The 72,089-nt window shown below is 34.7% G+C and overlaps 5 protein-coding genes and 1 pseudogene across 16 annotated transcripts; 2 read left to right on the top strand and 4 right to left on the bottom strand.

Moving 5' to 3' along the window:
* Window positions 1-1,116: 1,116 nt before the first annotated feature.
* On the top strand, window positions 1,117-12,755 carry LOC113099764 (GTPase IMAP family member 4-like). Its single transcript, XM_026264709.1, has 3 exons — window positions 1,117-1,171; window positions 4,687-5,366; window positions 12,729-12,755. The coding sequence occupies exons 1-3, from the start codon at window positions 1,117-1,119 to the stop codon at window positions 12,753-12,755; spliced, it is 762 nt and encodes a 253-aa protein (XP_026120494.1).
* A 5,926-nt stretch (window positions 12,756-18,681) lies between these two features.
* LOC113099763 (GTPase IMAP family member 7-like) lies at window positions 18,682-19,305 on the top strand (the record flags this gene model as incomplete). Its single annotated transcript, XM_026264708.1, has 1 exon — window positions 18,682-19,305. A coding segment is annotated over one exon (624 nt), but the record flags the coding sequence as incomplete, so codon positions are not given.
* Window positions 19,306-22,228: 2,923 nt separating this feature from the next.
* On the bottom strand, window positions 22,229-24,758 carry LOC113099751 (GTPase IMAP family member 2-like; annotated as a pseudogene).
* Window positions 24,759-29,183: 4,425 nt separating this feature from the next.
* On the bottom strand, window positions 29,184-40,548 carry LOC113099747 (NLR family CARD domain-containing protein 3-like). Of its 10 annotated transcripts, none has more exons than XM_026264681.1 (11): window positions 40,402-40,548; window positions 39,552-39,872; window positions 37,383-37,497; window positions 36,832-36,944; window positions 36,279-36,401; window positions 35,694-35,816; window positions 33,246-35,198; window positions 32,906-33,079; window positions 32,647-32,820; window positions 30,056-30,102; window positions 29,184-29,978 (listed from the first exon to the last, which is right to left on the bottom strand). In XM_026264681.1, the coding sequence occupies exons 4-11, from the start codon at window positions 36,921-36,923 to the stop codon at window positions 29,449-29,451; spliced, it is 3,216 nt and encodes a 1,071-aa protein (XP_026120466.1). In that variant the 5' UTR covers window positions 36,924-36,944; window positions 37,383-37,497; window positions 39,552-39,872; window positions 40,402-40,548; the 3' UTR covers window positions 29,184-29,448. The 10 variants fall into 10 exon arrangements, with proteins under 10 accessions (XP_026120466.1, XP_026120470.1, XP_026120471.1 ...); XM_026264685.1 differs by having other exon boundaries at window positions 37,388-37,497; XM_026264686.1 differs by lacking the exon at window positions 37,383-37,497.
* Window positions 40,549-44,955: 4,407 nt separating this feature from the next.
* Window positions 44,956-61,049, bottom strand: LOC113099748 (NACHT, LRR and PYD domains-containing protein 3-like). 2 transcript variants are annotated; one of them, XM_026264691.1, is made up of 7 exons: window positions 60,579-61,049; window positions 56,921-57,073; window positions 52,524-54,380; window positions 50,576-50,749; window positions 50,296-50,469; window positions 46,809-46,855; window positions 44,956-46,726 (listed from the first exon to the last, which is right to left on the bottom strand). In XM_026264691.1, the coding sequence occupies exons 2-7, from the start codon at window positions 57,010-57,012 to the stop codon at window positions 46,200-46,202; spliced, it is 2,871 nt and encodes a 956-aa protein (XP_026120476.1). In that variant the 5' UTR covers window positions 57,013-57,073; window positions 60,579-61,049; the 3' UTR covers window positions 44,956-46,199. The 2 variants fall into 2 exon arrangements, with proteins under 2 accessions (XP_026120476.1, XP_026120477.1); XM_026264692.1 differs by lacking the exon at window positions 56,921-57,073 and having other exon boundaries at window positions 60,579-61,048.
* A 654-nt stretch (window positions 61,050-61,703) lies between these two features.
* On the bottom strand, window positions 61,704-71,539 carry LOC113099750 (polymeric immunoglobulin receptor-like). Of its 2 annotated transcripts, none has more exons than XM_026264695.1 (11): window positions 71,386-71,539; window positions 67,061-67,178; window positions 66,656-66,970; window positions 65,166-65,516; window positions 64,742-65,059; window positions 64,345-64,656; window positions 63,912-64,253; window positions 62,537-62,590; window positions 62,306-62,398; window positions 62,133-62,179; window positions 61,704-62,041 (listed from the first exon to the last, which is right to left on the bottom strand). In XM_026264695.1, exons 2-11 carry the CDS (start codon window positions 67,104-67,106, stop codon window positions 61,829-61,831), a joined length of 2,091 nt encoding a protein of 696 aa, XP_026120480.1. In that variant the 5' UTR covers window positions 67,107-67,178; window positions 71,386-71,539; the 3' UTR covers window positions 61,704-61,828. The 2 variants fall into 2 exon arrangements, with proteins under 2 accessions (XP_026120480.1, XP_026120483.1); XM_026264698.1 differs by having other exon boundaries at window positions 64,757-65,059.
* Between the last annotated feature and the right edge of the window lie 550 nt (window positions 71,540-72,089).

Below are 72,089 nucleotides of genomic sequence, written 5' to 3'. Positions count from 1 at the left end.
TTTTAATTTACTTGGCACCATCTGACTTACCTGTTTCCTGGGATGTTTCCCTTTTGGTGTGAGAAGAGGTCATTTAAAAACAAAAAACAAACAGTTGTAAACAACCCAGGAAACCTGGTGAGATCCAATAACTCAATTTCTCAATATGAGTTAAAAGTGATATTATGACACGAGCATGAATGTTTGTCAGTGAATGTCAAGGACTTGCCTTATTTCTCAGTGACAATCCCTTTTGTGTGATTTTAGGTTTCTTCTGTCTGCCTCCAGGAGCATGAAGAGTCTCTCAGTGATGCTACGGTCTCCTCTTTGACTTTCTCACCATTGCCAACTCATAAATATCTGGTGTCAGAAATCAGAATTAGATTTTTGCTTTTATATCTAAAGATTTTGTTATAAAACTTGTCATGTCATAGAAAAACTGCAAAACAACAACAACAACAAAACAAAAAAAATTAAGTACTGAGCAGCTGTTAACACCAACAGATCACTGAAGTCTTGATTGTTCATTGTTCAAGTGTTTTAGTTTGTTTGTACCCTGAATTTGTTTCTTTGATTTGTAAAATGTGTGCAAGAATATATTTCGAATGGTGGACATTTTCTTTTAATAAATGAATTTGATGTCATACATGTCCGTTTACTTTATTCATTTTATCAGGAAGTCCCACAGACAAAATAAATAAATAGATAATTCTACGAGACAGAGAGAGAGAGAGAGAGAGAGAGAGAGAGTGGGGTCATGCAAACTAACAACAGAGGAATAGATGTCCCAGGTAGACATTTTTCATGTTCTGGGAATGTTTTCAGTGGCAAGTTTTATTTTAGTTCCCAGAATGTTCTTTTAAAAGGTAGGATAACATTCCTCAAAAACATTCTAAAAATGTCAATTGATAACATTGTTAGAACATTATTTAAAAGTTTTACATCATTTTTGTGTGCTTTATCCCAAATTAACAAATTATGTTGAAAGTATAACAATCCCTCATGTTTTGTCATCATATTAATGGCCATTCAAAGGCTGTTAAATTTCACACAGAACGACAGAAAAGAAGCAGAAATCTAGCACAAAGGGGTTCAGTGAATGTGGTGTTGAATGTGTGTGTGTGTGTGTCCGAGACGATGAAGGACAGAATGCCACCTGTCCAGTCCAGATACACTCCTACTCTATTAGATGGTCAAGGGCAGGCATATAAGTCCTATGATTATTGTGCCGGATAAGACACTTCAGCAGACACAAGCATGAATTAGGGCCGAATGCATATTCATTATCAGCTCCTTTATACCTTGTTCCTTATATAATATAATAATAACTGTACACTATAAAAAAAGTCAGTAAAATATACAGCAAAACACCGTCAAATTCCAACGGTAATGGAGCGTAAAACCAAAAACTACCTTTTACTATATAACCGTTAATTGAATAACCGTTAATTGTGAGACTGGATAAATTTTTTTTTTTTTACTGTAATAAAATGTTGAAATTCTAAATATTTTCTGTGAAAACAAATAAATATGCATACATTTTACAATTAAATATTGTTATGTGGAAAATGTCTGAAAACCTTAGATTTTACGGTATTATTTGAGTAAAACTACATCTTTTGGGGTTGTGCACATTGGAATTCACAGTATAAATCTGTAGATTTTTAAGCAAACAAAAACATCCATTTTTACAGAAGCAAGATGTTAAAAAATAGGGTCCACCGTAATAATACAACCAGTAAATACCATTTAAAAAAAACAAATATCAGCACACTGTAAAAAATTTCTTGTTGTTTTTACAAAAACTTTTTGGCAGCTGTGGTTGCCAGAATAATTTTGTAAAAATACAGAAAACTGTAAACACATTTACGTCAAAAACTGTTAATTTTACAATATAAAGCTGTAATTTACAAACAAGAAAATGTGAATATAAACCAGTAAATTCAACAACACACAAAATTAAATCTGTTTTGTACCTTGAAAATACTGACAACCACCATAATAATAAAGATGGTACTGTATAAGAGAAAGCCACATGAAGTATCAAAGCTCATCACAAGTAGCTTCACCACAAGCAGAAGTATATATTAACATATAGAAGGTGCACATTTATGGAAACACAAAACACCATCATGGTAACACACGTGATACTTAAATAATGCAAAAAACTTTCATTAAGCAACAGAAGATGTAACATAAAGCTCAAATGTACATAACTGATAACAAGAACTATTTAAAAACATGATTATTTAAACAAAATACTTTCAAACGTGGAGTGTCACGCAGGGAATTCTGGGAATATCAGTTTACAGTTTTAGACTGTAAATTATACATTGATTTGTTCTTTTTTTACTTCTAAAAGCTGTATAATTAACATAATTTTACTGTAAATTTACATTAAATGCTTTGTTAGATATTTTACAGTTTTTCCCTGTATATAGTACGGGAACTTACTGTTAACCTATTATCAGTTTTTTTCCGTAGCGTTTTTACAAAATTTTACAGTTAAAATTACACTTATTTTTTACAGTGCAGTAAAAGACAATAAAATTGATAGTATTTTTTCTTTTTAAATTCAGATACTGATATACAGATTAAAAGTTAGGCCTGCAGTAGTTTCTCCATTTAACCTCCCAGTAACAACATCTGGTCAGACTGTCTTTACTATGAACCTCCAGATGATCTGGATACGGCTGCTTCTCTTACACATGCATCCTCTTGCAGTTACTCTCAAAGAGAAAAGGGTTTGTTTGAGATAACAGGCATCTGAACACAAATGTAGAGAGCAGTTACACAAAAGTGTTGTTGTTAAACTCTGAAAAAGTGTATAAGTGTGTGTATTTAAACATACCCCGAGTAATCTCCAAATCTTGGCCATTTTTTTACATCCAGTCTTCTGCCAGAGTTTCTCCCGCCAAATAGTGTTTTGCGCACAAATCAAATGCTCCGCCTCCACTCAGACGATTTTGCGGCTCGATTGGACATCACTGTCACTATGGTTACAGATGATTTTCAATTGGCATCAATTCTCTGTAGAAAGATAGAAAGATATTATAGTTAAAGTGTAGTAAGCAAAGTTTTTTTTTTTTTTTTTTGGCATATTGATTATTTGTATAACCACAGTTAGTGTAATAAATGATTAGTGTAGTAAAACCATGAATAGTTTTCGTAAGGGTTTTAAATATAATTAAGCTTATAATTGTGCATTTGATTTGATCAATCAACAAGGAAGTTAGGAGTATTTTCTGAATATTTATTATGTGGGTTTTGTTTATTTTTAATAGAGTTTAAAAACAGTTATGTCAAATTAGTTCAGACTTAGCTCAAAAAAGTCAGAGAGGTTTCATTTTTTGTTTCTTCGCAGTTCACCTTGATACTTTATCTTTATAGCCATATACCTGTTTTCCCATGTTGATACTACTTGTTCAGGTAACTGAAACCTTCAAGATCTGCTCAAGTGTATTTTTATAGCGCCCTCATGTGGCATTTTGCTAAGCTCCTTTATCAATTTCAAAGTATATAAAAATAATGATTTATCAAGGTAACTATACTGCTATAACATGTTATGGTTTATTCATGTTTTAGTAGTCATACAGTGTATATACAGCAGCAATATTATCTGTACAATGTTCTGTGTAAACAGTTTCAGAAAGCTGTATTCAAAAGGAAATTACAATCCTGTTAAATGTTACCATCAAAGAATCAAGTAAACAGTATCCATACGTTATTGTCTATTATCTGTGTTTGAGAAGTTTGAGAAAGAAAATAATTGTAGGCGTATCATTAGTAAAAATCACTAGTGAAACTGAAATCTCTCAGGAAGACTTTAGTCACCTGATCATGGTTTGAATGAAAGTATTTGACTGGTGTCAGGAGGAGCTGCACTTTGACTGTGTGCATCTCAGAGAGAAGACGCAGGAGAAACACAAGAGACGACAGTAACAATGACTTCAACACATACAGGTCTGTGGAGAAAATCTGATTCAAATATCACAAAATGTTATTTTCATTTTTACATTTAAAATACATTTTAATTTAGTAAATTGTATTAACTCATGTAAATATAATAATACAACTGATATTTAAGTAATAGTGTGCAAGTTTGAGTCTTTGACTTTAAAACAATAATATGACAATATTTTTTTTTGTGAATATCAACTAATATTTGTTTCATAATCGTCTCACTTCAACAATAATCTTTGAATATTAAAATGTTTAGTTGTTTTTGCACTCAAGTATCATCAACAGTAATTAGTATATATAAAATGCTTTTTATATTTTAAGTGTGTTTATGTCAGTTATAATGCTTTATACATGGAAACAGTACATACTGTATATGCAAACTGATAGAGAGTCATGCAAAATAAAGAAAATGAGTGAGAGTCATGTAACAGAAGAAATGGCTCAAAGAGCTATTCATGTGACCATTATATTGAGTTTAAAAAGAAGACCCCCCCCCCCCAAAAAAGGTAAATGAATGAATGAATGAATCTGTCAAACAATCTAGAGATTTGCACCAAACATGTCCAACAACTTTTCATGCCAATAATTTTGTTAACAGTAGTATTTCTGCTTTAAATAAAGATGAAAGGTTAAAAGATGATCACTGGAATGTTTTTAATCTAAATGTAACTTTTCATTTAATTCACAGAACTGTATGAATGCATAATTGTGTTACATATTAATACTTTTTTACAATTTTTGTAGTGTCTGATCTGAGGATCGTTCTTCTGGGTAAAACAGGATCAGGAAAAAGTGCAACAGGAAACACTATACTAGGAAGAAAAGCCTTTGAAGTTGATGATTTTATCAAATCTACCAATACATTGTGTGAGAAACAGGTAGGAGTGGTTGGTGGAAAGACCATCTCTATAATAGACACTCCAGGACTGTTTAACACAGCTATGGATAAACAACAAGTGAAAGCTGAAATAGAAAAGTCTATAGAGATGTCCTCTCCTGGTCCTCATGTGTTTCTGCTGGTGCTAAAGCTGGGAGTGAGATTCACAAAAGAGGAGAGAGACACGGTGCAATGGATTCAGGAGAACTTTGGAGAAGAAGCTTTGCACCGTACCATCGTTCTGTTCACTCACGCTGATCTGCTGAAGGGAAAACCTCTGGACGAGTACATTGAGAAAAGCAAATATTTACTGAAAATTGTTGAGAGCTGTGGAGGCAGATATCACTCATTCAACAATGAGGACAGAAACAATCAAGATCAGGTCACAGAACTTCTGAAGAAGATCAACTCAGTGATGAAGAAAAATGAAATGATGCATTACAGTTTTGAGATGTTTAAAACCACTCAGATGAAGAAGGAAGGAAATTGGGCAAAGACATGTGCAGTTGCAGTTGCAGGGCTTGGATTTCTAGGAGCAGTTACAATAGTAGGCATGATATCTGCTAACAGAGCAGCTGCAGGAAGTGCAAAAGAAACTTCAGAAAAAGCAGCATTAAAAGCTATAGATAAAGTTTTAGCTGCTATAGAAAAAGCAGTGAAAACTACAGGAGAAACGGTTACAAAAAAAGCAGTAGCAGCTGTAGAAAAAGCAGCAGAAGAAGCTGCAGAAAATGCAATAATGACTTCAAAAGAAGTAGGATTAGAATCTGTAGAAAGGGCTTTATCTGCTATAGAAAAAACAGTAGAAGCAACAGGAGAAGCAGTTACAAAAAAAGCAGTAGCAGCTGTAGAACAAGCAGTAAAAACTGCAGGAGAAACAGTTTCCAAAAAAGCAGTAGCAGCCGTAGAAAAAGCAGTAGAAACTGCAGGAGAAGCAGTTATGAAAAAAGCAGCAGCAACTGTAGAATATGCAGTAGAAACTGCAGCAGAAGCAGGTACAAAAGAAGTTGCAGCAACTGTGGAAAAAACTGTTAAAACTGCAGGAGAAACAGTTACAAAAAAAGCAATAGCAATGGTAGAAAAAACTGTACAAGTTGCCGGAGAAGAAGTTACAAAGAAAGCAAAAGAAACAGTAGAAAAAGCAGTAGAAACAGCAGGAGAAGCAGTTACAAACACAGCAGTAGCAGCTGTAGAAAGTGCAGCAGGGACAGCAAAAGGAGTAGTTACAGGTCTGTCAGCAGTAGCAGCAGCAGCAGCGGCCCGGTCTGCAGCAGCCGCAGGGAAAGTGGCCTCATCAGGAAGAGTAGCGATAGTAGCTGCTGTAGCTGCAGCATTTGGAGGAGCAGCTGTTACACTAATATCAGCCCTGAAACGGTAAAACTATACAACGCTTCAGTTTTAGATTAAGAACCTTCAGGGCTGTACTGTAAATGGACTGTAATTGGACTGTACTGTAATTTTTTCCCTACATTTTGGAGCTTTAACTGCACCTTTACTAAATGAAAATAATAGTTTTGTTTGAAGTCACTATTTTGATGACTAGTGTTTGCTTTTAGTTTGGCTCTTGATGCTTGACTTTTTCTCTGGCTGCTAATAGTGCACTTAGAAAACACATATGTTGTGGAAAAGAAATCCAAAGTCAGATGAGCAAACGTGTGGCTGGTGATGCTGTTTGTGGATTAGTTTAATCATTCTCTGCTATGATCTTCAGATATTTAATGTCTTTTATTTGCAGTTGATATGTTTCAATGGCTGACATCAGATCACTTATTTTTGCAGTAAGTTGTTAACTGGAACATGACTGAAACATTTGAAATAAAACAATTATTTACAATTGTAATATATGAACTATGAAAATAAAATAATTATTTATTTGGTTGAACTAAGAAATGGTAAATGGACTGCATTTATATAGTGCTTTCAACAGACCACATGGCCATCCAAAGCACTTTACAAGTTGCCTCACATTCACCCATTCATACACTGACTGCGGTGTCAGCCATTCAAGGCGCCATCCAGCTTGTCGGGAGCAGCTGGGTTTAGGTGTCTTGCTCAAGGACACCTCGACACTTGGTCAGGTGGAGCAGGGGATTGAACCACCAACCTTCTGGTTTGTAGACAACCTACATGTCACTGAATACTTACAGTAAAGATGGTTTCATTGTTAATTTCTGTTTGTGTAAACAAAATAAAAACAGTTTTTTTTCAGCTGCCTTATTCCTTATTCCAACAATCAGGTGAGGGGTGTTGTAGTGTATTTACACACTGACAAAAATCACACTAAGTTCAAACAAATTAGAGGGAACATGTCTGCAATTATCAGAAATATATTTAAAAAACAATGAGTGTTAGAGAAGATTAGGATGTCAGTACATAAGTTAAGCAATAGCTTGGCACAACTTCTAGCTCTGTAAGCATCTTAACTTCATTGAAGTATTTTTTATGTAAAAGTTTGTGAATTTATTATCTGCAGGATCAACAAGCACTGAGTATTCAATTTCAATGTTACTAGCTAATAAATTCCATGAGATTTGAGTTAAAGTGACGATTTAGTTTTTAGTTATTTATTACACAGTAAGTGTTGAACCGTGTTTGCAGTGTACTCTACTACTCAACATTTTATTATTATTATAATTATAATTATTATTTTCTTTTAAAATGATAATTAAAAAATGTAATTTATTCATATTATAGGAAGATGAAAGTCTATTTAGAAAAATAATGGAAAAACTATGCTGGTTATACCTTGCAGATTTCTAACAACAAATTCAACTAGAAAAATAAGTTTGTTGAGACAAACTTTAACTTGGCTTGAGAAAGCCTGACCAGAAAGTTTGAAGAAGTTTAAAGAAGTTAGAACTTTAGAGTAGTTAGATTTGATAGATTTATTGTAAGAAAGAAAGATGATAGAGTAGTTTGAAAGAATGTTAGATAAATAGATAGATTTATATATTAAGAACATGTCACTAGCATGATTAGCAAGTGACTAGCATGTCGTTAGCATGATAAACAAGTTACTAGCATGTCGCTAGCATGTTCTTAGCATGATTAGCAAGTGACTAGCATGTCGCTAGCATGATTAACAAGTTACTAGCATGTTTTTTGCATGATTAGCATTTTACTAGCATGTTTTTAGCATGATTATCAAGTGACTAGCATGTCACTAGCATGTTTCTAGCATGATTAGCATGTTACTTGCATGTTTCTAGCATGATTAGCATGTTGTTAGCATGTTGCTAGTATGTTTCTAGCATAATTATCATGTTGCTACCATGATTTTAGCATGATTAGCATGCACCTAGCATGTTGTTAACATGTCTCTAGAATGATTAACATGTTGCTAGCATTTCACTAGTATGTTTATAGCATAATTAGCATGTTGTTAGCATGATTAGCATTGTTGTTTAAATGTCGCTAGCATTTTTCTAGCAATATTGGCATTCTGCTATCATTTTGCTAGGATGTTTCTAGAATGATTAGCAAGTTACTAGCATGTTGCTAACATGACTAGGATGTCACTACTAAGTTTCTAGCATGATTAGCATGTTGCTATCATGTTTATAGCATAATTAGAATGCTAACATGTCGCTAGCATGTTTCTAGCACGATTAGCATTGTCGCTAGCATGTTGATAGCATTATTAGAATGCTAACTTTTCGCTAGCATGTTTCTAGCATGATTAGCATGCTTCTAGCATTTGTTGCTAGCATGTTTCTAGAATGGTAGTTTAATTGAGTCTAGGGCTTCAGGGAGTTTAGATTAGAAATTTTGGCTTTTGCACTAATGGGCCACCGTAGTCTTGGCTCAATTTGCGCACTCTGCAATTTAAGTGGGGTATGGCATAGACATCATATAGGTAGACGCCCCATCGAACGCTACTGCCTATTGGCACGAACGAGCCGTGGAGCCGCCATCTTGGACCGGTCGACAGCTCCACTCAGTGTAACTTGTTTGCCAGGTGCAATGAGCTGTCATCGCATTAAATTAATCATATCTCACTGAATACCTAACTGATTTTAACGTGGGTTTTTTTTGCTGCAAAGGTCATTCATGCAGCTATGATACAGGACATATGGTTCAGCGTATTTTAATATTCATAATAGGCTTTACAGTTACATATTATATTCTGATATAAGATATAAGTGACCAGACGCCCAAAATCTAAATATGTGAGGTAGAATATTTATAAATCACACACTATAAATATGATAAAGAAGCAGAAACAGATAGTTGCAGTAAAATAAGATATTTTTATATTTTTATTTATTTTATTTAAGTTGAAGAAACAATTTATTATAATTTGTGACACATACTCTCTCTCTGGTTCTCTTTTTTCTCTCTCCTCTCTCTTTCTCTCTCTCATACACACACACACACACTCTCCTGTGACTGTTGACACCTGAGGAGCTTGTATTGCTGAAGCTTGGCGGATCACCCTCTCTGCAGCTCTCAACACCATATTAAAATAAGAATACAAATAATACATATTTATATAGCGCTTTACACAGTACTCAAATACACTTTAAAGAACAGAGAAAATATGAAAAAAGCAACCTTAATACATTACTTCCAGGTATCATGTGCGCAAACACAAATAACAGTTCAATGTATGTCGAACAATGTCGAACAATGTATGTATTAACTTCAGATTGGATTGTGTTGGTAATAGGCACTTAACCTTACCTAACGCTAAAAGTAAGTTTCGTGCATCTAACAAGTGCTTTTTCGAACTTCTTTCTGATCTGAATAGTAATAGTAAGTTATGTGGGAAACACTTGAGTTGAGGGAGGGAGATAACGTACATAGTCTAACTAACGTCAGCTAGCTACGATTTCAGTACAGTACTATCAAAGATCCTTGCTCCATCTCAATTATCTGGATTTAAGGACAAACTACAAGCAATAGTACAATAGTAATGTTAAATCTTACTTGTGAAAAGTAATCCCGAGCCATACTTGCGATGGTCCGCCGATTAGAACAGGAAAATGCTGCACAGTGCTCTGGTATCTTAACTGCTGCTACGCAACGAAACTAGGGGTATGACCGGTTCAAGATGGCGGCCGCAAATCTCATCGCCCAGCGGCCAATAGGGCGTCTACCTATATGATGTCTATGGGGTATGGGGTTTTTATGATTTTTAATATTAAGTTTTAAGAAAACTGAAAGTCAAATCAGTCTGAAAAGATATAGCACACCAAGTCAAAACAGTCTGAAAGTCTGACCAGAGTTTGGAGTTTGTAGAGTTAAAGCTCCTCGAAAGGAGTTAGAGTTGAAAATTTTGGGTCAGAAGAAGAAGAAGAAGAAGAAGAAGAAGAAGAAGTTTAAATAGGATTTCAGTAAGTTGGCTTTCTCAAGCCAACTTAATAAAGTGAATGATTATCCTTAGTAATAAAAAAAATATATATATATCTTTCAAACAACACTCCCAGATCTATATAGCTCGCTGCAAAGCCACATATCCCAATGTACTGATGATATTAACAATTGGATGTGTCGTAATTTCAGTTGAAAAGAAAAAAAAAGACAAAATGAAAGTCATGACAATAATGTTACTTAAAAAAAAACATACAATGATTACAAACTTCAGATGATTCTGTTGTTATGTGCACAGATGTCGTTTTGCATTCAGTTTTGTATATGTTTGAATACCTCATAGCAGTCGTTTTGTGATTTGTGTCCTCTGAATGACTCCCACAAATGCTTTTTCAAGTCTGCGTTGTGTTCATTTGGTTTTCTTTCCACTACATTTGTTCTTTTGTTAATAATAATCAGGCGTAATAAGCCTTACAGCACAATGTATTTTTTAACCTCTTACAAAAGCAATGTTGGTTCTCACGGGTGGGAAGTATATTTTATTTACATTTTACAGCAAAGCTATTCATAAACACAGCTGTCACTGCATTGATTTCATATTTACTGACCATCGCTGTATGTGGAACAATTTCAGGATGTGGTCGAAGGGTTTATGAATATGGAGTCAATGTTAGTTTTAGTTCTTTGAGAATTACTGTAGATGAGAAAAATAATTGGTGCTGAGCTGTTCTTTAAAACAAGTTTTAGATTCAGGTCTTTCTTTTCAACGTACAGATCTTCTTAAGCTCCTTTGTGTAACACTCAAATGTACATAGGAAATACATCATTATCAGAGGTGGGTAGAATACCCAAAACACTGTGCTAGTCTGAATAGTTACTTGAGTAAGAGGATAAAAAAACTACTCAAGTTGTTAGTTACTAATTACTTTGGATCATATACTGCATATCTATAGTCTTTTTTATTTAGATATATAGATACATTTTATGTAATGTATGTGTGTTCTTAAAAAAAAAAAAAAGAAAAAAAAAAACTCAACCTTTACTCGAGTCTTCAGTGTCACATAATCCTTCAGAAATCATTCCAATATGTTGATTTACTATCAATGATGTTCTCTTTATCTTTCTATTCATCAAATAATCCTAAACAAAATGTCACAGGGTCCAAAAAATATTAAGCGTCAAAACTGTTTCCAGCACTGTTATAAATCATTATATTAGAATTATATATGAAGGATCAAATTACTCTAAAAACTGGAGTAACAGCTGATATTATATTATATTATATTATATTATATTATATTATATTATATTATATTATATTATATTATATTATATTATATTATATTATATTATATTACCTCTGACACAGAGAAGAGTGAAAACTCACTTGAATGCTAATTACTGAACATCTGACATAACAAACCAAATGAACTGCTTCAGATGACTCAGGGTGAGCGGTAGGGAACTGAATGAATCATTCAAACTGATTCACGAAACAATTCACTGGTTTGCCAACAGGTTTGATCAAGCATTTAATCTTAATATTAATCTTAATCGTAATCTTCTCACTACTGTGTGTGCACTTGGATGGGTTAAATGCAGAGCACCAATTCTGAGTATGGGTTACCATACTTGGCAAATGTCATGACTTTAACTTTCACTTTCACTTTCACTTTAATCAGAATTGACTCAAAAGAATGAATCATTCGCGAATGGGCATTGATAACTTTTATTGCATTAAGATAAAGTAATGAGAGGAGTGTGGCCTACGGTAACAAAGGAAAAGTACAGATTTTTTTCACTAAAAATTTACTTAAGTAAGAGTAAAAGTACCCATCTTTAAATATACTCCAAAAGTATTAGATACCCAAAAGATTTACTCAAGTAAATGTAAAGAAGTAAATGTAACTCGTTACTACCCACCTCTGATTATTATTGAATTTAATGTTGTGTGTTTATAATAGTTACTACTCATATGAATGGCTTAAGTATTTCAATTTGAAAACATTCATGAACTTTCCCACATTCCCAAATTTAGCACATAAGGTACATGACCAAATGCATGAACTATTTTCTATCATAAATAAAAAGTTGTTCAAAGGGGGAAATTAATTTGAAGAATTATTATAGGGCGATTAAATGTTAACAAAATTTTATGTTAAGTTATAATAGAGTCTGGAAGAGTAACTACAGCATTTGGAGGAGCAGCTGGTACATTAATATCAGCACTGAAACTGATATAAAAACTACTAACAACTCTAAGTTTTAGATTGGTCTTATTTGAATAGGATTTTCACACTGAACACAGAGTTATTTATTTATGGCTTATAATATGGAATCAAAATTCAAGTGCATAAATAATTCTTCAATTGATTTAGCTGTGTGAGAAATGTGTTTACAATGTTCATGCACTCAACCTGAATTCAAATACATTTCCCAACGCAACTAAAGTTGAAACCATGAACATTTTAAAACATTCAAGTCTTTTATTCTTCATTTGTAAAGATTGCATATAGTTTGAGCTTTTGAACCCACAGACCCATATTGTTCTGTGTTTTTTATCAGTTCTGTTTGCTCATTGGTTTGTTCATGTCAGGTGACCCTCATTGTCTATTATAAGTAGTCATTTTTTTGCAATGTCCCTTGTCCTGAATTAATGTTGTAACCTGCTGTCGGTGAGTCTAGTCTGTTCATGCCACGTCAAGTTTGTTCACGTCAAGTCTATCAAGTCTTTAGTTTTGATAATGTTTGGATGTCTGGATTACTTGTAAATAAACTGCACTTGGGTTCTCACTACACTTGCCTTCAGTGGACTCTTTTTATATGTTTAGGAAACAAAATGTAATTTTACCAGCTCTTTACCATGCAAAATTACATTCAGAGCAAATATATTATTTGTAAATTTCTCTGATATATGTAAATAATTTGTTAATTAATACATACATAGCAGTTTTTAAATCGTATTAAACCCACAAATATTTAGGAACAAACAATAAAACATGGTTTATATTGAATACAGATAATACAGGTAGTAGAAGAAGAGTTTTTTTTTATTGTTTTTTACCCTTTATTTCATGTGAAGTCTGCATCTCCCTTTTTTCAGTGCACACATCCAGCAATCAGTGTTAAACTGATGAATATAGCACATCAACGATAATGTTAGCTTTAGAGGCAAAGTTATTATATGAAGTTTTATATGATTATTATATAAATATCAAAAATCATGTGTTTTTTTTAATTATGTAACCATTTATTGTGCTTTATCGTGTTAGTTAGCTGCACTTATTAGCAATTTTTTTTTTACTTAATCAAAATAACCCAAGTGCAGTTTGGGTAAAGTAATTGGAATTCACAAAAAAAAAAAAAAAACATGATTTTTGAGAATTGTTAAAAACTGAGTTATATGTTTCTGTAAATTAACTCTTCATATATAAAATTCATGCCATCCATCCATTTAATTTATTAATATTACAGGAAGATGAAAGTCTATTTAGAAAAATAATGGCAAAACACTGAACTCTGTGTTGGTTATACCTTGCAGATTTCTGACAACAAATTCAACAAAATGAATGATTGCAGAGTCCTACGTGGCACAGTCCATGCACCTGTTCAATTTGTATATGCACATACAATGCATACAAACTTCAGATGATTCTGTTGTTATGTGCACAGATGTCGTTTTGCATTTGTTTGAAAACCTCATAGCAGTCGTTTTGTGATTTGTGTCCTCTGAATGACTCCCACAAATGCTTTTTCAAGTCTGCGTTGTGTTCATTTGGTTTTCTTTCCACTACATTTGTTCTTTTGTTAATAATAATCAGGCGTAATAAGCCTTTCAGCACAATGTATTTTTTTTAACCTCTTACGAAAGCAATGTTTGTTCTCACGGGTGGGAAGTATATTTTATTTGCATTTTACAGCAAAGCTATTCATAAACACAACTTTCAGTGCATTGATTTCATATTTACTGACCATCGCTGTATGTGGAACAATTTCAGGATGTGGTTGAAGAGTTTATGAATATGGAGTCAATGTTAGTTTTAGTTCTTTGAGAATTACTGTAGATGAGAAAAAATAAATGCTGCTGAGCTGTTCTTTAAAACCAGTTTTAGATTCAGGTCTTTCTTTTCAACGTACAGATCTTCTTAAGCTCCTTTGTGTGACGCTCAAATGTACATAGGAAATACATTATTATTGGATTATTGGTTGTGTGTTTTTAATAGTCACTACTCGTATCAATGGCTTAAGTATTTCAATATACACTTTCCCACATTCCCAAATTTAGCACATAAGGTACATGAACAAATGCATGAACTCTTTTCTATCATAAATAAAAATGTAGTTCAAAGGGGGAAATTAATTTGAAGAATTATTATTGGGGGTTCAAAAATTAATATAATTTTATGTTTAGTTATAATAACATGCTAGCTTCTTTAAATGTTGAGCAGCGTTATTATCAGATTGTTAACAGTCTACTTCCTTGACTTTTCAAACCTCTGTATGTATATCAGATATGCTGAATGAAACCATGTTAATGTGTCCAATCACAAACCTTGTTTGCCCAGTCATCTGAACAGCCGTACTCTAGATGCCCAAAGCGAGATTATAGTTTCATTTTGCTTCAGTAACACAACACACTGCTGAGTGATTTTCATCAATTTTCGAGTCCACAGAATCATATTTACCACAACAAAGGTAAGACATAACTGGCACATTGATATTAAAACTATTAATAATTATCACCTATATCAATTATAAATACATGTCTGCCAATCCTTTGCCATTATATCAAACCTTATTCAGCAAAAGTTATTTTCATTTCATGCAGGAATTTTGCTGCTGGAGACTGAAATAAAAGACTGAGAAATGGCAGATAAACGTCAAGGTGAGGTAATACCTTATACAATACTGTTTATACTGCTTGCATACTTAAAATATATCATGATGAAAACAGCAATTAACAGCAAATTAAAAAAAAAATTGTAGTGGATTAATCTGTGCTTTTAAAATAATTTAACAAAGCTTGAGCTTTATATAACAGCCCCTAGATAAGGTCTCTTCACTTCCTTTGAGGGCTGGATTATCAATTTGAAGATTTGAGGTGGGTCAGGGATAAGGGGGTTGTCCTGATTCATTGGAAAATACATATTCGGCAGTACACAGGATTAACAACAGTAGCATCCATAAAAATCATCAAATTTGTATAGGGTTAAATTAAAGTCTTCTGACATCAGCTACTAGTAAATGTGACCATGTATGTCTCCTTAAAACAGCAGTTAAATGAAAGAAAGAAGAAAGAAACTGCCATAGTTTTATAACAAAATGTAACTTTATTCCTGTAGTTCCTAAATAAATTTAATACAATCTACATGACAATATTATTCAATATGAATATACCTTATTTGTGTTAAAAAAGAACATTAGTGTTACTACAGTACATCCATGGAAAATATTCATGGCACTATATTTATTTTCTTCTTCTTCTCTCATCAATCCTGTTGGCAGTGTATAGGCTGTTTCTGATTCTGAACTAGTTTAGTTATAGAGTGTTATGTGGCTTTCAACAGATATGTGTGTGTCTAATTTAAATGTTTCTCACGGGATGTGAGAATGTACTTAGGTTTTTACATGTACGCTCAGCCTATGCATACAGCTAAAAGCACAACCTTTCAAAGTATACTCAGTTTGATAATCATCATCATTGGTATTTATTACATTGCATGAGTGTGGCTCAGAGGAAAGGACAGTTTGTTGCTAAAAGATGTGTGACATCATTACATACACATATGCAAAACTCAAATATTACTCAAACTTACTGGCCATCTCAGTGAAAAATAGGATTTGAAATATTCAGATTTGTTCATAAAATAATTAAACCATCATTTTTATTTTTAGATACAATATTCAATTATTGAACAGTTACTCATTTTGAACAAGCTAATAACAAGGTGTATCATCAATGAACATATTATTATTGAACAAATGCAACTAGCAACTCACATAAGCTGGGCACTTCTGTCCAACTTCCTCCAGGGCCAGGGAAATATAATATATTATAATTAATATAATATAATATAAAACACTGTAATACAATTGTTTAATTGTTTAAATATTAATATACTATAGATATGGTTTTCGTGCAATTAGCAAGCCATTTAAAGATTTCTTTGAAGCATATTTCCTACATTACTTCTTCTTTTTTTCAGTCATTGTATTATACAGTTAATTGTGCTTTTATGCCCTGCAAACACAAAAAAAAAAAAACTACCAGAAATAGTCAGCACAAAACACATTCTAGTAAGTGAGAGTTACCCAAGATAACTGGTTTTACACAGTTACCCACCTGAGAATAATTGACAGATTCAATGCTAGGCTCCCCGTCACTACTAGCATATCGCCACCTACAGGTGAGGAGTTAAACTGCAGAGAAAGTTTTGTCCTTGAATAGACATTAGAAAGGACATGAGTGTGTGGATGTTAAATGGCAATGTCAGTTTGATTTGTATATTTTATGTCAATGTTTTATGTCAATATCAGGTCTTCTGAAAATAATGTACCCACTGGGACACATTTTAAAAGGAGATGTGGCAAATCGATGATGTCTGATGTCTCAGTTAAGAGAAAATGCTACTTAACCTCTTAGCCTGAACCCCGACGCCCTCATCCTCAATGCCCCTCAATTCGCACGTGTCAGTGTTTATGAATAGATTAAATGAAACGGGACAAATTGAATCTTGACAAACTATGTATCATTATAAAGATCTAAGCCTCAAGCATCGACAACAGATCGCTGTTTTTCAATGGAAAGCTTATAAAGACTGTATTTGCTACATTTGTGTAAGCATTACACATAAAAACATGAGCAATGGAAACGCAGTACATACCAGATCCGTCGTAATAACGAGTCATAAACACATCCACAGCTGTAAATCCCGTTTCAGTTAGGAAGGTAAGGGTTCACTGAACGACATCTCATGAAGCACGTTTAGTCCAACGAATCAATAATGTTTTAATATGGATCATAATTTCTTTGTTTTCGTTTCAGTTCATCAGCGACAGAACTGTTTGTGTCCGCTATGGAATAACTCACGCTCAGAAACTGTGTCTTTGTAGTAAAAACACGGCATGGTTTTGCAGCGTACAGTGTCACAAACAGAATGAGGCGATCCACCGGAAAAAAAGTGAATTAAAGATAGTTTATTTGAATTTTGGCGCTCTCTGAGGGCTTGTGATGCGCTCTGACGCACCTGTCAGCAGCTTATAGCAATCGCCATTTTATTTGTTTTATTTTTCAACAGTTTTTATATATGTGAGAGTGTGTTTTATGTTAAATGTGAATGTAGCTGCATGATTACCATCGGTTTGAGTGCAAATCAGCCCAAATCAGCTCGCAATTACTGTATGATCACGGCTATCAAAGTGAACGCGTCTATATGAATAGAGAGAGTGGATTATTTACTTTGGCACATTTGTGTTATTACCATCTGTATAAGTGGCCATCAGCACATCAGCACTTATTTGCATCGTAATTCATTGTAAAAGATGCATTTCTATTAATCTCAGGATGTTCTGTAATTGACAAACAAAGTTAAATCTTTTTTCTTACTCAAATTATTCTTATTGTATTTTTCTAGTGCTCAAATATTCACTTATATGATGTCTAAGTTTCTGTCTAGTGTTTTATAATGGAAAAAAATGAACTATGCAGTGGTATGTTTACTGACTAAATAGTGTTTAGAAGTCTTCAATGCAGTTGGTAAATTTCTTTTAATATATTTGGGGGGTGGGGGGTCAAGACATAAATAAACATATTCGCAGGAGTCTCATTTTTTATGATATCTTATTCAGATTTGAAATAGAAACTCATGAGACATGTGGCTTTCAACCCATTACTATTCTAGATTATTCCAGGACTGATTTCATGTATTTGTATATCAAATAAAAATATTTGTGTATATAAGTGTGGTGAAAAAAATCAAGGCACTTCAGTGTCTATAACTTTTAATATTTTTGAGCATTATCAAATCTGGTTGATAAAAATGAAAGTCCAAAGGGTCTTCCTTACCAAAATTATGTTTGTAACACACTGAAGTAATAAACAGTTACAATTTTAAGTTAGGTAGAGCACTTTCAGCTGTGAGTCCCATAATGGGGAGTCAGGTTAACAGGTTAAACTCAATCAGGCTGACAAAGAGTTCATATTATGCAATAAATATCAATCAAACACAAATCACTGATGTCAGTGTGCCTGCATATATATTAAACCAATTTCAGTATTAGTATTAACTTTATATTTTCACCCAATTTCCTCTGGAAGAAACTGCTGTCCAAACTGACCTTAAAATTATGTTACACCGCATCTTGATTAAGTTTTGATTATTATTTGACATCAAATTCATTTTAATAAAGCTGCACATGGGTCCTCACTCCACTGACCCCTTAATCACAATCGTGGAGACATTTTAATCATCCACGATCAAAAATCATTATATTGTACAACCCTAGTCAAAACTCATCACAACTCTTAAAAAAAAATTTTTCACATTGTAACAGATCTGAGGATCGTTCTTCTGGGTAAAACTGGATCTGGAAAGAGTGCTTCAGGAAACACAGTCTTGGGCAGAGATGAATTCACAGTGAAAAACTCTCTGATGTCAGCTTCAATGACTTGTCTTGAGAAGAAAGAAACAATTGTTGATGGACAAAGTGTATCAGTTACTGACTGTCCTGGCTTGTTCGACACTTCAGTCAGTAATAAAGAACTACAGACTTTAATAGAGAAGTGTATACATCTGTCTGCTCCTGGTCCTCATGTCTTCTTGCTGGTTTTGAGATTAGGTGTAAAATTCACAGAAGAGGAGAAAAACGCTGTAAAATGGATTCAGGAGAACTTTGGAGAACATGCTGTAAAATACACCATTGTTCTGTTCACTCACGCTGACGAACTGGATGGTAAACCTGTAGAGCTCTACATCAGCAAAAGCACTGAGCTACAACAGTTAATTCAGACCTGCTATGGCAGATATCATGCATTCAACAATGAGGAGAGAGATAACCGAGATCAGGTCATAGAACTGCTGAAAATGATCGAAAAAATGATCATTTTTAATGGAGGAAATCCCTACACCAATGACATGTATAAAGCAGCCCAAGAAAAGATTAAGAGGAAGTAGAAAAATGCAGGAAAGAGAGGATTAACATCAGAAACAGCACCCAGTATTTATGACTGTCCAGATCAGGAATAGTGGAATAGTTTTATGAGACATATTAAGGAATTGTACAAGATACAGTTGTTATTTTAAGACTTGATTATTTTCTGCCTGTCAAGAATATTTCAAAATAATTATAACTGAGCTAATACATTGTACATAATTCATTATATATAAATATATATATATATATATATATATATATATATATATATATATATATATATATATATATATATATATATATATATATATATATATATTCAACAGCAGTTTTTGGTGAATGTGTTAGACTTCCGATAGGGAAATAATGAGAAGAATAACAAAGTGCAGTAAAATGTAAAACTGTTTGCATTACAAACCAGTGTGTTCATAATTGAGATAATACATTAAAGTTATGTGCTAAGACACACCCGTTTTCATTATCAAGCAGATGACAGCGGAAAACAGGCACATTACATTTACAGTGAGGTAGATAAGAAAAAATACATGTTTTGATGGTCTCTAAATTTTACTGCTTACTTCCACTGAGTCTCTGTATTATTTTTGACTGATCTAGGTAATACTGAATGCCATGCTAATTCAGCCTAACCATTTAAATATGTTTGTTTTACATTTTCTCTTTTTATATTCTCTGTAATGTCAACTGTGAGTAAAATATATAAAAATAAACTGAGCTTCATGCTTTTCCAAAAGTCAGTGGAATTATTATTATTTTTTTTTAATTCAAGTTGTCTTTTACAATCTGCATTTGTCTGAATAAATCAAAAAAAAAATTGAACATGCATATGAATGGTTTAATATGGCAAATATGCTGCCATACAAGTTCTCACCAATGAAACCAGACCCCAACCTGGAACTGCGCCAAAGCATTTCAAATCACCTTATTTATAAATGTATTATTTTGTAAAAATGAAAACACAAATTAATAAACATGAACATAAAATAAATGAAAACAACAACAACACACACAAACCACTATGTCAGTGGTTCCCAGCCATGTTCCTGAACACTGCATATTTAGTCTCTCCATTATCTGATACAGTTATCTAGAGTCGTTCAATAGCTGTCTGATTGTCTATTCTTGGGCTATGGTTAGACGTCTATTAGACGTATATATGTAGTCATTCAATAGCTGTCTATTCTTGGGGTATGTTTAGACGTCTATTAGATTTTCACTGACAGCCCAAAATTAGCCTCGATTTAGCCTAGACGTCTCGGCTGTGTTTAGATGGCTATTAGACGTCTATTAGACGCAAAATTGCTTGCTGGGTCAACACCTCTGTTAATCGCAATAAGAACTTTTTTACATTTATGACAGAAATAAATCTTGTTTATAAGAAGTGAAGTTGGTAATGCTGTGTCTGGAGTATTTATGTTAGAGTTTGACACCAAACAGAGGTTGGGTTTTCACTTTCAACCAACATTTTGACTTCTGAGCAATGTCAGTCCACATCTAGTGTGATGGGAAGCTTTATTAGAATGTTAGAGAATAATGTTGTGACAATGTTATCAATAGACATTTTTAGAATGTTTTTAGAGGATGTTACCCTAACTTTTAGCAGAACATTCTGGTAACTAAAATAAAAAATAAAAAAACATTCCTAGAACATTAAAGATTTCTAGGTGGGAGAACAGATTGTTTCAAATGTATTAAATAACAATGATATTGTAGCAATATAATTTATAAATAAAACAGCTCTAAAGAGAACTGGAGTGTATTTACCAATTTGTTGGCAGAGGCTTTTTACATGAACTCTGCCCACCAATGCCTCATGTGTAATGATGTGATGCAGTGAGTAAAACGTGTAGCATGTCCTTGACGAGATCAACACAGGTTTGATTCTGGCTTTTGTCAAACTCTGCTTCTCCTTTTCCTGTCACACCAGATCAGAAAGGCATTTATTTTCTATATAATTGGAAATAAAATGCTTAATTACTGATAATAATACAGTGTTAAGTATTTACTTAGCTGTAGGTCCCAATAAAATGGCATTCATCTAATAAAAGTAATATGATAATTTATGCTCAATATGTTATTGCATACTTTTTTATAATGTACTACAGTATTAAAGTGTAAATGTTGCAATGCTAAAATCTAAAAATAATTTATAATTATTTGCACTTTATTTGCAGAATATATCTCTTTTTCCACTTAGTGTAGCTGACAGATGTTCAGTTAAAGACAGCACGGTGTTGATTCAGTTCTGTCCAGTACAGTATGTAAAGTTCATCAATTATGAAAAGTTAAATTGGTCAATAAAGCATTTTTTTTACTAGTATGAAGCCTTATTAACAAGCCTTTGTTTGTTTGTAAGGTAACAACTTTAACAGCTGTGTTGAATTAATGTTCAGTGACAACACTTAAGTATATACTCTGAAACATTTGTTGCTTATTGTATACTGTTTCACACATTTCACACGTTTCGCTAGTGCATCCATAAAGTACAGCATTTTATGACAATTCAAAATGGCCAATATGGGAAAGTCGGATATCATTCAATTCAGCATGCTGCACTGAATCTGAGCTGTTTTATGATTTTGGGACAAACCTCTTCAGCAGTCATAAGCACTAAAATAGCTCAATTTCTCATATCTCCTGACCAGTAGGTGGTGCTGCATGTAGCCTCAGGTGATGCTTATGATGACATGAACCGAGATTTAGACAGAATACACAAAAGTGTGGTGGAGATACAGCCTCACGTCCAATTTGGCGTGCCCTTTGTTGAATTAGTTTGCCTGTTATTAGATAGGGTTTATAAAAAGGGTTTTCATAATGCTCTGCCAGCATGGTCTGAAGTTGATTCGAGTCGATTTTGTTAAAAAAGTAGACAAACCATCTTGGACAAGTTTGGAAAAGTAAGTCACCACCCATTTTATACTCTTTATTAGTAGAAATAAAACAGACAAGTCAATTAAAAAGATGAAAAAGAACACAACAGCTTCATATAAATGTAAAAACAACACCAAACAAAGTACTGAGAGCACATAATGAATAACTGAACAAGACCTTAACAACAAAGCATGAGTGAGACAGAAGAAAATTCTTTAAATGGATTTTTGTCTTATAAATTATATATATTTCATGAGGGCACTGGTAATGTATGATGGAGATTTCACCCCTGTAGCTCACTTATACCTAATTACACTGATGCTGTTACAGTGTGTGTGAAACAAAACAAATTTATAATGTCTAAATGTAAATGAAAATCTAATGTGAATTTAAGGCTCTATGGATCAATGTTTATCATAACATTTCTGTAAATGTTTTCAAAATAAAAGTGATGGTTCAGTGATAGAATCTCAATCTTTCCATGACTCATCAGTCTACATGAAAACCGTGAATATGCATGGTTTGTAACATATATTTTTTAAACATCCTATTCTGCAGATGATTTAATTTTTTTCATTACTACAACAGCTAAACCTACAACACAAATAACCCCTAATGAAATCTTAATTCTCCTTTCCCATTCTTCTCTGTCCTGCTTTGCCCTTCTCTGATTTTCTCTGTCCTCTCTCCGTCTCTGGACTTCTTTAAACATCTCAGTACTGTAGTGCTTTCCTTCATTTTTAAGCACCATTTCATCCATCTTCTCCAGCAGCTCGTTTACCTGATCCTGATTCTGTTTGTCTTCATTGTTGAATGCATGGAATCTGCCGCCACAGCTCATGATAAACTGGCGCAGATCCGGACTCTCCTCTATATGATCCTGCAGTCCGTACGATTCATTCAGCTGATCAGCGTGAGTGAACAGAATGATTGTGTGACGTGCAGCTTCCTCTCCAAAGTTCTCCTGAATCCACTGGACCGTGTTTTTCACTTCATCTGTGAATTTCACATCCAGTCTGAAGACTAGCAGAAACACATTAGGGCCAGGATCAGACATTTCCATACATTTTTTATTTCAGCATTTATTTCTTTTTCTTCAGCTGATGTATCCTGGAGGCCTGGAGTGTCGATTACTGAGATGTTCCTGCTACCCTTTTTTATCTCTTTTTTCTCTGATTGTTGAGTAACTGACTCTGGACTAAAGTCAAGTTTTAAACTCCTCTTTTCCCAGGATGGTGTTTCCAGTTGCACTCTTTCCAGCTCCAGTCATTCCCAACATAACAATCCTCAGATCTCCTAGTGTTGGAGAGAAACACTTGTATAAAAAATTATAAAAATACAAACAATATGCTAAAACAACAACAACAACAGAATGCTTTGTTTTAGATTTATTTCAAACAGTAAAATTTAGTTTAATATCATATCATTTTTGACATTGTGACCGTGATGCACCAAAACTCAGTGTGATTTCAAAGTTTGAGAGTACAACTCATGTTAACATTAACAATGACAAATACTTCTAAAGCATTTATTAACCTTAGTTCATGTTAATATCAACACTTAATAAAACATTACTGAAATCAAAAGTCATCTGTTATATTATTTATATATATAAATATTAATAAATATTATAAATATAAATATATAAATATTATTTAATGGAACTGAGCTAACGTGAACTAATGAATAGTTGTATTTTTATGAACTAACATTTACAAAGATGAATAAACTCCACAACAAATGAATTGATAATGTATTAACTAATGAAACCTTGTTGTAAAGTGTTTACAAAAATCTGAAATTTCAGTCAGTAACTCATTTGTGTGGATTAGATTATTCAGAAAAAGTGCAAAATAATGTTATCCTTGATTTCTCAGGTTGTAAAATTGACTTCATGTAGCAATAAAGATTTTAAATATTATTTAAAGAAATTGCCTGTGCCCCCAACCACTTAGAACAGCCTTTTGTGAAGGTATAACAAGTGGTTTACCTAGAGCACTAATGTAGAACATGAAAAAAATGTTCTGCATATTATTCTTTTCATTATAGATTTATTTTTATTTTATCTGTTTATACACTTTTATCTGCTCCCAGATTGTGCAGTCTTCACCCTCTCAACGAAGATCATATTTTCTCAGTTGATTAATCTATACATTAGGTCCTATACTCTTCCAAATCTACTTTCAAATGGTATAACTTTTTGACACAGACTGAGGCTGCACAATGTGTTCAGTTTAAAGTCAGTTTTTTTGTTAACCTGTGTCATCACATTTTGTTAGAATGCACAGAATGAAATTAGATTTCTAGGTGACTTTCACTGACCTGTGAGTTTAGCCATTTTTCTGGAAATCCTCTTTTGCTGTTTTAGATGTTCAATGAGCAGTTGTACTTGCGGTGCTCACCACTATCTTCTCTCTCTTGATCTGGATGAATGGCAAATGAATGTAAAGGACTGACTGCTTGTGCTCAGGTTAACTCCCCTTATATGAATAAACATATGATCATGTTACTGCAGCTGCAAATATGTTGTGATTTAACATTTTAGAGACATCCTCATGATTAATATTATGTTTATATTATGTAATCTAATTGAAACTTTTAATTTAATTAGGTGTGTCTTAGACAACTTCTGCTTAGAATAAAATTCATTAAACCACAGTCATTGTGTGTTGGGGGCTTGTCTGTGAATGTCATATAACATATAACCACATATTTCTTATAAATTTGTTATATTATTTTTATATTTGCCACTGCAATTATATTGCAACCTTATAGCTGTCAAATATCTCCACCATACATCCACACATAGACTTATTTTCCTTCTTATCACAAGTAAACAGTTTTCATAAAAACCAAAAGAAGAGTTACAGGGCTAAAATGACAAATTTCAAAGGGCCGAAGACTTGAAAACAGGTAAGTGGCAAACCAACAGAGGAAAGTCTTTATAAATACTAGCAGCAGGTTTGCCAATATATGACGTCTTTCTAAAGCTCGCTTCCCATTAAGTGTTAAACATAGATTTCATGGATGCGTGTTTTTATTTTACACCTTTAAACCCTTCAACCCCACTGCAAAGCCAGTCAATACTAAAAAGAGAAAAAGTGTTGCAAGTAACTAGATCTTTAAGTGATTAAGTGCTGATTGAGCATCAATGTTGAACTCTTGCTGTTAACTACCAGAATCAATGACGAAAATAGAAACAACAAGAAAAGTAATGAGAAACACAAGAACTACAACCACCCAACCAGGTCAAGGTGCAGTGGATGATGTTGTTTCATTGTTTCCTTTGAAGTTACCATCAAGCTGATTAGTGTTTGCTTTAGTTGAGCTCTTGACCCTGGAATATATAACATCACATAACTTATAAAGGATTTTAAAAGCATGATAAATCACAAGCATTTTGAACTGAATTTAAAAACAAAACGAAACATCAAGAATCAGTGTATGAATCTCAACAATTGTGACAATCGAAAGCTTCATGCTGCAATGCATGGTGGGTACCTAGTCTCTGTAAAAAAATATTTACGACATTAATAAACAAATTTGTCACATTACCATTTAATAATAGATATGTGTGAAATAGTGTTTAATTAATTGTTTGATTGATTATACAAAGCACTAATGTTTCTAGAAATTCTTTCTTCAGATAGACACAAGGTATTTTGATAAAGTTTTTTTTTTTTTTTTTTTGTCCATGCTATGAAAGTCTGTGGGGTTCAAAGTGTATAATATGTGACCCTGGAGCACAAAACCAGTCTCTGGGGTATATTTGTAGCAATAGCCAACAATACATTGTATGGGTAAAAATTATTGATTTTTCTTTTATGCCAAAAATCATTAGAATATTAAGTAAAGATCATATTCCATGAAGATATTTAGTAAATTTCCAACTATAAATAAATCAAAACTGAATTTTTGATAAGTAAAATGCATTGCTAAGAACTTCATTCAAACAACTTTAAAGGTGATTTTCTCAATATTTAGATTTTTTTGCATCCTCGAATTCCAGATTTTCAAATAGTTGTATATCAGCCAAATATTATCAGATCCTAGTAAACCATACATCAATGGAAATCATATTTATTCAGCTGTCAGAAGATGTATAAATCTCAATTAAAAAATTTGTCCCTTGACTGGTTTTGTGGTCCAGGGTCACATGTTTACCAACACTCTTCAACCATTTAAAATGATTCAGTTCGATTTGGTGAACTGGTTCAAAAAGATCTGTTTACATCGAATGATTCATTCGCGGACTGGTTTGTTTTGAACACTCTCTCACAACAGACCTGGAAGAGAAGACAATACTGAAAAAAAGTTGTAGTTTTTGCTATTTTTGGATGAAAATGTATTTTCGATGCTTCAAAAAATTCCAACGGACTCTGATGTCACATGGACTACTTCGATTACGTTTTTCTTACCTTTCTGGATATGGACAGTATACTGTACACACAGCTTCAATGGAGGGACTGAGAGCTCTCGGACTAAATCTAAAATATCTTAAACTGTGTTCTGAAGATAAATAGAGGTCTCACGGGTTTGGAACGACATGAAGGTAAGTTATTAATGATACAATTTAGATTTTTGGGTGAACTATCCCTTTAAGTATACTTAATAAAATAAACCTGAAGTACAGTATAAGTAATGTTGTATCAACCTCCTAAGAATGTTGCCTGTTAGCTGAGAAGGGTGTTCAATGTTTTTCTAAGAATGTTTTATCTCATTATTAAGAGAACATAAAACACAAAATGCCTAAATACAACATTTTTATCTAACCATTTGAGAACATTATTAAAGACCAAATAACTTTGAACAAACATTATATTAACATTACTGGAGGAATGTTTGTTTGTAACCTCAAAAGAATGTTTGCAAAAGTTCTGAGAATGTTCCGTGTTAGATGGGGAGGTCTCATTAATGAGGAAGTTCATTTTACATTGGTGTGTGTACAGGCTTATAAAGATAACGTATATTTTAGGATAACATGATTTTTTTAAACCTTGAAACAAGACTGATTGTAAAGTTTTGATTTGATATCTGATATGATGATTTCATCATACCTGTGATCAATGATGGTACAATGTTGCATGAAAAAAAGCAGCTGGATATGAAATGTTACTTTTTATTAAATGTGCAATATGATAAACATAACATACAATAAAACTAGATAGTTGTTCAAGTGTTTATTTAAAGACATTGATTTTGTCAATAAATATTTTTTTCTGCATGAAAATGTCAAATATTTAAATTTGTCTGTTGTGGTACAATGTTGCCTTGAGGCGACATACTTTAAAAAAAAAAGTAAATAAATAAAAAATAAATGATGAAAATGTTTCATAATATTGTTAAAGCGTCCAATTCTAAGTTGGAAAACATCACAAATAATTATTAATCATTGATATCATATTGCGTACCATTTCCAATTTGAGCATGTTATTGTAGAGTAACGGATATACAGTTCATCGATTCATGGGTTCTGAACTAATGAATCACGGTTTGTTGAATCTAAAACAATGCAAACCCAAAGCTTGCAGATTTTGAATTCAAGCATATAAACCCAACTCTCTCTAAACTAAATGCCTGGCCTGGCACCAGCTTGGCTGTATTTAAATTTATGTCACCCTGGACAGAAATTCCACAGTCACGTGAGCAGCCTCAAAGGAGAAACGAAACCCATTCCACAACACACACACACACATAATCACACACAAACAAACTTTTCTTTATGCTCTTTATGTAAGTCCTTAATAATATGTATTTTGAATAGGTTTGTGTTTGGCATAAAATGGTTAATTCTTGTTATGTGAGGATTATGACAAGTTGCTAACTTGTAAATTGGAAATGCTTCTCCTAATTTAATGTTCTCAAATAAGAGTCATGATTCTGTAACCCTACTCCTGACCAGCTCATAAAACTTTATGATCCCACTGGGAAACAGGACAGGAAAAAGCTAGCTCACTGGTACCTTCTCTCAATGTATTCTAAATGTATTGAGTATTGCTTTTTGGTGCATTAGATGTTTTCCATAATCAAAAATTGGAGTATCTACAATTTTATCGTTGGTTAATCAAACTTTAAATGTGTGTTATTCTTCATATGAATGTAATGTCGTGTTTCTATCAGTTATATATGTAATTTTTGGTATCTGTGGAATTGTCATGTTGTGACCCAACTATCCACCTACAGGAAAAGTTTGTAAAATGTATTAATCTGGAATTACGGACTTGCTAGAATATCACTGCTGAAATCTGATAAGCCAGAACTTATTAGAGTGGGCGTTTCCCCAGAGACAAAGGAACGTTTTTCCCGCTTCAGATCGCGGACATTCATTGGTTGTTCACGCAAACAGAGGCGGGAACCAGTCAGCCATAAGAACTGACCCAGGAATTTCCTCCTTCGCGATCTTGGTCCACTCTCCTATCACCGTTGATCTCAGCACGTCGGCTGTTGTTGTCTTTTAAGGGTTACTGTCTGTGAGTTTGCAAAACTGAGCAATTATTCTGTGATCACGCCTAATTCTCTCACCTCTCTCTCTCATCACCTCTCTCTCTCTCTCTCCCTCATTTGGATTCCGTTACGTCTTGTACAAAGTTTACTGTCTGTATTGTCGTACGCGTTATTTACTCTGTGTGATATGTAGTTTGATGTATTATTAGTTCAATTATTAAAAACCAATATATATTCATGATTGCCTCTGTCTAAGCACTCACACTATGAGTCAATGAAATGTCTTATCTTCAGCTACAAGCTCTTTACTTTTAGTAACGAAATTTCATAATGATAGGATAATGTTTTCATGGCCAGATAATATTTTTCCTTGAATTATAAGAAGTGATAACTGTATTGAAAGTTGATAAGTTAATCTTACGGCCAGTGCTGGACAAACCACTGTTTGATTTGCAGTAATTTACAGTAAGAGATATCACTGTAATTGATATGAAGAATGGAATATTGACATATCAATGAGTAAATTACAGTGCCTTATAATGAGTTATTGATATATACAATTGACCTATTTTTCATCTTCAATAATTTTAATGTAACTGTCATATGAGATATATTAATCATATTCCTGATTAATTATTAAAATTCCCTATATATCATTTGAGTTAATTATTATGTACAACCCAGTGCTGCTACAGTAGTTTAAGGTCAGAGTGCATTTTTTTCTATTACATTTTGAATATGTTATGGTAATGGTATTAATGTGAGAAAATTACATCTGTAAGATTAGGAGGTTAAAATGTGATTCCATAGAGGCTTCTCACAGAAGGCTGTTAATTCTCACACAGAAAAACTGAACAATCAGGATAAACTACAATTCCAGCATAGATGGGTTCAGTGAATGTGGTGTTGAATGTGTGTATGTGTATGAGTGTGTGTGTGTCATAGATGCAGTAGAAGGACAGAGAGCCAGCCGACCAGTCCAGATATACTCCTACTCTATTAGAGCGCGACGTAGGGGCAGGAATGTCAGTTGTCTTATTATTGCACCAAAAAGTGTACAAGTTATCACTACAATAAAGACTCCATGACATTTCATTCCGTCCAAACCTACAGTTACTTCCTCCTTTCCTGCAGATTCTTTTATATGTCATTGCTACATGCCCTGAGCCATGCCATTCAACCTCCCAGTAACAGCGTCCAGTCAGACTCTCTCTGCACATAACCTGCTCACAGTTCTCAAATCTCTCTGGATGATCAGGATATTGTTGATGCTCTTTCTTACATGTTGCTGTTTTGTTCTTCTCAGACAAGATGAGTTGAGTGTGTGCTGTGTTTGGATCCAGTGTGAGATCACAGGCATCTGAACACAGAAAGATTGATCAGAACATCTGACATAATTAAATATTCATAGGTGTGTGTGTATGTGTGTGCATGTACATTTTCTCAGTCCTGGTCTGATCCTCAAATGTCCTCCATGGTCCACACTAAAGAGACAAAAACATATATGCCAACAAATAATGTTCAATAAGGTGACAACTAAATTTGAAAAAAAAATAATAATAAGTAGATTTACTTAATTTTTACTTTGCAAGTTTTTGCACACATACATTTTAAGTACAATTTAAGTATTTAATTAAGTAAAATCTAACTAAGTTACATTTAGCAAAGGAATTGAGTAAATTTATGTGTAATATCTATCTAGTTACTTTGTTAATTTACTCAAACAAGGTAGCACTGGAAAACAACCATGCTACTGAAGCATGTGGCTCATTTGCATACATATATGTAAGCAAATAGACAGCTTGTTATCCTTTGTAAATAATATGTCCACTCAACATAATTATCCAAATGAACACAGAGACCTTGATACTAAGTGCATTAGCATGGTTTAAATCGTACTTGTATGACTGCCATCAATTCGTAACAGTGAATGAAGAGGTATCATATCGATCACAAGTGCAGTATGGAGTACCTCCAGGCTCAGTACTAGGGCATTTACTCTTCACACTTTACATGTTACCCTTGGCAGGTATCATCAGGAAACACGGTGTTAGCTTTCACTGTTATGCTGATGATACTCTTTTCTTTGTGGCCCGGCGAAACATACCAATTTGAAAAACGAATGGAATGCATAGTCGTTATAAAAAACTGGATAACAAGTAATTTCTTACTGCTAAATTCTGAAAAAAAAAGAAAACCGATGCCACCAAAATTGTTGTCAAGGTTTGCTTCAGTTGGTCTCTTGACCGTTTTACAAATTCAAAGTCATCTGCTTCGAAGCAAATCAAACCTTGAAGTACCAACCTTGTGTTTAAACTTTTTGCCTATAACTCATGACAAATGAGCCTCATGTAGTGGTCTCTCTTTGGTTTATTGACTGACATTCAGATATTACTGAACTGAAAAAAAGGCCCACTAAACAAATGCCACTGTAATGCTTTGATTGATTGATTGACAGACAGACAGATAGCTGCATTGGCTTAGGCTTTAAGATATGAACACTTATCATACAATTCTCAACAGTGTTGAAAATATTATTTTTTTTATATTGCCGTGCAAGATGGGAGTTTTTAATATGGTGTTACCTGGCATGCATTGTCACATTAAGCATTTTGTTAAGATTCATATGCTGGTTCTTGATTCGCTGTGTGTCGAAATAGCACTGAAAATTATTATTCTTATTTTTATATGCATTGCATAGATTTATAAATCATTCACTGCAACCATTAGATCAGCACTATTTTATGGTACTTTGTTTTATGTGCTGTAGTTTCATATGGTTGATTATGAAAAACCTAAACATATATATGATAATAATACAAAAGTTATTTTGATTGTAATTAGGCCAGCTCATGATGATTTCAACAAAAACAGGTGCTCCTAGTTCACCAATTCAAAATGAATCATTTGAAATGCTCCGCGTCTCCAATAAGCATTAATCCACAAATTACTTAAGCTGTTATTTTATTTTTTTTTTTACGTCACTGACACTCAAAATAAACCAATATCCCGGAGTAATTAATTTATTGTTATTAACTTACTGAACTGCTGTGAAGAGAGAACTGAAGATGAACACCGAGCAGAGCCAGATAATGAACGTACACTCCCACTGCGGGAGCAGTTGTCGTTTTTGAGTCAAGAACCATCGGTTTTTGAATCACCAATACACTGAACTGAGAACAGTTTCCTTCGGACATGTCTGATTTGAGAACCGAGAAGCTGAAGATACTGCACATTCGTGATTCAGTGTGAAGCAGACTGACACACAGCACATCTGAACTGAACTTGTTCTCTTGGTTATTGATTCTGAAATGATTCTGTGCCAATGTTATGAGCGCTGATAAACCAAAGGCTTGAATGAAGGGAAATCTGGTGAAATGTAAGTTTATTTAATAACAAATAAATTGCAATGGATTATGTATAGTAAGTCGATCATGTCTTCTGCATTGATGACACATAATTTATTTACTTTATATCTTCAAGACTTAATTGCTTGTCAGCACATTATTGCTGTAACTATTTAGGTGCGTTGTTGCATAATTGTAAACTTTTCATGATTGATGTTTTTAATTGACTAAAGTTATGATTACTGACTTTATATATTTGAATGTTTGATAGACTTGATGCCATTACATCATCGCCAATTACATCAATACATAGAGCGTAAAAGAACGTTTTTTTTTTTAACCGGTTTATTGAATCTAACTGTCTGAAAGAAGAGCCCAACAAAACAAACACTGATCTCCACGAAGGGGGCATAATTTTAACCAATAAACCATCATTATATGATCCTCTCTAAATCACCATTTAATTAGTAACTTAATTAGTGAATTAACTTTAACTCTTCGAGAATTTGGGATATGTCTTGAAGACTTGGTTGTGACTTGAAAGTCACAACTCTGGTATATTGCAACCATTTTCACAGCTATAGTGTGCCGAGAGGCATGATGCACAGTTTGATCAACCTTTTTATCTGTAAGATTAACAATATAGTGTAAATCCAAATATCACTCTTACTACCCACATACTTGAGTATCTCCAGTTTATATTTTGTATCCTCCAGTTTGTGTTTGAGCAGCTGCACTCCTAACTGTCCTGGGTGGTTGTAGCTCAGATCCAGCTCTCTCAGATGTAAGGGGTTTGAACTCAGAGCTGAAGACAAAAAACCACAGCCTTTCTCGGTCACCATACAGCCTGATAACCTAAAAAACACAGTAAGATCATCTACAAACACAAATCAACATTATGATCAGCTGACTATATGACCTCTCATATGTTCCTAAATACCTTAGTTTTTGTAGCTGACAATTTTCACTCTTTAATCCATCAGAGAGCAGCTTCACTCCTGAATCATGCAGGTCATTGTTACTCAGATCCAACTCTCTCAGGGCAGAGTTTGAGGATTTTAGAGCTGATGACACACTTTCACAGTCCTGGTCAGTTAGATTACAGCCAGAAAGACTGAAAAACAGCATGTTTTCTTTGAGTGTAATATGTTTTAAAGTGAAAATGCATCTTATAGACCCTTTTCACAGACTGTAAGGATGCATTTTAATGGTCATCAGCATAAGAAGTCGTTCAAAGTTTTTAGATTTTCTTTATAGACGATATAGAAATAGACACTCACAGGGCTTTAGTGCAGCTGCTGGCAGCTGGTAACAGTCTTCTTCTTCCCTCATCTGATGTGTTGTATTTCTTGAGGTCCAGCTCATCCAGCGGCTCCTCTAACATCTGAAGCATGTAGGCGATTGTTGAGCAGTGAGCAGGAGAGAGTTTCTTCTCTGAGTGTTTGTCTGATTTCACAAACTCCTTAATCTCCTTGGACAGAGTTTGATCTTTCACTTCCAGCAGACAGAGGAACAGATTGATGGATCTTTCAGTGGAGAGTCTATGTCCATCTTTGATCTTCTCTTTAATGTACTGTGTGGTTCTCCTGATGCTCTCTGAGCTGTTCTCTGTGTGTGTCAGTAGATCCTGTAAGAGTCTCTGATTGGACTCCAGTGAGACGCCCAGCAGGAACCGCAGGAACAGATCCAGATGTCCATTCTCACTCTCAAGGGCTTCATCCACTGCAATTTTAAGCAAATGTTGTACTGAAGCAAAATTCTTTAATCCCTCCATAATTGCACATACATAATAGTAAAACACATACAAAGCAGCGAGAAACTCTTGAATGCTTAAATGAATGAAGCTGTAGACATTCCTCTGATGAATCACAGACTCCTCCTTAAAGATCTCAGTGCAAATACCAGTATACAATGATGCATCAGTAATGTCTATGCTGCTCTCAATCAGGTCCTCCTCATAGAACATCACATTGCCCTTCATCAGCTGTTTGAAAGCCACTTCAGCAAGTTTCACAATCACTTCTCTGTTGGACTGCAGGAGTTTATCTGGATCTCTCTCTTCATACTTCTGCTTCCTCATGTTGATCTGAATCAGCAGGAAGTGGATGTACATTTCAGTCAGAGTTTGAGGGATTTCTGCTTTCGGATCTTCTTCCAGGAGCTTCTGAAGCACAGTGGATGAGATCCAGCAGAAGACGGGGATGTGGCACATGATGTGGAGGCTTCTTGCTCTTCTGATGTGTGAGATGATTATATTGGCTTGATGCTCATCACTGATTCTCTTCCTGAAATATTTCTCCTTCTGAGGCTCAGTGAATCCCTGAATTTCTGTCAGACGGTGGATGTATTCGGAGGGGATCTGATTGGCTGCTGCTGGTCTGGAAGTGATCCAGATAAGAGCAGAGGGAAGCAGCTCTCCTTTCATGAGGTTTGACATCAACACACCCACTGATGAAGTCTCAGTCACATCACAAACTTTCTGAGCGTCTGAAAACATCAGTGTGATTCTGCTTTCATCCAGACCATCAAAGATGAACACAACTTTGCACTGCTCATAAATCTGTGAGTCCAGATCTTGAAGTTCAGGATGAAAGTCCAGCAGAAGTCTGTGAAGACTGTACTGATGATCTCGGATCAAGTTCAGTTCTCGAAATGGGAGCACAAACATAAAATCTACATCCTGATTGGCTTTTCCCTCGGCCCAGTCCAGAATGAACTTCTGCACAGAGACGGTTTTTCCAATTCCAGCGATGCCTTTAGTAAGAACAGTCTTGATCTGGTCTTTCTCCTCAAATCCTGCTTTAGGTGAAGCTTTAAAGATGTCATTGCAGTAGATTGAAGTGTCTTGTGAGTGTTGTGTTCTGGATGTTTTGTCCATCTGTAAAACCTCATGTTCTTCATTCACTCCTTCTCTCTCTCCCTCTATGATGTAGAGCTGTGTGTAGATGCTGTTCAGGAGGGTTACATTCTCTTGTTTGTTTCCTTCAGATAATCTCTCCCACTTTTTCTTCATGCTGGTTTTGTGGTGGTCTTTGAATCTATGAAGGACATCATCTATTGATTGGTGAGAATCCTGTATCAGGGCTTCAGGCTCTTCCAACAGAGTGTGTGTTTTATGAATACTTTTTTTGAGGGTCAGAAGGTCAGAAACATTTATATTCTGACTGCTGTGGTTCTGATAGGTGGATACAGAGTATGATAAAGATTTGATCAGATCATATATCTCTCCCCTGCTGAAATAGAAAAGACAATAGCAGCAAAAAGACAATGACAGTAATTACAATGACTAATATGACAATGACTCATAAAACACAGTTACCAGGTATCATTTTGGGAGGCACTTCTGCTTAGTATGTTGCATATTTTGGAATACATTTAATGTTGCTTCATTAAAGTTTATTAAAGTATTGTTTATTTGTAATACACTACAGTCAATTACTAAGTATACAGTATGTGACCCTGTCTGTGAAAACTCACAATTAAAATTTTTGTTGGAGATTTACTTTTTTTTTTTTTTTAGAATCATCCTTCATAAGGTAAAAAAAAAAAAAAAACATTCTTTAAAAATGTAACATTTATATTTTTATTACAAACTAAGACCATGTCAAATATTGTAATCATAGTGAAATTAATGCTTGAAATCAAACTTTGATGCTTGTTATCTCATAATGCGATTTTGAGACTTTAGCCTGGATTTCACAGAGAGGGTCCCCAATGTTTATACTAACAGGGGGTCAGAGGTCCCTGGTCCATCAATGAATTTAAGGGGTTCCATCATGGATGAGTTACTCTTCACAGACACAAAGCTGGGTTCTGGACACTCTGATCTCTGCCTCTCACTACTCCAGATACTGACAAAAGACAGACAAAAGAAGCATTTTAAAGCATAACATATGGTAAATAACCTGTATGCAACTTAGAGTTACATTTATTGCTTTACCAGAAACTTTCTGCCAAAGTTAATTAGAAATGAGGAACCTAAAATCTAATTCATCCTATGGAGGCAATAAAATTAAAATTGCTGAAATATACAAGTAACTGTTCAGAGTGCAGTCTAGAAATGAGATGAACAGAATAAACACTGAAAGAATAGAAAAAGATTAAAAATTTTTTAATGATTCAGTCAAGTACATGACAAACTTAAAGGAATTTTACTGTTTGGGAAGGTAGAGAAGATCATTCAACCAGTGAGGACATTGACATTAGTGGTTGATTAATGGTTACAATCTAACTTTGATGCTTGTTATCTCATAATTAGATTTTGAGACTTTAGCCTGGATTTCACAGAGAGGGTAACCAATGTTTATACTGACGGAGAGTCAGAGGTCCCTGGTCCATCACTGAATTTAAGGGGTTCCATCATGGATGTGTTACTCTTCACAGACACACAGCTGGGTTCTGGACACTCTGATCTCTGCCTCTCACTACTCCGGATACTGACAAAAGACAAACAAAAGAAGCATTTTAAAGCATAACATATGGTAAATAACCTGTATGCAACTTAGAGTTACATTTATTGCTTTACCAGAAACTTTCTTCCAAAGTTAGTTAGAAATGAGGAACTAAATTCATCTTAGCGAAGCAATAACAGAACAATTGCTGCAATATAAAGGTTCATAACTGTTCAGAGTGCAGTCTAGAAATGAGATGATGAACAGTGAAAGAATAGGAACAGATTAAAAAAAAAAGGTTTAAAAAAAGATTCAGTCAAGTACATGAAAATTTTAAAGGAATTTTACTGTTGGGAAAGTAGGGAAGATCATTCTACCAGAGAGGATCAGTGACAGTAAAGTTTCAGGAAAGCTATTTTGTGCCTCTCTGTGATGGTTCCATGAGACAACACTCACTAATGCTAAAATGTCTTACCTGAGGTCATAGGCAACTGCTTCATCACTGAGGTCAGAGGCCAGATTCTTCATGGGCTGATTGCAGCTTGATCCAGGAGATGGAGCGCTCATTTTAGAGTCCTGCTCTCATTTCTATTAAAAAAATAATAATAATAAAATAAAAAAAAACCTTTAGCGATGTACTAAAATGAAAATCCTGGCCTAAACCGAAACTGAAAATATTGGATGACCTTGGCCGAAAACCAAAAATACTTTTTAATAATATATATATTTTTTTTACACATTTTTAATTAATCTAAACATTTTTAATGATACTGAATTTGAAAAATACAGGCCCAATAAAATAACTACACATTTATTGAAAGTAAAACAATAACATTGGACAAAAACTGATTTGTATTAAATATCAATATATTATTTTTTTTCAGTTCAACAGAAAACACTGCAACAGAATCAGATTTTACTGACTTATTTTTTATTTTTTTTCAGTAATAATTATCCAAATAACGTAAGTCCCAAAAAAATCTTTTATTATCAGAGCAGAGAATATGGACTAGTGTCTGTTTAGACCTCACTGATTGGAGTGTTTTTGAAGCTGCCGCCACTGATCTGGATGTGCTCACAGAGACTGTTCATCATATATCAGTTTCTGTCAAGACGTGCATCCCTCCAGGACACATTAAACCTACAACAATGACAGACAATGGTTCACTGCAAAACTCAAACAGCTCAGTCAGACCAAAGAAGATGCTCACAGGAATGGGGACAGAGTCTTGTATAAACAGGCCAAATTATAGAGATTGACCGAAATATCAATTTACCAATATTGTCGCTGATATTTAAACATTTAGTCAAAATCGGATATCGGTTTTGTTATATCGGATTCACCAATAAATGCTGCCATCTTGAAGATGTAGGGATGCACGATATTGGATTTTGGCCGATATTCGATATGCCGATATTTTCTAAATAATTTTGGCCGATGCCGATACCGATATCGATATATATACAAATATATACTGATATATTTACAAATATATACTGATATATTTAAACTTTAATTTTACTGAAGAGAAATCCATGTATCTCTTCTGTATTGATTCTACCATAAATTTATTATTTTACAAATGTAGACAGACATTCACATCTGAAAAACAGGTCAATTATTTCACTTGGAGAATATCGGTTTGGCTCATCGGCAGAAATATTCATATCGGCCGATACCGATAATGGTCATTTTAAGCTTTTATCGGCCGATACCGATGTTGTGCCGATATTATCGTGCATCCCTATGAAGATGTTTTGAAAATTGCACACAGGATCCCCATTGCAGCGCATCTGAGATGAGACGAGAATACAACATTGGCATACATGTACTTGAATTGCTGTAGTTAGTAAACTTTATTTAACATAACAGCCAGTTATGCACAAATTAGATGCTTTACATGAATGCCTGATATGTACACTGTAAAACCCGATAAGTAAACTTTACTCAAACCGTTTGAGTAAACAGATTGCCTTGATTTAAACCATGTAAGTTTTAAAACTTTGCATTTAAGTAATTAAGTGATTAACTAAGTGCTGATTGTGAATTAGTGATGAACAGCTGTTAACAAACAGAATCACTGAAGAAAAGAGAAACACAAGAACTACTACAACTGACTTCAGACACAGACTTAGATGAAATCAACTGAAATAAAATACATGAAATCTCTCAAGATCTGATTAAACAACCCCACAAACAGCATCACCAGCTCCACTTATTAATAACCAGACTGACTTTATTTCTGTCAGACGTCTACAGAAGATCTTATTGAGAATGAACTAAGGTTTAGATGTTGATTTATTGTTTCATTTGAAGTAACCATGTTAGAGATCAGTGTTTGCTTTAGTTGGGCTCTTGACCCTTGATTTCTGTCTTAGTCTTTTCTCTGGCTGTTATAACCGTGTGTTTCTGAAACACATTTGTTTGTATAGTGCTTAAAGCCATGTTAAAATTAAATGTTTAACGCCATACAAAGCTGTTAGAAAGCATGGAGTGAGGATTTTCTAGAAGGATAAAATAACATTTTGTGTACCCACCCTAATAAAACCATAGCTGCAATGTGGTACTTTATTAACTAACATAAGTTTAATCTTAACGTAAACTCGCTCACTCTACTGTTAATAGATGTACTCGAATTTTATTGAATAGTACATTTAAGTAAAATTTCAATCAAAAATTTGTTTGTATTTTCCCTACCCTTACGAAAATTAACCATGGTTTTACTACAGATAAAACCAAAAAACCATGGTTACTGTAGTTAAACCATGGTAACCACAAATTAACCATGGTTTTGCTATATTAACCATAGTTTAACCATGGTATTTGTAGTAAATCTGTGGTTTTACAAATGGCAGTCAATACGCCAAAAAACCATGGGTTACTACTGTTTTACTATAATTAAACCATGGTTATTTTTCGTAAGGGTATTACTATCGGCTTTTTGTCAAGGGGATGCGAACAGCCGATCCGCCAAAGTGACGTCACTCCCCCACTCTATTCCACATCGGTTTTTTTGCTGAGACATGTTTATTATAAAACACTGATGAAAGCATATATCTCCACTTTGTTGAATTTTATTCTTGAACAGACTGCGCGTATCAAGCAGTATAAAACATGTTTCTGTTACTCATGTAAACATTTCTGAAACGTCTGTGTAGGCATATTTGACAAATATTGCATTATATTCACTTCACCTGTGACAGAGTATGCAAACACCGTGAGCGACTACTCTCTCCAGCCGTTTGCAGGTTAGTGTAGATATCCAAACACAGCGAGAGCAGCATCACTACCGGAAGCAGAAACCGGCTTGACAGCTTCCTTCTCGACTCCGCCCCCGACTGCAAACGACTGCTCTCTTTCTTTCTGCTGCAAGTCGAACGCACCTAATATAGCGCTCTGCAATATTTCCTTCAACCTCTTTCAATTCTTTTCAACCCCTCCCCTATCAGCCAATCAATGTGTGCAGAGTACGCTTGCTGACATCATCCATAGCAACGAGGTTCATAGCCACTGATCTATAATATAGATATAGATCAGTGTTCATGGCCCTTAACAGTTTGTCTCAGCAGCTTTGTGAATATGTTTTAAGATAAAACTCTTATCTAAAAAAAAACTGTTACTACTGTTTAGGATAACTTATATTAAGGGTAATGTAAAATATTTTTTGAATAAGGCCCTGGTTGTTTTTTTTTACTCGCGTTTATGCAACAGAATACTGCTTAAATGTTGTTTCTAGCAATCACGAACAAGGCTACTTGTGCAAATTACCTGTTAGGGAGATGTATAAAACTCTGTTGACGTCGCAATGATCTAAACACATAAAACTCTCTCTCACTCCGTATATGTGTTTGTCTAAGGCTATTTCTGATATCAAAAGTAAATATAAAACAGATCATAAAGGCACTTTTAATCATCGCATTGACGTCATTTTAGTCAGTCTGTCGAAATGTAGGATTCTGTTTTAAAAATTAGCTTGTAACTTAGCCTAATGAAGGGCAAAACATATAGCCGATTTTATAAATGAGGAATAAAGTCTGATCTTACCCGAAAATATGCAGCTGATTAAACACTCCAGTGTTAATAGGTTAATGCCTCGAAATAGCGGTTCTGTTTATTGTAGTACTTTCGGTATTACCTGTTTAAGGGTCCTCGTTTATTATGTGCGGACTGTAACAGGAAGGGGGCGTTACTTCCTCGTTTCCGTCTTTCTTTTCTCTTTTTTTTTGTGGCATACCACACCATACCTATGCCTCATTGGCCGCTCGACCGCACGTCAACGTCGCCGCCATATTGCTCCGGTCAACTCTCCGTCACTCTTTTGGACAGAAGAAAAACGTACTTGACTCATCGGCAGCTTGGGGGTCTACAAACCGTCCCACAGTAATAAAAACAAATCTCGGGGTATATCTTCCACAGGTAAGACTGAACTTTTTTTTTTTTTTTTTTTTTTTTACATAATGTTGTTTTAATTAATTGATATGTAGCCGATAAATAGTGATATCGCTAGTTAGCTGTCACTTAATTAAAGTTTAAATGCATTTTTATTAAGTTTTAACTGATTGTAGTTCATATCATGAAGTATGTTATGTTATGAGCACAGTATGTACAGTGAACAAAGATAATGTTAGACTGTCAGGGTTAGGAATGGAGCTTAAGTGAACATTTATTTATATAGCACCTTTCAAAACAAAGTTACAAAGTTATTTACAATACAACGATCAGTACAGTAACAAAATACAAAAAAAAAAAAAAAAACCATAAAAATTAAGAAAAGTCATGCAATAAAAACTTGTCCTAAAAGAGACTTAAAAGAGGATACAGCAGTAGCTTAATATCCCCAGGCAGGGAGTTCCATAGCTCATAGATTTTTTTCTTTTCTTCAAAAAAGGACACTTACAAACTGTAAAAGGAGACTAAATGAGCCCATGTATGTATACAGTGCAATATTAAAGAGCCTTTTTACATTTTTACATCAGTTAAAAACCTCATAATCATGAACACAATTAACTTTGTAACAACACACCAAAATACAGTAACAGCAATAATGTGCATACAAGGATTTAAGTCTTGAAGATATAGAGTAAATAAATTCAGCACAGAAAACGTGATCCACCTACTATACATAATCCATTCGATTTATTTGTTATTAAATAAACTTGCGTTTCACTAGATTGCCCTTTATTCAAGCCTTCGGTTTACCCACGCTCATAACATTAGCACAGAATCAAATTTAAATAAAAAATGTAATCAGTTCAGAATCAATCACCAAAAGAACCAATTCAGTTCAGATGCACTGTGTGTCAGTCGGCTTCACGTTGTATCACCCATGCTCATTATCAACAGCTCTTTGGTTCTCAAATCGGATGCGTCCGACAAAAACGGTTCTTGGTTCAGTGTACTTGTGACCCGAAAACCGATGCAACGGGTTCTTGACTCGAAAACGAGAACCAATCTAACCAGCACGTGCTGCAGTTCAGTATCAGCGTTGTTTGAGCTCAAGAAGCTAGTTTTTAGAAATCAGCGCAGTATAAGTAAAAAACTATTGTATATTGACAAAGTTGTGGCTCAACAATGATTTTATGTTATTGACATCTTAAGACTAATAATAAAATCTGTTCGCAATGGATACAGGCCTATTTATGAAGTTGACTTTATTTGCTATAAGAACTAATATGGTGGTAATTAGCCTAGGCTATTTTGTAATGTCATTAAAGCGAATTGGCAATCACTTTTGATAACGAAAATCTGGCAAACAATTTGGCTCTAAATGGCTTATCTATCTATAAATGACGAACTATGGCAATGATCCAACGTGTCCTTGTATTGAATCAAAGACGGCGTCGGTTTTTGGCAAAACTTAAGCCCTTTTGACATCTTGCCTGACGTGGCTATATTAAAAAAATAAAAATTAGCTTCCCAAGACAACTCATTATGGAGCTGCTGGAACTTCTCAGACCTGCACTTGCTGCCAGGATAACGCGGCGGAATTTTGCTTTAAGCCCTGAAGTCCAGCTGCTTGCAGCGCTAAGGTTTTTTGCTACAGGGAGAGGGCTACGGACTGTAAAAAGTGATTCTCCATATTTACTCAATAAAATTGTGACAACAGATTACAAGCAATATTATTAATAAAATTTAACACATTAGAATTAATTCGAATTAACCATTCAAAATGAGTAGAATAAAATGAAAAAAATAAAGTAAAATTTACACAAAAATATTGATTTCATTGGACAAAGAAACAAAGAAACAAAAAACATTATGCCAAAGAATACTATGTTATGCATGCAAGGCCAGTAGTTGGCGATCATGAAACACCCTGTGAAAACATTATATGCATGCACATGATGTCAACCTTTTTACAAATTCACATTTTTGTTGCTTACATAGATATGATACAGGCATCATGTTCAAAAGGTTGTGGCCTTGTATGCATAACATAGTATTCTTTGGCATAATGTTTTATGTTTGTTTGTTTTTTGTCCAATGAAATCAATATTTTTGTGTAAATTTTACTTAATTTTTTCATGTTATTCTACTCATTTTGAATGGTTAATTCTAATTAATTCTAATGTATTAAATTTAATTAATAATATTGCTTGTAATCTGTTGTCACATTTTTATTGAGTAAATATAGAGAATCACTTTTTACAGTGGATAGGTGCCATTTTATACATTGCTTCCCGACCATATTCTGTCTCTAACTCTCTCTCTCTATTCATAGGTTGCTTTTTTTTAAAACATTAACCAATGGCAATCATTACTGCATTAAACAGAAGTAACTGCAGCTGCTTGCCAATCAATTCTGAATGTAAAGTATCTTACCATTAATATAAAAGTGTATTAAATAATTTTTATAAGTCGTTAAACCCATGTCAAGAAGCGGCACAACAGGATAAGGAGGGTGGATGATTATCGAGGGATACCCGGTTCGTCTAACCGTCACAACATATCGTGTGAACGTATTACTGACCATTTGATAATTTAATTTATGGTCTATATTTTACTGATAACTTAAACTATGTTAAAATAAATGTTACTGCAATAATTTGAGGAATGTTTCATTTGTATAGAACGTGTTGTCTTTCTTAACGCTGTATTGCACCATCGCGTGAAGTGGAAAATCGATTCCTGAGCAATCGATGCCAACTAATTCAGCACCTTCACTTTAGACAGTGCTCTTGTAACGTCGGACGTAAGAGGCAGCGTGCTAAGAAGCTTCCTAAGGGACACTTTGGGGGAACACACTTAAGAACATAAACAACATTGGTCAGATATATTTTTCGAGTCTAAGAGTGAGTGTTATCGGGGAACCAGGCCCTGAACTACTATAGTATTAATTAAAAATAAACTGACATTAGGAATCAATCTCTTGTTCTCCTTATGTTTCTATATGCATGTTAACACAATTCGGCAGCAAATGAAAACTAACGGCAGGATGTGGTTTTTCCCCAAATTTTTTTTTTTACTTCAATTTCAGTTTAATAATAAATAATTGAAGTCACATAAATCACTGTTTACACAACTCATTTATATTACATTGCTCATTTGTATTGCACTGCTCATTTATATCACATTTCTCACTTATATGACACTGCTCCCCTACTATCCATATGCATCTTTCACCTTCTCCGAGAGATGATGCATGTCGGTGACACCTGTAGTTGTCCATGCAATGTCTGTCACACTCTCGCGATGGCACAAAATGCAGCGGTAAATGAGCAGAATAAACCGTCAGCTATTTCACAGCCTGCAAGCCTTTTTCTCCACTCATACCACTCCTAGAAAATTCTTGTTTATATGACTTTGCGCCCTTTGTGGATACTTGTTTGATGTTTAAATTTGGTTTTGGTGGTCTTAATTCTTTAATTGCCAATTAATCCTAATAGCTACGATGAATCAATGGTATTTCTTTCAATGACACAATAGAATTAATCTACACTGAGGTAACTGTTTTTTTTTTTTTTTTTTTGTTTTTTTTTGATAAAGATATTAAAGTAGTTTTTCATTTTGTAGTTTTTCATTTTTTTCTTATATTTTAAATTCCAAATAGTTTTTAAATATTATTGGATGTCACCATTCCCACCAGTCGTTGCACAAGTTAAAGTTATGCACATTGACGAAAGCATGTTAGTGCGAGCCCTCCCGGAACTCATTGAGATTGCATTGCAGTGCCTTCAGTTATTTTTAATTATAAATAATTATTATAAGTCACAGTAAACATATGTTAAATTGTTATTGTTGTTGTTATTATCATTATTTTCAATATTTCTTTACTGCTAACAAAAAAGCCAATTTGCTGCTTTCTGTATCTGTTAATTGAAAATAAACTAGACAACAGTATTTTGTGTCATGTTTGAAAATGCTTTTGAGTTTAAGTGGTACCCGCTGGCCCAATTTATGAGCAGCCTAACTTACAATTGTCCTGATGGCCACTCGGGGCCACACCTCCAACTTTTATTTTCCCATTAGTCTTAAATGATACTAATACTACTACTAATAATAATAATAATACAAACACACACACACATACTTCACCCTGTAAAACTTGCACTCTCTATTCATTTTCTAACTGCTACATTTTAAAACTTGTATTTTTCAATTCTATCTTCTTACTTTCTTTTCATTATATGTATATGTATGTATATATTAGGGATTTGACAATATCTCATGGTACGAGATCTCAAAATCTGAGGTGTCCCGCGAGATCCAGCGATTGTCGCGAGAACCTCATGATATCCTCCCAGAACATTTTGCAGTTTACATTAGAGTTGCACAGTTAATTGTTTAAAGATCGCAATCTCATTTTAATCACACATAACAATCTTATTCCTGAAAGACAATGATTCAGCTATGTCTTATGACTATTTCACATCGCAAGTGTTAGTGGAGCTTTTTGTAGCTGCCATGTTAATTAATCATTAATGCTGCAGCTGATCCAGAAAGAGCAACACAAAAAGCATTTTCAGCCACACATAATTTCTGTGTTACAGACATTTAATTAACATAAGTACTGGGATAAAAGTTCATAGCATGGGTATTAACACTTATTCCCTACAGTAGCCTTCGAAACGAAAGTATCTTAACACGTGTATGTATTGTCACGTTTATACTCTTCCTTTTTTAATTTTGTTCAAATTAATATATTTTTTAAAGACTTAAGCAGTGAAAATTTTTCAAAACAACTAGTAAATTATTTTGTTTAGTTTTCAAATCTTTTTTCTTCAGAATTGTGAGATAATCATGATATCCAATTTGTATATATACGATGTGTGACTTGACACAAACCTGTTTCTGAGCTCCACAAGCAGTCATTTTGACCTCAGTGCTTGATGTTTGCTCTAATATGCATTATCAGCTATTAGACCTTTTATTAAGGCATGTGTGTCTTTCCAAATCATAACCATTCAATTGTATTTGCCACAAGTTAACTTCACTTGAAGTGTAGTAACATCTATAAGCAATATGAAGTTAACATCACCTGAAGTGTAGTAACGTCTATAAGCAATATGAATGCTCCTGAGCTAAATTTCAACTGTCCCAGATAAGGGTGTGCATACTTATGCAATGGAATGCAAAGATGTTAAAAAATGTTTTTAGCTTTAGCATTATGGTGTGTGGAGTGAAGATTGATGTGGGGAAAAAGTAATTAAAAGCAGCTTAACATATGGCAGCAACATAAAAAAGTGAAAAAATTAAGGCGTATGAATACTTTCACAAGGCACTGCATAAATAAATAAATAAATGATAGTATTTAAGCCTTACAAGAAAGCTAAAAACAATTATTAACCGATGGCAATTCAATTGCTAATGTATCCATAAAGGGGTGTGATCTCACCACAAGATCATTTATTCTGACACAAAGACAGTGAGGACTCATAAACTCTGAACCCAGCATATAGGGGTTCAGTGAATGTGGTGTTGAATGTGTGTATGTGTGTAAGTGTCTGTGTGTCAGAGACACTGAAGTAAGACAGAGTGCCAGCCGACACATCCACATACACTCCTACTCTAATAGAGGATGAACAGCTCAGTATGTCAGTTTTCTTCTTCTCATGCCAGGCAGTGTATCTCTTTTCAGTGCAGTACAGACTCCAGGATTTATCATTGAATCCAAACCAAAAGTCAGTTCCACTTTTTTCTTTGATCCTTTTATATGCCACTGCTACATGGGCCCAGCCGCTCCACTCAACCTCCCAGTAACAGCGTCCAGTCAAACGTTCTTTACATAGAACCTGCTCCTGATGATCAAATCTCTCTGGATGATCAGGATACAGCTGATTCTCTTTGACATAAGTTACCTTCCTGTATCCCTCAGAGAGGATGAGTTGAGTGTGTGCTGTGTTTGGATCCAGTGTGAGATCACAGGCATCTGAACACAAGAAGAGGTGAAAATTACAACAAGAGTTTTACACGTGTTAGTATTTGTCTGTGTGAAATAGGGGAAAACTTACATTTTCTCAGTCCTTGTGTGATTCTATAATTTTCTGCATGATCCACACTAGAAAGAAACATATATTAAACACAACATGTTTAAACTGGATCCAGAGAGAGAAGAGCTAAAAGCTTTACTAATATTAGCTACATATTATTTTGTTTGGTTGTCTAATGTTTTGTTTTCAGAATCGTGGGATAACCATGATCTATATTCTAAACATCAATTATCCAGTCATAGCTTGAAAAATACATAATATATCTGGCATCTTACTACTACTATTAGTACTGTTTCTAATATTAAAATGTAGACTAGGATGTAAAATGTACAATCTTACAGACTCTCTGTAGTACATTATCATGGATTTGGTACAGTTATAAGGCATTATAATGCTGCTTCTCAAACCCATTTTGCAAAGTTCTGCAAACCACACCCCAATCACCAATCACAGGATTCAGAATGACAGTAACCCAGGGCACAGTGCAGTATGAAAAGCCATAAAGCCTGTTTAGACCAACAAAAAACAATGTGTGCAAATAGTAAAAATCTCTTTACACTTATATATACTACTAACATTATACTTATGTTGATAGATCATCCTAAAATAATAATGGCATGCAAAGTTATACACTGTAAATGAAGTGAAGTGAAGTGACATTCAGCCAAGTATGGTGGTGAACCATACTCAGAATTTGTGCTCTGCATTTAACCCATCCGAAATGCACACACACAGAGCAGTGAACACACACACACACACACACACTGTGAGCACACACCCGAAGCAGTGGGCAGCCATTTATGCTGCGGCGCCCGGGGAGCAGTTGGGGGTTTGATGCCTTGATCAAGGGCAACTAAGTCGCCCGAGACTAGAACTCACAACCCTTCGATTGGGAGTCCAACCCACTAACCATTAGGCCATGACTTCCCGTCATAGTTTAATAAATAAATAGTTAAAAAAAGAACTATTTAAAAAACAAACAAACAAAAAAAAAAACAACGGTCAATGACTGGCAGAAACATCTCCCAAACGAAAACTGTAAAATTAAGGAAAAATATATATTAAAAAATGTTTTACAAAAATAAATAAATAAAATAAACACTGTTACTTTATATATATTTTCTGGGTTATTATTGTGAAACATTGTCTATAAAACAAATCTCTTGTAGTCAACCATTAGCTAGCAACAGCACACATGTATGAGCTAATGTAACTACTGTATCACTGCATCAGAAACTACACAGTTATAAATAAAGCAACATGGAACAAAACATCAATGTTTATTGGTATTTTCCTGGATTGAAGCACACAAAAATCATTTAAATCCCAGCAGAACATGAAACACTAACAGATATCTATAGATCACAGCATCTTAATTTATTACAATCCAGTCTGGCTTTATTTATTTCATACAAAAACTTCTTATTGAGAATTAACAGCGGTTTAGATGTTGGTGTTATATTGAAAATAATAACGTTTTTGTGAAGATAAGCATTTGCTTTGTGTGTATTTAAGGAAAATCTGATCAGGGGACTTTTCACTCATCATATAGTGGCCTGATTCACTAACTAATCTATGCCCATATTGTCCATTTATTCATTTCACATAATTGTGTGATCATTACTTTTTTAAAATGTGTGCCAGTCGATTACGCACAAAAATCATAATCATTGTGGTATCACACTCATCCAGGATACAGAATGTTTGTTCCTTTACCCTCTGGTAAGAGGTACAGGGCATTTAGATCCAGGACAAATACGTTACAGAACATTTTTTTAAATACCTGTATCTGTCCTAACATATCCTATTATTACTTTACAATTTAAACAGTTATTGAAGATGGTGAAAGGGCATGCAATATATGTATTTTAATAATAATAATGTAATTTTTATAATGTTATTCTAATGTTCAATATGTTTCTAGAGGTTTTTATGTCACTCAAGGTGTAAGCTTTAATCATTTGTTTAATGTTTTGAGAGCTTGCCACTCTAAATTTGTATTCAGAAATGATAAATAAAGGTAAATTTAAGTCATGGTTTTAGAATACTACTAAAATCCTGTCCTGCTTTGATATTTTGAAAGTTTTTAAAGTCATTATATAGAAAGTACTTGCACAAAATCACGTGGACTCATAGACATAAATAATCTGTGTATGAACCTCAATAATGGTGACAACAAAACATTCAAGTAAATAGATCAACTCTGAATATCATAAAACAAGCTACAAAAGTCACACAAAAAAACTTTTGCTGATTGTCACCATTGAGATTCATGTGCTGATTCTTGATGTTCATGTCAAAAACACAGCTGAAATCACTTTCTATAAAATTAATTACAAATAAATCAGAAAGTTAGACTGTCACAAAATCTCAAGACTACTGTAGATAATACAATACTAGCAGCTGATATGCTCAGACATAAAACATATGATGAGATTATTAAATGAGATCATTGCATGATAATTGAATCTTCATCAATAAGTAACCAAGTTCATCAGATCAGATATCCTTGAGCAACATTCACTATAGCAAACGTTATTTAGAAACACAGTTACCGTAGCCAAAGAAAAACTGACGTTAAAAAGTCAAGGGTCAAGAGCCCAACTAAAGCAAATGCTTATCTCCTCAACGGTGACTTCAAACATCACTATTTTCAATAAAACATCAACATCTAAACCTCTGTTAATTCTCAATAAGAAGTTTTTTATGAAGGAAGAAAAGTCAGACTGGTTTGTAATTAGTGAAAATGCTGAGATCTAGAGAGATTTGTTAGTGTTTAATGTTCTGTTGCTAACAGAAATTAGATTTTTTGAGAAATTTTGAATTTTTTAATAAATGTAAAACAAAAACAGTAAAGGTGTTAATTTTGTAATAATTTAAGAAATACCTGTAAATTAAATTGTTTTACTTTAATTTTAAGATTTTTAATAATTCAAGAAATATCTCTAAAATAACAGTTGCTCCTCATGTTGTCAGCTTGTTTAAATAATTAGACTTTACATTTAGATTTAGTTTTTTGTTTGCCAGCTGTTTCTGCAAGTTATTTGTCATCTAATGGTTTTGTTATTGTATTAATTACAGATTATTTTTGTAATTTTACCTATATTTGTATGTAACTGAAAACAGAAAAATCCTGTACAAAAATACAGATTTGTTTTTGTATAAAAAATGTGATTCACTGTAATTTGTGATGAATGCTATAAGGTAAAATAACAGATGAGTAGTCAATTTAGAAAATTTTACAGAAAAGAAACGGAAAACAACCTCCAACGGAAAACAACCTCCAATATCCATATATTTTCAGTTAAATTTTGATATTTCTAACTGTGTAGAAAATTACTTATGAATCTTAACCCACCAAATTGGTAAGTGAGTTGATAATATTTCCTGCCATAGTAAATGTTTACCTGCATTTGGTGGGTTGACCAGATTCATTTTTTAACCCTGAACTTAACTGAGATTAGCAGTATTAGTGATCTTGAGTAAAACCACTTTACTCCCAACATACTTGAGTGTCTCCAGCTTATAATTTGGATTCTCCAGTTTGTGTTTGAGCAGCTGGACTCCTGATGGTCCTGGGTGATTGTAGCTCAGATCCAGCTCTCTCAGATGTGAGGGGTTTGAACTCAGAGCTGAAGACAAATAACCACAGCCTTCCTCTGTCACCATACAGCCAGACAACCTGCAGATACACAGTCATATTCCACAGACACACATCAACTGTCAGATCTACAAACATTAGTATGACCAGCTGACTATATGTATATATATTATATGTTTTTAAACACCTCAGTATCTCCAGCTGACAGTTTAGTCTCTTCAGTCCATTGGAGAGCAGCTTCACTCCTGAATCCTGCAGGTCATTGTTACTTAGATCCAGTTCTCTCAGGACAGAGTTTGAAGATTGGAGAACTGATGACACAATTTCACAGGACTGACCAGTTAGATTACAACCAGCAAATCTAAAGGATAAAACATAAAATAAAAGATGTTCATGGCTCTAGACTCATTCTTCCCTCTGGTCACTCTTTTGCGATTCTTGATTCAAATTTGCGATCTTGGTGTCACGTTTTACAGAAAAACATTATTGTTTGTTTTGCTTATATCAATAGACCTTTCACTTTTAAGACAAACAAAAGATGGATTCATTGCTATTCTTAATTAAAAAGCACAACTACAAGAAAACAGTAAGCTGCAGTGATAAACTGTTTTACACAATGTTTATTAACAAAAAATAATGAGATGATTCATGGCATAGGCCTACAACACATGCTGTACTATATAGCAAATAATAAATTACAGAATGTTTAGCAAACACTGTGGAATCAAATAAATAAAAAAGAAAGCCTCCATAGTCAATCCTCAATATTCATGTCATTTTTGCCACATGCACCTTCACACATGTACTAAAATGGCAAGAATAAACCAGGCCCTAAACCTGAAGCGCTCACACTGAAAACATCTCTCTTCATGTGATCAGTGAAATCTGACTCCTGCTAAGGCTCTGAAACATGCTGTATGGAGCAGTCACTTTGGAGCAGTGCAGACCATGCTCTTGCACAAATGTGAATTTGTGCAACCCCCTTTGGTTCCTTACTGCCACACCTAGTTCTTGTTCTAAGTGGGTCTTCGGCATGGGAGGCAGGATCACTAACAAGGAGGTTAAAGACTGCAGCCACTAGCATCTGTTGCTAGTGCACTTCTTGAGATCAGGGGAGTGAGGTTTACCTGCACCTAGGGGTGGGCAATATGACCAAAATCCTATATCACTATATACATCTTTAGTTATTATAGTTAATTTTTCTTTTAATAAGATTTTTTATATTAAGATTTGATACCATATAATTTTCCTAATCTTTCTCACCAATGTCAATATCAAACTAACACCAGAAAATAATAATAATAATAATAATAACAATAATAATAATAATAATAATAATAATAATAAAACTCAAGCTCACTGGAGATACATAAACAGTCAGTGATGAAATAAGAACAGGAAACTATTGTTTCTATCTATCTATCTATCTACACATAATCATTAGCATTATTTATTTATTTTCATCTTATTGTAGTTAGAAAAGTGATTAAGTGAAAAGCAGTTAAGAGATTTTCATGTCGAATATTGGACAGCTTCCCCTTTAAGACCGATGTCCGGATCCAATATACTGTTACATATGTGCTTTCTCTCGCAACTGTTTACACTCCCTTAAGACCTAAATTACTGTGTTATGAGGATACTTGCATTTGGATGCATAAAAGTGTTAAAGAAATTGTGTGCATCATTGGAACTGATGTACTCCATATTTAAAGAGAGAGGCCGGCATTTCTGTTGTTTTGTTTGTGACATCCTTTGCGGGAAATGCCGGCACAAGGGTGCTCACAGTGCTTAATCACATGTCACACCAGAACCATTTTTAGAACTGAAAGATAGAAATTACCCATGGTTTTGGTTATTTCGGAATAAGAACCAGTTATCGGTTCCCAAACACTACTAATAACATATATTGTTTGGTTTCCTCAGTTGTGGTATTGCCGGCCCGAGACTCAAACCCACAACCTTAGAGTTAAGAGTTAAATTCTCTAACCATTAGGCCACAACTTCCCCATTTAGGATGTTCAATTAACCTAACCTGCATGTCTTTGGGCTGTGGAAGGAAACCAGAGCACCCAGTGTAAACTCACGCAGATACAGGGAGAACATGCATCTGAGAACATCACTGTGCCTTCACTCACAGGGCTTTTCTGCAGTTGATCACAGCTGGTATGAGTCTTCTTCTCCCCTCATCTGATGTGTTGTATTTCTTGAGGTCGAGCTCATCCAGTGGCTCCTCTGACATCTGAAGCATGTAGGCGATTGTTGAACAGTGAGCAGGAGATAGTTTCTTTTCTGAGTGTTTGTCTGATTTCACAAACTCCTGAATCTCTCTGAACAGACTCTGATCTTTCACTTCCAGCAGACAGAGGAACAGACTGATGGATCTTTCAGTGGAGAGTTCATGCCCATATTTGATCTTCTCTTTAATGTACTGTGTGGTTCTCCTGATGCTCTCTGAGCTGTTCTCTGTGTGTGTCAGTAAATCCTGTAGGAGTCTCTGATTGGATTCCAGTGAGATGCCCAGCAGGAACCGCAGAAACAGATCCAGACGTCCATTCACACTCTCAAGGGCTTCATCCACTGTTATTTTAAGCACATTTCTTACAGAAACAAAATTCTTCAGTCCCTTCACAATTTCATTTACATGGTAGTAAAACACATAGAAAGCAGCAAGAAACTCCTGAACACTCAGATGAATAAAGCTGTAGACTTTCTTCTGATGAATCACAGACTCCTCCTTAAAGATGTGAATCCCAGAATACACTGAGGCATCAGTGATGTCTATGCCGCTCTCAATCAGGTCCTCCTCACAGAACATCACATTGCCCTTCATCAGCTGTTTGAAAGCCACTTCAGCAAGTTTCACAATCACTTCTCTGTTGGACTGCAGTTGTTTCTCTTTATCGCTCTCTTCATACTTCTGGTTCCTCATGTTTATCTGAATCAGAAGGAAGTGGATGTACATTTCAGTCAGAGTTTGAGGGATTTCTGCTCTCAGATCTTCTTCCAGTAGCTTCTGAAGCACAGTGGATGAGATCCAGCAGAAGACGGGGATGTGGCACATGATGTGGAGGCTTCTTGCTCTTCTGATGTGTGAGATGATTCTGCTGGCTTGATGCTCATCACTGATTCTCTTCCTGAAATATTCCTCCTTCTGAGGCTCAGTGAATCCCTGAATTTCTGTCAGACGGTGGATGTATTTGGAGGGGATCTGATTGGCTGCTGCTGGTCTGGAGGTGATCCAGATGAGAGCAGAGGGAAGCAGCTCTCCTTTCATGAGCCTTGACATCAACACAGCCACTGATGAAGTCTCAGTCACATCACAAATTTTCTGAGCATCTGAAAACATCAGTGTGATTCTGCTTTCATCCAGACCATCAAAGATGAACACAACTTTACACTCCTCATAAATCTGTGAGTCCAGATCTTGAAGTTCAGGATGAAAGTCCAACAGAAGTCTGTGAAGACTGTACTGATGATCTGAAATCAAGTTCAGCTCTCGAAATGGAAGCACAAACATGAAATCTACATCCTGATTGGCTTTTCCCTCGGCCCAGTCCAGAATGAACTTCTGCACAGACACCGTTTTGCCGATTCCAGCGATGCCTTTAGTAAGAACAGTCTTGATCTGGTCTTTCTCTTCACATAATGCTTCAGCTGAGGCTTTAAATATGTCATTGCAGTCAATTGCAGTGTCTTGTGAGTGTTGTGTTCTGGCCGTTTTCTCCATCTGTAGAACCTCATGTTCTTTATTCACTCCTTCTCTCTCTCCCTCTATGACGTAGTGCTGTGTGTAGATGCTGTTTAGCCAGGTTTCATTCTCTTGGAGTCTAGTTCCCCTAAATAATCTCTTGTACTTTTTCTTCATGCTGGTTTTGTACTGGTCTTTGATACTGTGCAGTTCTCCAGTCTCCAGTACGTGTGTCTGCAGTAATGTTTCAGGTTTGTCTTGCCTGATGTGAGCATGATAGTGGGATGTAGAGGATGGTAGAGATCTGATCAGCACATGAAAAAGAAAAGGGCAGCAAAAATGTCAATGCACCTTTACACTGCATGTACATATTTTTTTTAAGTTTATTAAATCTGGGATGCACTACAGTAAATTAGCAGCCAAATATTTGTACTAACAGAGGCACAAAAGTCAATAATTAATCACTGAATGTAAAAGATCCATGAATTTTCTACTCTTCACTGACACACCACTGGGTTTGTAAATATTTTTGAGGCGTATTATAGTCATGGAGGGAACTGTCAGACTTAAAGGGATACTTCATCCCAAAATCAAAATGTTGTCATTATTCACTCACCCCCATCTTGTTCCAAATCCATGAAAGCTTAATTTGTCTTCGGAACACAATTTAAAGTGATAGTTCACCCAAAAATCAAAATTATGTCATTAATAACTCACCCTCATGTCGTTCCAAACCAGTGAGACCTCAGTTTATCTTTTAGATAAAGATATTTTAGATTTAGTCTGAGAGCTCTCAGTCCCTCCATTGAAGCTGTGTGAACGCTATACTGTCCATGTCCAGAAAGGTAAGAAAAACATCATCAAAGTAGTCATCTGTGACATCAGAGGGTCAGTTAGAATATTTTGAAGCATTAAAAAAAAAATTTGGTCCAAAAATAGCAAAAACTACGACTTTATTCAGCATCGTCTTCTCTTCCGTGTCTGTTATGAGAGAGAGTTTAAAACTAAGAAGTTTGTGATATCCGGTTCGTGAACGAATCATTCGATGTAACCGGATCTTTTTGAACCAGTTCACCAATTCGAACTGAATTGTTTTAAATGGTTCACGTCTCCAATACGCATTAATCCACAAATGACTTAAGCTGTTAATTTTTTTCAATGTGGCTGACACTCCCTCGGAGTTCAAACAAACCAATATCCCGGAGTAATTCATTTACTCAAACAGTACACTGACTGAACTGCTGTGAAGAGAGAACTGAAGATGAACACCGAGCCGAGCCAGATAACGAACAAAAGACTCACTCGTTCTCGGGTCAAAAACCGTTTCTGTCAGACACGTCTGATTCGAGAACCGAGGAGCTGATGATACTGTGCATGTGTGATTCAGCGTGAAGCAGACTGACACACAGAGCATCTGAACCAAACTGATTCTTTTGGTGATTGATTCTGAACTGATTCTGTGCTAATGTTATGAGAGTGGGTAAACCGAAGGCTTGAATCAAGGGCAATCATTGCCAATGACGCCATTACGTCGAGCGCAAAAGAACCGGTGAACCGTTTTCTTCAAAAGGTTTATTGAATCAAACTGTCCGGAAGAACTACTGGTGATCCGAAAACCGATGCAACCGGCTCTTCACTCGTGAACGAGTCAATCGTTTGTTCGTTATCTGGCTGGGCTCGGTGTTCATCTTCAGTTCTCTCTTCACAGCAGTTCAGTCAGTGTACTGTTTGAGTAAATTAATTACTCCGGGATATTGGTTTGTTTTAACTCAGAAGGAGTGTCAGCCACATTAAAAAAGTTAACAGCTTAAGTCATTTGTGGATTAATGCGTACTGGAGACGCGAACCATTTAAAACAATCAGTTCGATTTGGTGAACTGGTTCAAAAAGATCCGGTTACCTCCAATGATTCATTCGCGAACCGAATATCACAAACTGCTTTGTTTTGAACTCTCTCACAATAGACATGTATTTTCGATGCTTCAAAATATTCTTACTGACCCTCTGATGTCACATGGACTACTTTGGTGATGTTTTTCTTACCTTTCTGGACATGGACAGTATACCGTACACACAGTTTCAATGGAGGGACTGAGAGCTCTCGAACTAAATCAACAAATTTCTTAAACTGTGTTCCAAAGATAAACGGAGGTCTCACTGGTTTGGAACGACATGAGGGTAAGTTATTAATGACATAATTTAGATTTTTGGGTGAACTATCCCTTTAATATATTTTGGATGAAAACAGGGAGGCTTGAGACTGTCCCATAGACTGCCAAATAAATAACAGTGTCAATATACAGGAAAGTATGAAAAGCATCTTCAGAATAGTCCTTCTACCACCAGACTTACCAAAATCATGACAACTCTTATTTTTGTAATAAAAAAACATTTTTGATGTAATATGTCAATTTAAACTTTGACAAGCATCATACATCAGAAATTGTGCCCACATTTGCTGCAGAAAGACCATTTTGCCCATTACCAATAAATAGGGGGAAAATATGTGAGTGAAATAAAAACATTATTTTACATTTGGATGACAATATGTCCCTTCAAATGTGTTCCACACCATGTTACCTTTATATATTTGGAAAAAATAGACAGTTGAGAAAAAGCATTTCTTTCTGATTACCATTTGACATGTTAAGGACTAAAAAAATTAATTGTGGTTTTAGTTTATATTATAATTTTATTATTATGTATTTATTTATTACAAAAATAAAGAGACCAAGGAAAAAAAATTTGTGTTTTTTTTAGCTTCAGTTAGCTTCAATTGCTATTAGGGACACATGAGGATTAGGTAGATTTTTTTAATAACAAGTTTAAGGCCTAGCATGTTACCTGGGGTAAGAGATCACTGTGGCATCACTGAATGTAGAGGAAGGATTCCCCCTGGGTTGATCACTGCTTGATCCAGCAGATGGAGAACTCATTTTAGAGTCTGTGTATTCCCACTTTCAGTTATAAAGGACTGCTTAGAGACTGATTTCAGACCTTGTATAGAGATAAAAAATACAGAACATTTGTATCGTACAATTATCTCATTGAATGAAAAACTGGGCCGTGACCACCATAGACATTTTGGGAAACAAGTTCCCCCAATAATCAGAAATGGCCAAATTGTTTTAACGTGCACAGAAGCAGAGCACAAATTCCAGTTTGTAGCATCAGTTTTAAAGGGTTAGTTCACCCAAAAATGAAAATTCTGTCCTTAATTACTCACCCTCATGTCGTTCCAAACACGTAAGACCTCCAATCATCTTTGGAACACAAATTAAAATATCTGACCCTCCATAGACAGCAAGGATTCGAACACGATCATCGTTAAAACAATCCATGTGACATCAGTAGTTCAACATTAATTTTACAAAGCTGTGAGAAAGTCTTTATAATAATGACTACATTCAATAATTTGTCTCCTCCATATCACACTAGCATAATTTTGGAGAGTATCCACTGAATGTATGCAACGTATGTACGCGGATACATTGTTGACATTCAGACCAAAGCGAAAACAGTTTAAACAATAGGGGTGTAACGATATGGATCGATACACCGATGTAATGTCTAACGAGATACAATGTATTGATGCCACACGTAAAATACCGATATTTGTAGCATAAATAGGCACCTTATTTTGATACTGTCCATATTATAACCAATGTCCATCTATGCATCACCGGCAACCGTGCTGGAATCCTCCCGGGCTGATGCTCACAAGTCCGGGGTAAGTATACAGCGTGCTGTTAACAGTCCTACCACGTCTACTCCGTGTGTTTCTCTTCACAGGCCTGGTGCACCCAGGACTCGATCTTCCCAGATATCCTTCACTCCAATCCACAGCGGACTTCTCCCCCTCCGCTGCCTTCGGTCTTTAGAGATTTCCAACCGGAACTGATTCTCTCCCCTCCGCGAGACAGAACGTGATGCTGTGATCGTCGGAGACTCCCATCGTCCAACACGTCCGTCCTACGTTAACTAAAAGTAAAGTGCACACTCACTGTTTCCCTGGTGCTTGTGGTCTCTATGTTTCTGCGCAGATAGATACCCACGACTTCAGGAGCCTTCCCATGTATCGACAAGGACAACAATTTTGTTCTACCCGCTTAAATGATAGAAGCACTTGCACTGTCCAATCTATAAAGACTGTGTCTGTTCCCCGAATAGTGAGGTCAAAATATACATTTTTAAAGCAGGCTCTAAAGAAAAATCTTAACCAGAAAATTGCTAAATGAAACAATTTTTTAAGTTTGGGCTCCTAAACATTAGATCACTCACACCCAAAGCAGTTATTGTAAATGAAATGATCACAGATAATAGTTTTGATGTACTCTGCTTGACTGAAACCTGGCTAAAACCAAATGATTATTTTGGTCTAAATGAGTCCACTCCACCAAACTACTGTTATAAGCATGAGCCCCGTCAGACTGGTCAACAATATATAGTGATATTCTCAATGTTACCCAGAAAACAGGATACAGGTTTAACTCATTTGAAATACTTCTGCTTAATGTTACTCTGTCAGATATGCAAAAGAGATCTATCCTAAATCTTTTCATTTGGCTACTGTGTATAGACTGCAGGGCCGTATACATATGTGATTCAATAATTTTGCAGATTCCTGTATTGTTTTGTCATTGCTGATAATAATGTTCATTGTCTCTTTGTTTATGTATTTCATTTATTTTTCTGTACATTTTTGCCCTTTATACATTAACTGACAGTAAATGCATATATTGTAGAAACTTAGTTTTCTGTAAAGTTGCTTTGCAATGATTTGTATAATGAAAAGTGCTATACAAATTAATCTATATTTAATATATAAAGAAAATACTATGCAGTGTTATTTTACATTTGATTATTAAATTTCTATACCTGATTTTTTTTTTCAGATCTACCAAAAAAAAAAAAAAAAAAAAAAATGAAATGCATTGTTTATTTAATTTGTGTCTTTGTTATATTGCATTTATTTTCTGCTACATGAATCTGTCTGCTACCACTGCTACTTTTTTACAAGAGTATCCTACTGATCCAGGGACAATAATTAAAAACAATAATCATTTAAAAATTAATTTAAATATAATAATGTTGTGTAGTCTATAATAGCCTACTAAAGACAACCAGTTTTACTCACTAAAATATTTATTCATCATAAAATGATAACTTCATAATTGTATTGAAGTCTTACACACATGCAATACAGATAATGTAGAGTCGTGCATTAATTTGAGGGATGACAGATATCATGGGAGTTGCTTGATGGAGCACAGGAGATGCAGAAAATTACCTTCAATAAATTTCATTAATGCTATCACGTAACAAATCTGTCCAACATAGGTATATAATATAATAATATAGATATATCAATCAATATTCTACTGCATCGAATCGTATCGAAATTTTATCGTTTCATTTTTAGAAGTATTGGTAAATATAATATCGCTGGTTTATGAGAATCCATATCATCTGAACCACCAAAACAATGTACACACATACATATGCTGCACTGATATATGTTTATGAATGTGATACTCTCCAAAGATGGCACTATAGGGTGACACAGAGGAGACAAATTCGGGTTGAACTACTGATGTCAAATGGATTATTAGGATCCTTGCTGTCTATGGAGGGTCAGAGAGCTCTCGGAATTGATAAATAATATCTTCATTTGTGTCCGAAGATGGTTTGGAACAACATGAGTAATGAATGACAGAATTTTCATTTTTGGGTGAACTATCGATTTAACTGGAAAGAGAGTTGGGTAATAGAGATAACAAAACAATATTTGACAACTTTATTTTTTTTTAGAATAGTAATGTTTCTAATGTAATTTTAAACCGTTGTAATTAATTTCTGCTTAAATACTGTATGTTATTTTTGAATTGAAAATACGGTAGGCCTATCATTTTGTAATTCCTAACTGACGAGACAATATGTTTTTCATTCATGTTTGCATGTAATATACATTTAAAAATGTAATTTTTTATTTGTTTTTGCAAATAGTTCACGATTATTATTCTCCTCTACAATTTTTTAAAAATAATCTACTGAACCACTTCCATTGCCAATGCTTCTGCCATTTTATCATTCATAATAATCATTATTTATCATTATTAATCGTAATTATAACGGCATGGCTATATAAGGAATAAGATTTGAACTTACCTACTTGACAAAATATGCAACCGTTTAAAGCCTTATGCCGTCTTTTTTTTTTTTTTTCTTTCACTTTCAGTATAGCGATCTAGCTTGAACTTCACCTAGAAACACACAACAACTATCTTACTCCCACTAGTGGCGCTAGAGAATATCTGAGCTCCCAGACATGGTTCAGTTATCATCTTTCAAAATCATGTTTTTACCCCTCCACTTCCTGTGGTAGAATGTAACACAGGAATAATCGAGTTTGAGTTAACAGATCTGCTCACTGTTCGGGTATGTGATCTGACTTGTTTGACACCACTGTGGTCAGATCTGGTCCAGTCTATGTGTGTATTACCTTGCAGTCATGCAGTTCTCCGTGTCAGCTCTCTCTCAGCTCACAGTGACACAGCTCAGATGATCCAGACACCAGCTGTGTCCCACAGATAGATGCGTGTCCTGGACACACGGACTCACAGAGACCAATGAAGACAGACTGAGAGATGAGAGGTGAAACCAGAAAGACAGATAAAATGGAGGAGAGCAGACAGTGTGTGAGTGTGACGTACGTTTCTCTGAACCGTTTCTCTCCTGTGATGCCAACAAGGAAGTAACGTCAACTGTAATTCATCGACTGGCCGCTAGAGGCTTGCTGCAAAAGAGTCAATCCCATAGACTCCAATGTTAAAACAATATCATCTGCCTGTAATACCGGACTTTCAGGAGCGCATTTGAAGGACCGCATTTCTAGGACCCTAGTTTTTTCTCCGACCTACCAAGTCGGAGAACCGCAGTCCCTCCCAGGAACACATTTCCAGGACCCTAGATTTGGAGGACCGAAAAAAGTGCAACCAATGCAGCATTAACACCCAGTTTTAACTACTTAAGATTTTTTTTTTTTTTTTTTTTTTTTTTTAAACGTTTATTTCACCCAAATACTAATTTCTTTATTGCAATTAAACCTGGTACCTATGAATGTTGAGTAACTATTGGGTCTATATCATAATATAATAACTCATCAATAAAATAAAAAAAAGGAATAATGGTATAGTCTTTTCAGTCACTAGATTAACCACATTTTCAAGCACAGAGGGAAGACACAAGGATGACTCTGGGGGTAGATTTAAGATTGTGTATATTTAATAAAATAATATATTACAAAAGTTGAACTTGAACACTCCAAAAAAAACCTCATAGAAAGAACTTGATGAACAACATCTTAAGAGTGCAACTAATGGAAACACTAATCACTGTTATGGTGAAACACATTAGAATTAAACCTCTGTTAATTCTCAATAAAAACTTTTGTTCAGTCTGGTTAGTAATAAGTGAAGCTGGTAAAGCTGTTTGTGGAGTTGTTTTATCCTCCTCTGCTGAGATCTCCAGAGATTCAATGTCTTCTTTATTCTTCAGTTGATTTCATCTAAGGTTGGGGCTGAAGTCAGTTGTAATTCTTGTGTTTCTGCTCATCATTCCACGCTGCATGTGGGCCAGATCATCTTTCCACGGGTGCCAGATGTGGCCCGGATCTGGGCCGACACAGTGTTGCTATGTGGGTTAAATAATGTTAACTGAACTGACTGCTTCACTTCCACTTTAAGACCGGTATTAATTTGGCGAAATATTGTGACTAACAGATGCGTAATCACAGTGAGTCTCCTCTTTACTGAATCTGACTGTAGCTTCACTAAGAGACTCTTCATGCTTCTGGAAACTGACAGCAGCGTACAGGAGCCCATCAGAGGGGATTGTGGGTGAATGAACTGGGGAATAGAGAGGATTTGATTCAGGATCTGAATGGCTCCTGGCTTCTTCTTGAGTCTGTAAGAAGAAAAAATTCCAAAACATGAAGCACAGAGTATCAGCTTAGCCATTCACATATTGAGATGTAGATTATTATTCTGAAACTCACCGTTTCATGAGCCCCTGTCTGTCTTCTGTCTGTTGATGAAATTATTCCTGTGTGAAGAAGAAAAACATCTGAGATGATTTTAACTGTATTTCTGACCAGTAGAGGGAGACAAGCTCAGATTTACTAAATGTGCAGAGTGTGTGTGTGTGTGTGTGTGTGTGTGTGTGTCTCACCATGTTTGTTGTGTTTCAGTTTGAATAAGATTAACCCTATAACCAGAGCCAGCAGAAGCAAACCCACAGAAACCGCAACTATTATAAAAAAACCTGAAATCACACAAAGAGATTGTGACTGAGTAACAAGGTAAGACCATCACATTTAGCAACAGATATTCATAAACATACATCGGACGCTAATGTTTGAATAGTTAGCTCAAAATGACAAACTGAGCTTTTGGATCTCACCAGACTTTGCTTTTTGCTCGTCTTTTCCACTTTCGCTGTCAGACGAGATCATTTCTAAAAACACAATCACAGTATGAGGATCGTATGGAAGCTTATTTCCGTCATGGATGAAGAATATAAAAAAAAGAGGTGACTTTTTATCTCATAATTTTAAGATACTTTTCTTCTTGCAATTTTGAGTTATATCTCACAGTTAACATTTTTCCTCATCAGAACCAGTGGTGTGTACAGAACGTGTATAATTCACATCATCACCTCAATTAAAGGAAATAACAAATGATTAAAGGATGATATATACTATAGCCTAGACAGCACGTGCTCTCTTTATAATCATTAAAAAGCTATCACACTCTTCAGTTCATGGCAATCTCACAAAGTTCTGTTATAATTAATGAGTCTGTTCTTTGCTATAATGAGAGGATTTTTGAGCGTGCAAAACTCAGCACTCAACAATGCTGTTTAAGCTGTGAGAGGATTGATTAACTGAATGTGTTCAAAATCAACACATATGTCTGTGATTGCTCACATTGCTCAACACTGCAAAAACACCTCTGACACAGATGCACTGAAGACTGCCAGGAAAAGAGACAGAGCATTCAACGATATGCTATAATTTTGCTGGTTGTAGATTCCAGAAAATCTCTAAAAATGTTTAAATGCTAGTAACAATGCCACGGTGGTCCAGATTACCCTAAATAACCATAATACCTTACTCATATATATATATATATATATATATATATATATATATATATATATATATATATATATATATATATATATATATATATATATATATATATATATATATATATATATGAGTTCAAATTATCTTTCCGTATTTGTATTTTGTGATGTAAATAAGCTTTTTGTGCCCCCCCCCCCCACACAAAAAATGCAGTGACAACAGTGTGAAATCACAAAAGAAGCAGAGGCAAGTTTTACTCAAACATGAGCTTTTTGTTGCTTGCTGTTGTCTGTGGTTTTCAGCTGGTGTGAAACATCTGTTTACACACATCAGGCATGTTAGAAAAAAATAAAAAAGGATGTCAAAACCCGGAGACATGTTGTAATGTTCTGCCATGTTAAGTTTACAGACATTTTCTTTAACTTTAAAACAAACCATAAAGCAAAATTCAGGTAAAACTCCTGTTCAAAAATCAGAGAAGAGAAAAAAAGTGTATTCTTCAATCGCATTCTTTCTAATCAAACAGACCTGGACAAGCTCAGTGTCTTCAGGTTTACTAAGGTTACAGATGATTAGAGCTGAACTCAGCAGGACAGCTGCTCGGGGACCAAACATTCATGTGTTCACCTGAAAGAAGATCATTTTGAATTCTTGGTGAATTATCCCTTTGATGAAAGAGTGTTTTACCTCTGATCACGTGTAGCTGAACTTCAGTGAATATGAAGGACCCAGAGCTCTCCTCTGCACACCAGTATTTCCCAGCATCCTCTGCTCTCAGCTCAGTCATGGTCACAGTGAAGAGATTGAGTTCAGTGTCGTCCTTTACTGAAATCCTTGGGTTTTTAACATTACCTTTATCTGACTGAATGATCATTTGAGCATCTTTAGTGAAACACTTTCCTTTACACAGATACTTTACTACTTTACTCAAACACGTTCCACTGCGCAGACACTTTTCTTTAGTGTGTTTTTCATCATAAGGGCATTGGATCTGGACTGAATCTCCTTCACGTCCGATCACTGGAGGCACTGATAGTCAAAGAGAACAGAGATGTATTTATTCACTGTGAAATACATGCATCTATGACTGAACTGCATGGTTTGTGGTGTCTGTACATACTGGTTAAAGTCAGTTGATGTTTATTGGTGAGAGAAACAGAAGTCAGATGCTGGTGTCTGGTTTCTGCTCCACACCAGTAAACTCCAGCATCTCTCAGGCTCACATTACTGATGCTCGCTGTAAAAACTCCTGCTGTACTGTCAGAAAACTCAAAGCGCTGCTTCTCTGATGAACTGATGCTCTGACAGATCTTCTGCTCGTTCTCTTTACAGATGTGTTTGATGGACTGCTGTTTCTCAGGGGAATTACAGCTGAGTTTCACACTTTCACCAATAACAGCAGCTGATTCACTTGATTCAGGGAAATGATCACCTATACACAAAAACAATTAAAAAACTGAATTTTCAATCTTATTTTCTCACTTTAACTGATAGAAATTGTCCAGAAACAGACTCACACAGAAACTCTTTACCTTGACTGATCTTCAGTGTGATCTTAATGAAGACATGATCATTAACAATATTCACTCCACATCTGTACGTTCCTTCATCAGCTTCAGTTAAATCACTGATAAAAACCTTCAAAACTCCTGAACTCCTATCATCATACACGAGCACTTTATCATGACGGATCCACTGATTCTGTTTAACAGAGATCTCCTGTGATGAATGTATCTGGATGAATTTCTGGTTTTCTTTGAATTCTTCTGGAAATTTACACTTGATGAAGACTGATTTACTGATGTAGGCCTCAACCTGGACAGAAGATATCTGACCTGCAAGACAAGAATTATTACATTATTAATATATTTAGGAGAGATTTACATTTCTTATTTAGATCATTTATAAAGATTTTAAGATTAAAAATGAATCTAAACTCACTAGAAACGTTCAGCTCAATCTCTTTAATGAAGGTTATGTGAGTAACTGATGTTTCTGAAGGTGGTTTATCTCCTCCGTGTCTCTCCACTCCACATAAATAAACTCCATCATCATCTTCAGAAATGTCTCTGATGGTCACAGTAAAGTGATTTCTCTGATTGTCAGACAGGATGAACTTCTCTTCAGATGATTGTGATGATTGAGAGATCTTCAGCACAAACACAGGATCTCCATTCACTCTGTACAAGACTTTGGTGTGTGTTTCAAACTTGGGATCATATTCACAGCTGAAAGTGATTGTTTGACCTTTATATGCCGATTGTCTTACAGACGTCCCACAAGAAGAAGAGTCTGAAAATGATTTCAATATACCATTGCACTGAAATATTAAAATGTTATTAGTATTAATAATAAAGATGCACTACAGGGAAATTCAGTCTCTATATCTCCATCTCTGTGTGACAGATACAGTGTCATGTTTCTTGCAGAGTTATTTATGTTAAAGGTTTAGTTCACACAAAAATGAATGCTAGCCCATAAATTATCTTTGGTGTATGACTTTATTCTTTCAGACAAAACCAGTCGGAGTTATTAGAATTTTTATTTATTTATCTTTTAAGCTGTTTAGTGGCACTCAGCTGGTGTTGCCTTCCTTCAGTCCAAAAAAACGCCCATCCATAAATATAAAGTGTCTTAACACAGCTCCGGGGGGTGAACAAAGGCCTTCTGTAGTGAATCGATGCGTTTTTGTAAAAAATGTCCATATTCAAAACATAATAATCACATAAATGTGGCTTGCAACAGCAGTTTTACACAGAATCAGCTCAGGGCGGATGACGTATGAGCCGATGAGTTTCGTGGAAACCAATGTTTATCAACAGGATCAAAAGTCATATACACCTAGGATGACTTGAGGGTGAATAATTTATGGGCAAATTTTTGTTTTGGGTGAACTCACACGTGGGTTGTGCTTCTTTGTTTTGTCACCTGTGATCAAAACATGAGAGATCTGTCATTCTACATCAAAGCAGAAACATACTGACAGAAAAGGTTTGTTTTACAAGGAATATATCCAGAAGAAAATTTAATTTGAGCAACAAACTTTTGGTAAATGGTCTTCTTTCTGTGCACTCTCAAATAACACTGACAGAACACCATTAGGGGGAGTTGTGGCCTAGGGGATATAGAGTTTGACTCCTAATCCTAGGGTTGCAGGTTTGAGTCCTGGGCCGGCGACTGTGTGTGTGTGTGAGACCATACTTGGCTGTAAGTCACGTCACTTTCAATAACAGTGAGCGAAAACTGACATTTCAGTCAGCTCAAATTATAAATAATTTTTATACTGCTGTAATTTATTATAATGCAGTGAGGAATTGTAATCATTGAATGATGAATTTGCTGAATAATAGATTTTTGTCCTTGTAGTGCACCTTTAAACAATACTATGATAAAACAAATTACTGTAGTAAGTTATAAAGTATCATACGTACTTCTGTTCACCACTAAATCAACATCATGACTCCATTCCTGATTGTTTCCACATGAGTATTTCCCATCATCCTCTCTGCTGAGCTTCCTGATGAACACTGAGAAGAATCCTCTGTTTTCATCGTCATACAGAGCGAATCTCTCATTATAAACCCAGCGGTGCTGAATCTCAGTACTGATTCCTGTCCTACAGTCTCTGTTTCTGCAGAAATACTTTCCTTTAAACTGATCAGAAGACTCACTCTTGTTTGTCTTCATGCACTTGAACATCACACTCCCTCCAGAGCAGCCGATCACTTTAAAACACAGAACCTGACCTGACGAACACAAGATCAATTGCACTGGGTTATTATATAATCAACATGTGTTAAATAATATAACAACTATTTGAGCAGTAAAGAACTGACCTGAGATCAGACAGAGAGTGATGAAGATGATGATGAAGGCCCTCATTCCTGATTGACTTCAGTCTCACAGATATTGAGAGAGAAACCAGATCAGATCACAGTTCAGGGAGAGCAAGAGCTGATGAAATACAATGAATGTAATGTATGAATATATTATTATTAAAAGTAAACACACATTCTTCCTCCCACATTTCTGCTTCCTCTTTCTCTAAACAGCTCCACCCACAAACAGGGCATTAAAAGTGAAAATATGTGTGAAAGACTCTGCAAACATGCAGAGAAACATATAACGCAGCTAAAAAGTACAATTGTTCTTAAATGTTTAATTACTTTTGAACCACTCGTCCTATCTGAATGCTTTAAGGGGTGTTGTACAGCAGATATTATCTTCTTTTCAGAGATTTCTCAGTCGTCTTATTCTGATATTCAGGATGCTATAGTGTACGTTATTACGTCATCATATTTTGACAACATTGATTCATCAGAAGAAACCAATGCATTTAGGTTCTCTGAGCCAAACGGAGCCGTTTCTCAATAATAAGTATGCAAAGTTTGGACTTGAGCCCTTGGTAGTTTCTCCCAGATAGGTCTGGCTCATGGTCTGGCTCCACTCTCAAACAGGAAATGTGTCACCTCCACTCAGTGCTGCCAAGGCCATTGTTTTCCCTCGGATTGGGCTACTTTAAAATCTGTTGCCATGGGTTGTTTTTCATGTCCACGCCAACATGGTAAAATACTATAGTAATTTATAGTAAATACTGTAGTGTTTTTGAAACATACTATAGTAAAGTGTATTACTGTAGGCTAAATTACAGTATTTACAATTCTTTGTTAATAAATGCTACAGCAATACTGTAGGATTACCTATAGTAAACTCATGAACTGTAATAAATACTGTAGTACTTTAGTTTTTATTACAGTAAACTGTAGAATAAATTACTGTGTTTGGTAAAGTAATTTGTTTATATTACTGTAATTGTTATATTAGCCCATCAACTACAGAATTACAACATCAAAGTAATTCAAGTACTTTACTATAGTACAGTTCAAAAACATGAGTATTAATTAGTATTTTTTTTTTTCATGTGGGCATGTTGAAGCGAACCGAATAACATGATATTTAGCCCCCAGAACGCAATTTTTACCAGGGAACCCCCTTGAAATACTATTGGGCTGGATTTGGGATTTTTCATTTTTTTTTTTTTATTCAAAGAACAATAACACACAATATTTTTTATCAAGATATAACACAAAAAATTGTCAACATATAGGAATTGCCAGAGGAAGGTAAGTATAAAAGTTCAAAGACACAAGATATACATATAAATACATACTGTACATACAAAGTTCAAAAGCTTTCAAAGTTCTTACAGCTTTCTTATTAAAAAATTATCTTATACTGACGATATATATATGAATTGCTTGCTACGTGTATAGGCTAAAAGAGACTTGTCATTTGCCCTTACATATTGTGACTCTTTTGTTAGTTTTGATTCTTTCTATTGTCCTAACTTGTAAGTCGCTTTGGATAAAGCATCTGCTAAATGACTAAATGTAAATATATAGTAATATATAATAATAAAAGAAGCCAACAAAACCATAAAATTGGGTTTCTTATTAGATTTTAATTAGATTCTTATTAGATTACATTTGGCTCACTGTATAAGTAAATAAATCAAGTAAAAATACTGCTACTCTTGGTCAGAACAGTCAGTAAAGCCAAAGAGTAAATTTTCCAATAGGTGTTAAAAACGTCTTAAAGGTGCTGTATGTACTCCACTACCACTGCTTCAAACATTTTGAGTTTAAAAACTAGCATTCATATGTCATTAGTACTGTGAACTTATTTAATTTGAGTCCTCTGAGAAGGAATGTTTGCAAAATGCAAACACTTAATGTGTAGCAGTAAAGTAGCTAAATGCATTACTTTTACTCAAATAATCACAGTTCATTGTCAGCTATAGCACACGTGTATGTGTTGAAGTACTTAACACAGAGATCACCACTGTATCAACAGCTCCACATTTACTGTCTTTATATAAAGCAGCAAAGATCAGAGTTTGTGGCTCATCATTGACTGAAGAAACAGGCTCTACTCTCCAGCACAATGGTGAACAACAAAACTACATTAAACTAACAGATCTCTCTTGTGCAAACACACATTAATACAGTTGAGTTCAGTATTTACTCTCATTATCAGTGTATGACTTTGCATATCTTTTTTTTCTATGGATGTTCACAAATATTTCAGTAAAACTTACTTTTTTTTCATTTGGTAAATCTGACTATTACGTTTTACAGTATATCGCGTTTTTTCTTCTTCTTTGATTCAACACCAAACAACTGGCAATAATTTTTTCTACAGATTGTTGCCGTAAATTAATTACAGTTTATTACTGTTAAATTAAATTTCATGCTGTTTTTTCTTCATCTTAAATCTTTAACCCTTTAAACACCACAACAAAATCCTCAGTTTTAAGTGAACACGTATAATGTGTAGTACACACTACAGAGTGTTTTGAGTAACACTGAATTAGTGAAGTTAATGAGATAATTATGTGATTAATTGATGATTGAGCATTAGTGATGTCATATGATCTGTTGAATCTACCGATTTAGAAATGAGGTTTCCCACTTACAAATATTCACAATCGTTTGTCACTGGCTAACGGTGATTATGAACCAGGTATAACAGATTTTGATGACCTCCTTGTAGAAGAGGTTCAAAGGAAAGAAGTCAAACAACAAATGAAGAAAGACAAACGTCAAGAAAAACTGAAAAGAAGAACGGCTGATGGAGAAGCAGGAAATTGTTTTTAGGATAAGAAGGATAATTCAACTTATGTGGAAACAAGAGGACTCGAACAAAAATATAATAAAGATGCTGAAATAAACAACTGAATTGGTTAACTTCAATTTTACTTTCAATCTCTTGCAAATTATATCAAAGCTTTGAGATTGCAAACCACAGTAAAAAGTGAAAAACTTTATTTACTCAATAAAATTGTGGCAACAGATTACAAGCAATATTATTAATTAAATTTAACACATTAGAATTAATTAGAATTAATTAAATGAGATGCTTAAAAGCAATCATTCAAAATGAGTAAAATAACATGAAAAAAATAAGTAAAATGCATACAAAAATATTGGTTTTGTTGAAAAAAAAGAAAGAAAGAGAAGCACCCGCTGCAGCCTACATATAGAGACGAGGTTGCACATGTCACCCCGCCCCATATCTACTCTGATTGGTTAGATCATCTTTCATAGGCATACATGATAGGAACTGTGTGCGTAGTTGGTGTTACAAAACCAGAAACTCCATAAAAGATACCAGTTAGATATAAAATTTGTTATATAGGAACCTTAAAAGTCAGTAATAAGAAATGCATGATGTTAGAATTTGCTCAACAGTTAAACTGGTCACATTTGCCAGTTGAAACTTTTGCTAGCTGAATGATGATTGTGCAAGGAAGGGCATTTTGCAACTATGTTGCAGTATTGACTTTTTTTCTAAAAGCTGTATTGTAATATGTTTTGTCCTATCATAAAATAAATGATGCTATGCAGTTTAGATATAGTGATTTGCTTAGCCTATGCCTTTAATATGTTGTAACAGCTTAGAGATATATTAATTTTCTTTAATGAAAGAAAATAAAAGAGCAATTACTTAATATGAATATGTGGTTAGGAGAGATTGCTACAAGAGGAAATGCCATATTTCCTGTATCTATAGCAACATTTCTATGAGTGTGTTTGGCCCCTGGACTTCCCACCTCTGGTTATAGCAGAAACGACTAAAAGAAAAATAAAATCTGGTATTTTTTATTTATTTATTTATTTATTTTTTGTTAAGGTTGTAGTGATGCTGAGTAATTTGTTCATAGTACAATATAGACAATAAATAAGCAATACACTTACATAGTTATGCTCCATATAGATTCTGAAGCAACTCAAACGAATGTGTCCACAATTATAGGAAACGATGGATAAGATCAGATGAGAAATGAATTATTAGTTGGGTTTGACTAATTTCATGTATTTTTATTTATTTACATAAACTCATTTAGTATTTTAACAATCCCAAACACAACCACACTTGATTTACTTTCTGGTGAAAAGCTGCAAACATAAAGCTAAATTCAAACAGAAAGAATGAGATGAAGCAGTTTAGATAATATTATTTTTACACTATACAATCATGTTTATAGTCAGACAGATGAAAGTCAAAAAAGACTTTGGTTATAATAAGCAGAGTTATTGGTTCTAATATGCACTAGCGATAAAAGTTACAAAAAAGTTAGGGAATAATACACATGCTGTACCTGTCACGCAGCTCTCTGGTGCTTTCGTTAGTTTCACTTTTAATCATGTCCTCCCAAAAGCCCCTTTCTGACAGGACATTCCTCTTCCGACCTGCAGGGAGCACCCATATCCCACTGTCACACTGTATGAGTGCTCATAGAAAACACAGTTTAGAATATCATAACCCAGGACAATCAACTGCTCAAACACAACCTGGAGGATCCAAGATATAAACTGCAGATACTCAATGTGGGGCAGCTATCATTTAAGGCCATATATACATACATAATGTATAAGCTAACGCTGTCCACACTGGATGTGCACTGGGTTTCTTGAAGCTGTTTTCACTGGATGCATCCTTTTTGAGCTATTTTGGATGTTGACGATGTGTAATATATAGCTTTATTTAGTTTTCCCTGAAACTGGGTTGTAATTTTTAATTAAAATGCATAAAACTAGGATTTGAAACTGAGTCTAATTCTAGGACTGTTAAATGTCTAATCACAAAACTCTTTTAACAGTTTTTAGGAACCATACATGTACGCATAGCTGCATCTATTTTACTAAATGGTGAAACTGTTCATTGAATGTTATTTATCGGTCCACTGAACGTTTGTTGCTGTTGTTGTTTTGTCTAAGTTTGGACCATGGAGGAGATTTCAGGATCAAACCAGGGCTGAGAAAGTGTAAGTCCTCACACACAGAGACACACCTGCATATTGAA

The sequence above is a fragment of the Carassius auratus genome, unplaced genomic scaffold, assembly GCF_003368295.1.
Source record: "Carassius auratus strain Wakin unplaced genomic scaffold, ASM336829v1 scaf_tig00217029, whole genome shotgun sequence".
NCBI classification, from domain to species: domain Eukaryota; kingdom Metazoa; phylum Chordata; class Actinopteri; order Cypriniformes; family Cyprinidae; genus Carassius; species Carassius auratus.
The sequence above is the reverse complement of the archived record's forward strand: the minus strand, read 5'-3'. Positions and strand labels throughout refer to the sequence as shown.

What these genes read in the sequence shown, in the direction of transcription:
- LOC113099747 (XM_026264681.1), bottom strand. Translation starts at nt 36,923, where the DNA reads ATGAGCGCTCCATCTCCTGGATCAAGCTGCAATCAGCCCATGAAGAAT. An exon ending in GCAGTTGCCTATGACCTCAG is followed by an intron (nt 36,402 to 36,831) that starts GTAAGACATTTT and finishes GTCTTTTGTCAG; the next exon opens with TATCCGGAGTAGTGAGAGGC. An exon ending in CAGACCAGGACTGAGAAAAT is followed by an intron (nt 29,979 to 30,055) that starts GTACATGCACAC and finishes TTCTGTGTTCAG; the next exon opens with ATGCCTGTGATCTCACACTG.
- LOC113099764 (XM_026264709.1), top strand. Translation starts at nt 1,117, where the DNA reads ATGAAGGACAGAATGCCACCTGTCCAGTCCAGATACACTCCTACTCTA. An exon ending in CACTCCTACTCTATTAGATG is followed by an intron (nt 1,172 to 4,686) that starts GTCAAGGGCAGG and finishes CAATTTTTGTAG; the next exon opens with TGTCTGATCTGAGGATCGTT. An exon ending in TTCTAGGAGCAGTTACAATA is followed by an intron (nt 5,367 to 12,728) that starts GTAGGCATGATA and finishes TGTTCATGTCAG; the next exon opens with GTGACCCTCATTGTCTATTA.
- LOC113099750 (XM_026264695.1), bottom strand. Translation starts at nt 67,106, where the DNA reads ATGAGGGCCTTCATCATCATCTTCATCACTCTCTGTCTGATCTCAG. An exon ending in TGATTTAGTGGTGAACAGAA is followed by an intron (nt 65,517 to 66,655) that starts GTACGTATGATA and finishes AATCATTTTCAG; the next exon opens with ACTCTTCTTCTTGTGGGACG. An exon ending in ACATCAACTGACTTTAACCA is followed by an intron (nt 64,254 to 64,344) that starts GTATGTACAGAC and finishes TTTGACTATCAG; the next exon opens with TGCCTCCAGTGATCGGACGT.
- LOC113099748 (XM_026264691.1), bottom strand. Translation starts at nt 57,012, where the DNA reads ATGAGTTCTCCATCTGCTGGATCAAGCAGTGATCAACCCAGGGGGAAT. An exon ending in TATAAGCTGGAGACACTCAA is followed by an intron (nt 46,856 to 50,295) that starts GTATGTTGGGAG and finishes GTTTCTTTCTAG; the next exon opens with TGTGGATCATGCAGAAAATT. An exon ending in CACACAAGGACTGAGAAAAT is followed by an intron (nt 46,727 to 46,808) that starts GTAAGTTTTCCC and finishes TCTTGTGTTCAG; the next exon opens with ATGCCTGTGATCTCACACTG.